The sequence below is a fragment of the Perissodus microlepis genome, chromosome 12 (assembly GCF_051167445.1).
Source record: "Perissodus microlepis isolate ML-2025 ecotype Zambia chromosome 12, ASM5116744v1, whole genome shotgun sequence".
NCBI classification, from domain to species: domain Eukaryota; kingdom Metazoa; phylum Chordata; class Actinopteri; order Cichliformes; family Cichlidae; genus Perissodus; species Perissodus microlepis.
In genome coordinates this window covers 37,218,842-37,281,299 of record NC_140472.1, presented here as the reverse complement: position 1 = coordinate 37,281,299, position 62,458 = coordinate 37,218,842, and the positions used below count along the sequence as shown (strand labels likewise).

Sequence of the window (62,458 nt, the reverse complement as noted above, 5' to 3'; positions counted from 1 at the left end):
GACGAATGACAAATCTAACTGGAGCAGAGGGTATAAAAGGAGCTGACACACACAGAAAGGGCATTTCGCCTTGAGACACAGAAGGAGCAACATCACAGAGACTAGACAAACACACAGAAGTTTGTTTTTCTTGTTTTTTGTGCCACAGCCTGAAGAAGGCCCTTTTCAGGGCCGAAACGTCGCGGCGGCACAAATTGGAATTTGATTTGCTTTAATTTGATTTAATTCATTTTCTTTTTAATTCATATATTCAAAACTAATAAATAACAAAAACACAAAAAAAAAAAAAAAATTTTTTTATTTTATTTTATTTCATTTTATTTTGTTTCCTTCATTGCCACTTTTATTTTTTGATTATTAAAAAACCAAAGGCGACATTATTAATATATACCAAAGGCGACACCACAATAATAAAAATACACGCTCTACATCAATAAACAACAACAACACAACAATAACAAGTTCATCGGGCTCGATGGCTTTTTTTGATGATGAGGATGGGTGGACGGTGGTCCGTCGCGGGAAACGCCAGCGGCGTCCTGGGCGGTCCAACTTCCAGCAGCAACGGGTCACCTGGGGGATGGACCGTGCACGTCCTCCTGCCTTCGAAAGAGGGGGGAGGAGTCAGTTTTCATTCCCTAACCCTAACCCCCTAACCCCTAACCCTATCCCTAACCCTAATTAATTCAAAACATTTAACAACAATTGAAAACCTGAAAGAAAAATGAAAATTACAACAATTTGGTTAAACAACAATTAAAATATGGTACTTACCTGAGAAGCCTAATTAAGGAAGGTACTTACCTGAATTTGGACCTGGAGAGTGACAGACACTGAAGACAGAGTGGCAATAACGTAGTGGGACTTGGGAAGGGTCACAGTATGGCCCGTGCACTGCTCCTGCCCTCCTCGTGCAGGGAGGAGCTTCATATCCCTTACCTAACCCCCAGTGTTAATATAAAAATAGAATACCTAAGGCCAAACAGTTCAGTGGATGGGGACGGAGCTGAGAGAAAAATGGAAGTAGAGATCGAACAAGGTCCAGGAGGCTAGGCATGACGTGCGGCGGACCGTGCATCTCCAATGTTCCTCTATCCAACCACCCAGTCGTCGGATGAGGTGGGGAGGTTCATTGCGTTAAACCAATAACAGTAAATTCATCATTATATTGTCAAAGAATAATTATTAATTTATACACTCAAATATTAGATAAGCATTAACACCTAATAAATAAATACATGTAAATAATATTATACAAGTCTTTTTTTTCAATTCATGTAATATAATTTATTCTAGCACAATTAGATGAACACATACAAAGTTAAAACCTAATTTTGTAAGAAGACAGGGACATTGAAACAACATTAAAAAAAGGGACGGTACAAACAGCATTACAGACCAGAGGGTATAAAAGGAGTGCAAGTAGGAGAGAGAGCTCATTCTGCTTTTGACGGCCGAACGGTGCACATCTCCAGCAGCCAGCCATTGGTTTGAGCGCTTGGATTTTAGTTGCTTTTATTTTCTTTCGTGCCTCACAGGCCTGAGGAAGACCTCTTAAGGTCGAAACGTTGCCTGAGTCACGTTTGAATTTTTTTTGAACCGGAAAACACGGTTTTTTGTTTTTAGGGATTTTTAAGCCTTTGTGCTCTCTTTTAGTTGTTTAAGCCCTTTTGGGTGTATCCTTTTTGTTTAAAAACAAACCTTGTTTACTTATTTTATTTATTTTTTAGCAGAAGTTTAAAAGAAACAGCCGAACAGACGGTTTTTATTTTAAGGGATTTTTAAGCCTTTGGGGTCTCTTTTAGTTGTTTGAGCCCCTTTTGGGTTTAAATTTTAGTTGAAAAAACAATTAATTAATTTTTTTTTGCATTTCATTTAAATTAAAAAAGAAAAAGAATATAAAACAAATATTAAAAACCACCCGTCATGGCTGACGAGTGGCAAGAAGTCCGCTACGGAAGGTGGCGCCAGCGCCTCCTCCTTGACAACCCAGACCGGGATCGGGGGTTCTCCCGTGGGATGGCCCGCACACCTTCCTTCTACCCTCGTAGGAGGAATCAATTCCCCTCCCCCAGTTTAGCTTTTTGTGTTGTTTTCTCCGGTCAGCAATAAAGCTGCTTTTGAGTTCACGTCTTGCCTCGCCCAAGTCTGCGTCTTGGGTCCTCTCTTGCCTGCACACAGCCGTAACATGACACCCACATTGAACTTACCTGCCGCCTTTCTGATCTCACTGATGTTTGTTTACTTCGCCATCACATAACTGCTGAAACTGTGCTTTCTGCCTTCTCTGGCACTGATTGCAGATCAATCCACAAAGCTGGAAGCATCATTGGTCAGAATGTGAGAGGCGTTTTTAAACGCCTCTGAGGGTCTGAGGTCAGTGAACAAACTGCTCTCCATTATTACTGGCCATCACCCATTTACTTTTCTTTGTATTTCATTACTGATATATATATATATATATATATATATATATAATTGTTGTACTATCTCATAATTTAAGGCCCTTACCTGTGGCACTTTTATTTTAACTGTGTTGTGTATTTGTAGAGTGTACTATTCATAATCATGTTACTGTAACGTGTTACCTTGTGGGATCAATGAAGCCTTTAAACAGACACATGAAGAGTTCATGAAACTGAGCCTCTTGGTTTAAATTTTGTTTTAAAAATGGTTGGGTGAAGAAATCCATAGCACAATCACATATTAAGGCTATTGGTCATGAAAATGGAATAAATCATCTTACACATTTGAAGGGGGCTGTAGAATTAAAACCTGCTGTTTACGCCAAACATTTATGACAGAAGTAAAACAAACAAACAGACAAATACTTAAAGTACTATCCAAAAGTTGATTCTGTGCATCTGAACGTAGCTACGTCCAGATGAACAGAATCAACTTTTGGAGATTTACTTACCTGGATGATTGAGCATGCATCAAGACGTACTTAAAGTACTGTAAAAAAAAACATCTGATATGGAAAACAAAAGCACATAAGCTATTACAAGTCAATCGGGTGTTAGAATGAAGAACAACTGTTGTGCAGTCACTTTGTTTTTGGGCTTAGCCTCAAATACCTAAAAGCTGCACAGACCAGTGATACTGAAATCATCTAACTGATGTTCACTGAGACCAACAGACTACAGCTTCTGTACATATCATCTGTTTTGCACAAACGTCGTACTGGGTTCTTCTGTCTGACAGATCACACGATGTCATGGAATCTAAAGTGATGCTGGACAAGACGTTTGATGGTAAAGAGGATTTTAGCATCAATGTATCAGCCAAGCATCATGTGCGTTCATAACTACCATTCAGAGCAACACTCAAATTACTTATTGTGAACAACAGGTGAGTGTGTAGAGGAATTCTTATTGTTTAAATAGCTAGACTATGCCCATAGCTCAGTGATCTGAATGAATTTCAAATGGTACAATGATAAATTTAAAAACTGAATGAAGTATTGCGAAAAACAGGCAATCATTTGTATTGCTGTATAACACACAACAGTAAGAAATACCTTATTATTTATAATATTAAGGGATATAAGAATAAGAACAGCGGGTCTTGCTTCAGTCAGAAGAGATTACGCAGAGAAAATAAATCTTGAAAAAACTGTGAAGCATTCTTCAGTGTCCATCAAAATATGTAATCTAAAAATGTTGGGTTTTCTCACTGTGAAATTTTAATTTCACTGTGTTTCACATTTTAAGTGCATTTGTGTCAAACAACTGAGTTAATGATTTAAATACAATTTTTAAGAAACATTTAATAAAAGAAGTCAATGACATAAGTTAACAGTCCAATGCTTTGTGCAGTATTTCAGTACTGAGAATTCCAGCTAGCTTTTAGCCTAGCTTTACACAAACGTGTCCCAAAACGTCGGCTGCATCCTTCGGAGCCCACGTAGACCGCGAAGGCCGGGTCCTTCTAAGACCGAGAAGGCCGGAAGTGCAAGGCTGTGAAATCTGACGGTCTAGCATTCAGATTTGCGTGACCGCTGTGTCTGTGAAGTTTAATAAACTCAGCCGTCTGCTTCTTGGTATCTAAAATATAACAGGACACTGGCGTAAATTCTCGACCGTGTTTAATCAGTTTTCTGTTTGATGTTTATTCAGCTGTGTGAAAATCCCGGAGGAACCCACCCGATGGATTAATAAAGTTTTATTTAATCTAATAATCTAATAACTTTGATCTCAGTCAAACCGATTTACTCCGGAACAAATAAAACACAGAAAAAAGCCAAACAATTACATGTTTAAGTTATCCGAGTGACTTATATATCATGTTTAACCTGAGTAGCGAAAGACAGCGGGGGTCTGAAAATGATGAAGCCGGGAGTCCGCTGCTCTCGCCGGCTCGAGTGACCATTGAACCCCCCGGCTAGCTATCGAGCAGGTGGGTAACAGACGTCTCCGAAAACTTCGGAGTACTTTTGCAAATATGCGATGTCTTGATAAACCAAGAAGGTACTTGAAGTTTACACAGCTACTTTCTCGCCTGAAAATATGTTAAAAGTTTATTTTGTGACCCAGAAAGATTAACAAGAGCAATTTTAAAACTTAGTAGCGGCCGCCATTGTTGGAAACTGGAATTGGCTGAGCCGCGCTATGAATTCTGAGATATGGTGGGCCACGAAGGACACACCCGACCCATCCTTCAAATTCGGGGAAATGAAGAACGCATTTGTCAGCCGCATTTGAAGGAGTCGACGAATTGGGACAGCCTTTGTCGCCTGGCTGTGACGTAATCGGCCTACAAATGTGGCCTCAGGAGGATGCAGCCGACGTTTTGGGACACAGCTACTGAGAACATTTGGTTTGGTTAGCTAGCTCCATCATGACAGAAAAAAAACCCAACACTCTCTTAGATTCCTCTTATGTTCTTTTGACATATTTAATGGACTGGTGTAAAAATGTAAAAGCACCTGAAGTGTTCAAACACAGCATCACATAGACGGGTTTCCTGATTTGATCCCGGTTCTACTCTTGAGTACACCAGCTGACACCTTAAAGGCCTATACTGGCAATCAAAATATTTCTCTAAACCTAAACTAAATCTTAAGTCATTACCTATATACTGAGAAGGGCTGTAAAGTTAGTGGTTCCGCTTTCAGAATGGGCTCTCTTCTATCTCAGGGCTAGCAGTTCCCTGAAGATTTCACATGCAGGTGAGTCATTTTTTAAGATGATGAAGTTTCTGTTAGAGAGGAATGAGTGGACAAGAGGAGGATCAGGGACCCAGCCTTCAGCTTTTTGGAAGGTGTTTTTTTCTTCAGATGGAGCTAAGCTAATTGTAGCTAATACACCACTCTGTGTCCAGGAAGCAAATAAACTGACCTGATAACTATTTTCTATTTTCTTTTGACCCTCTAACAGTCAGAGTACTTTAGGATTTATTCTATTTTTTTATTTAGTTGTATATTTCGATATCATCTAATGTTTTCAGGAAAATCGTATTTATTCTTTAATTGTATAAAATTTTGGAGCATTACTTTGTAAAGGCCCACAGAGCATCCTGTGTAAGGGATCATGTGTACTGTGATTGCAGTAACATTGTGGGGTCTTGATTTGTTTTTTCTTTTGAATGTGAGAGTGGCTAATATTGATTATTACTGTATTATGTGATAAAGTGTGACATTATAAAGAACTTGGTGGCCATTGTTCCAGGCATAGAGCGCTCTGTCTCGAGGGTTGTAGTCAAGCATAGACAGGTGGCTGTATTTGTTGGTCAGAGGGATGTCGATGTACTCATAAGTGGATGAGTTGGTGGAAAAGGCGTAGTATACTTTGGTTCCACCTGAGTACCCATTGGTGACATACAGGGTTCCACAGATCATGAAGGCCTCACCAGCGCTGCGTTTTGGATGGTTGGTGGTCCAGCTGCGGATGATCTGTAGGGTGTTGGGGTTTAGCTGGCTAAGAACAATATTACCAGCATTTTGATTGGTAGCATATACAGCCCACAGCCCACCCTCATCCACCATGAGGTCAATGTCAGAGTGCCCACCCCAGGAGTAATGGTACATATTGTTGTAACCAGCAAAGTCAAGTTGTCGCGATCTGCTGATGAGCGATGTGCTGAAGTCAAATTTAATGATTGTGTGACTCTGAAACTTGTTGAAGTAAAGAGATCCATTATAAACCACCTGCCCAGTACCAGACCAGGGATGAGGAAGTCGGTGAGAGGTGAAATTGTCTGTCGTCATGAAGTCAGACATGGACTGGTACTCCCTAACAAAGCGATTGTTATGGTACCCATCCATGTACCAAACCTGTAAGGAAAAAGAACAAATATTAAAAGTAAAAACAATCCTAATTATTTGTATTGTTAACTTGAATCCTTTATGTTCCACAGACATGCAATGTATGCATAGCAAAACATCGTAAAATGACCACTGCAGCCGAGATATCCTTATCAAGTTATTTCATTTATATTAAGATTTAAACATCTAGTTGGTATTGGTATGGCGAGTAACCTTCAGTAATAGTAATAAATCACACAGCAATAGTACATTCATGTAGTTGTAAAAAACATCATAATATATTAAGTAATCCAAAGTATTCCGTTACGTTACTCTTATTGAGTTACGTTACAAAATACATTTTGGGGGATCTAATCTGTAATCTGTAGTGGAATACATTTTAAAAGTAACCTTCCCAACACTGAAGAGAGCCAGTATGATATGCTCATAAATTTGATTTACTGTTACATATTAAGACTTACTCTGTTGTCTCCAGCTGGAGCAAGTGGGTCAGTCATCCATGATCCAAATCTAGATCCAGATGTCTTTATGGTGATTGGCTCGGAGATTCCTGTGAGCTTCCCACAAGCTAAAAAACAAACAGAGAAGTCTGTAGGCACATGTGGACAAAATAACATGAAAATTTGCAGAAACTGCAGGAGATATTATGAGTTTATTGTACACAGCTTTGTGTGGTCACACCCAGCCCTCTGAAAACTTTAGTCCACAAAGGCAAGTTCAGATGTTTTTCTTGATTCAGAAAAGATAGTATGAGCTTCAGATTTTATTTTCCTCTACCCACCTAGCCTCTGCATGCAAGCCTTCAGTCGGTCCTCCAGGCTTATCACCCGGCTGTGGAGCTCCTGGTAGTCCAGACCTCCGAGCTGTTCCTGCAATGATCCCAGCAGCTCCGTCACATTCGCTGCCTCTTCTTTAAACTGGCGGACCAACAGTGCATCTGCTTTGTAGGACTCCAGAACTGGGATGAGAGGCCTTAACTCCTCCATCTTTGCTTTGATGGACTGACAAACAGCAGACATTCAGAAAAAAACCCACTTAAGATCAGATGTTTTCAAATGTCCTTTTAAATCTCACATATGTTCAACATATTGTAAAGACCTAATTGCATCAAATTATCCTAATACAGCACTTTGCTCTCTGACTGCCGGTTTACTTGTGGTTACTAGGGCAGAATTAAGAGCAGAATGGGAGGCAGAGCCTTCAGCTTTCTGGCCCCTTTTCTGTGGAACCAGCTCCCAGTTTGTCTTTGGTAAATGGTAAATGGCCTGTATTTGTATAGCACTTTACTAGTCCCTAAGGACCCCAAAGCACTTTACACATTCAGTCATTCACCCATTCACACACACATTCACATACTGGTGATGGCAAGCTACATTGTAGCCACAGCTGCCCTGAGGCGCACTGACAGAGGCGAGGCTGCCGGACACTGGCACCACCGGGCCCTCTTTGGAAGACAGACATCCTCTCTACTTTTAACCCTCATATTCTCCTCAAATATTAGTAACACGTTTTACCGTTGGGGTCAACCCCATGGGATATTTGCCTCCAGAAAATGGTTACATACAATTGTTGACCAAGTGTTTGTGTCAGCCACTTTGTTTATTTATTGAATACACAAATAGCCCCTTGATAATGAAACTCTAGTGCCACCATCAGGCCAAACTTTTAATTTAGAATAAATGTATCTTGAAAGGTTTGCATGAAATATTTTCAAAATTACTGACAACATTCATGGCCACAAGCGGATGAACCCATTCAAGTCATCATGTCATCACCAAAACCCCTGACATGACTTTTTCTCTAGCACCGCCACCAAGTCAAACTTTAAATTTTAGACTCATAGATCTTTCATCCATTTGTTTTTTTTAAAAATAATTTTGGATGCACATCCATGCCCTTCAGAATGAATCCTGTTGATTTCAGTGACCCTAGACCCGGTTTCCACGCAAAAGACAACAAAGGGAGCCACAAATACTTTTTGACATCTAAAATGAAGATAACAGTGTATATATTGTTTTTTACCTTTATGCTTTTTGTGAACAACTAAGGTGTGTTGCTTATCAAAATCCGTGAAGGGCTACAGAGAAAATTACATTTTATTTATGTAATTAACACATTTTGAACACTTAAAGGAAAGACACCCAGCTGAACTAAAATGATCCACGTAGCAAACAAAAACTGTTGTGAGCCGCCACCCTTATATCTCCTTTGGGCTTTTGGAGCCTTGACCTGGTTTTTAAAAAATAATTGGAAAAAAGCACTATGCTGCTAAAAAAAGAAAGATAGATATTTGCAAAATTTTGCCTAAATATGTATTTTACCTGAAAAGACCTGGCGTGGTCTGCAGCACCACTGCAGGGGAGGCGGACACACCTGAGCTGCACCCGCAGTCACGCCTCGCCACCTTAACGTCTGTGCTATCTGTGCTGTTGTGTTGGTATGTGTCGGGCTGTGAGCTGAAAAGCTACAGCCGGCTGTGTGCGTACTGCAACCGTGTGTGAAAAGTGGTCAATAAAGAGATGCTGAAAAGCGTGTTCATGCAAACATCGTCTGGTCTGCCGTGATATGTTTACAATGGGACTTCTGCTCCTGAACCTCTGCGCACAGCATCTGCAAATCGGGGCTGTACGAAGTCACTTTCATCTTTACACAGGACTGTAAGCTGTCATCTGTGAGGCGTGAGCGGTGTTTGTTTTTAACATAGTTCACGGTGGAGAATAGCTGCTGACATAATGTGGATCCGAAGATCCATAATTGGCCTACCTGGGGTTGAAAGTCTCAATAAATGCACGGCGTTTCGGCGGGTACACTGGCTTCTGCGAGTGTGACACTTATTTTGAGTGATGAAAAAAATAATAGAATATCATTTTATTTTTATATTTCAATATCATGATAATCTTCCAATTTAGAACTACAAGTTAAAAAAGAACTAACATAAATAAAATACACTTCAGCTAAATACTTCTAATTTATTTTCCCAAACCACGCGGAGCCGCACTATAAGGACTAAAGAGCCGCAGGTTGGCGCCATGACATTGCTTTGGTTTGTGTGCATGTGTGTGTGGTGGAGGTGTGTCACTCGGCGACACACCCGCCGGGGGTCAAACTCTGGTAATTGGTGATTCTGTTCTCAGACATGTGAAGCTAGAGACACCGGCAACCATAGTCAATTGTCTTCCAGGGGCCAGAGCAGGTGACATTGAGGGAAATTTAAAACTGCTGGCTAAGGGTAAACATAAATTCAGTAAAATCATAATTCACGTCGGCAGTAATGACACCCGGTTACGCCAATCGGAGGTCACTAAAATCAATATTGAATCGGTGTGTAACTTTGTGGGACTCTGTAGTTTTCTCTGGTCCCCTCCCCAATCAGACCAGGAGTGACATGTTTAGCCGCATGTTCTCCTTAAATTGCTGGCTGTCTGAGTGGTGTCCCAGAAACGATGTGGGCTTCATAGATAATTGGCAAACCTTCTGGAGGAAACCTGGTCTTGTTAGGAGAGACGGCATCCATCCCACTTTGGATGAAGCAGCTCTCATTTCTAGAAATATGGACAAATTTATTAAACCCCCCAAAATATGACTATCCAGAGTTGGGACCAGGAAGCAGAGTTGCAGTCTTACACGCCTCTCTGCAGCTTCTCTCCTCCTGCTACCCCCCAAAAACCATCTCCATAGAGACTGTGTCAGCTCCCAAACAGACAGAAAACAAACTAAAAACCAGCAACAAACAACTTAAACATAAAAAAATCACAAAGAAAGAACAATACAGTATCCACATCTGAACCAAAGAGTAAAACAGTGAAATGTGGATTATTAAATATCAGGTCTCTCTCCTCCAAGTCTCTGTTACTACATGACTTAATAACTGATCAACAAATTGATTTACTCTGCCTTACAGAAACCTGGTTACAGCAGGATGATTATGTTAGTTTAAATGAATCAACACCCCCGAGTCATTCTAACTACCAGAAACCCCGAAGAACAGGCCGAGGGGGCAGTGTGGCAGCAATTTTTCACACCAGCCTATTTATCAACCAAAGACCCAGACAGACGTTTAATTCATTTGAAAGCCTGATGCTTAGCCTTGTCCACCCCAGTAGTGATGTCTCGGTCGCGAACGAAATGGCTCTTAGAGCCGGACCTTTGAAGTGAACGACGTGAGCCGGCTCCTTATTGGGAGCCGTGTTTTTGTTTTGTTTTTTCTCACCCTCTGTCTCACACTTTTTTCCGCTTCACTCTGCACGTGAGCCTTGTGCTTTGTGCTGGAAAGAGGGGAGAGGGGCGGTAGTTACACTCAGTAGCACAGGAACAGAGCGGGAGGGAAAGAGCGAGAAAGAGAGCCAGGGACAACAACGTCACATTAGAAAGGTATAGTAATCATCTACAACTATTTTCAGTTGCAGATGATAAAGGATTCAGAAAGTTTATTCATGCAGGTCCATCAGAGAATGTGCATCTTCTTTTTGTTTTCACATTTTAATTTATATTTAATTGTGTTGTGTTTTGCAGTGTTTTGTGTTGTTTCACTTTAAATTTGTTTAAAAGGAAAAAGCTGAAAATTTAAATAGTTAAAAGTTGAAATGTAAATAGTTATTTTTTGTATTATATGATTTATTTATTACATTTTATGTGGAGTGAATAAATAAAAGTATATATACGGTGGCCCCTGGAGACAAAACATGTACAAACTCTGAAGCATGTACAAACTCCAAGACACGTAAAAACTTAGAAGCACGTAAAAAATCCAAAACACGTAAAAACTCAGAAACACGTACAAACTCCAAAACACGTACAAAACACAACAGAAGTGCTCCAGAATGCTAGGCGCAGTGTTGAGCTTTTGTTACCTAGTGGCTACACAAGCCAGGAAGTACCAACGACCGGATTTGGTGTGTGGTAGTAACAGGTAAATGAACATTTTTTTTAAATTATTTGAATATATATGAGTGCTTGTGTATAAATACACAAACAATACACATATGCTTTCAATTGTGTAATTTAAGTGATCTAGATAGCTCTGTTTTGGAAGTTCAGTTAATGCTAGAAATGTGTTTTGGAGTTTGTGCGTGCTTTGTCTCTAGGGGCCACCATATATATTTATATGTAATCATATAAATAAATCCACGTTTTTTTTTACATTAGTAATTTCTTTTGTGCATAATTTTATGTTGTTGTTGATAATAAATTAATTAAAGCAACAAAACAACCTGAAGAGCCGGTTGGGAGCCGAAAGAGCTGGCTGTTTTTAGTGACCCGAGCCGAAAGAGTCGGTTCTCCAAAAAGAGCTGGAAATCCCATCACTACACCCCAGCTGTGAAACTCAGAAACCAGTCTTACTTGTTATCATCTATCGTCCACCTGGGCCTTACACAGAGTTTCTGTCTGATTTCTCAGAATTTTTATCTGATTTAGTTCTCAGCTCAGATAAAATAACTATTGTGGGTGATTTTAACATCCATGTAGATGCTAAAAATGACAGCCTCAACATGGCATTTAATCTGTTATTAGACTCAATTGGCTTCTCTCAAAATGTAAAAGAACCCACCCACCACTTTAATCACACTCTAGATCTTGTTTTAACATATGGCATAGAAACTGAACATTTAGCAGTATTTCCAGTGTTTGTTTAATATGTGCATTGAAGGACATGTCCTGGTCAAAAATGACTCCAAGGTTCCTCACAGTGTTACTGGAGGCCAAGGTAATGCCATCCAGAGTAAGAATCTGCTTAGATACCATATTTCTAAGATTTTCAGGGCCGAGTACAATAACCTCAGTTTGATGTGAATTAAGAAGTAGAAAGTAGCGGCCATCCAGGTCTTTATGTCTTTAAGACATTCCTGCAGTTTAACTAATTGGTGTGTGTTATTTGGCTTCATGGACAGATAGAGCTGGGTGTCATCTGCATAGCAGTGAAGATGTATGCTATGTCTTCTAATGATACTGCCTAAGGGAAGCATGTATAATGTAAATAGAATCGGTCCTAGCACCGAACCCTGTAGAACTCCATAATTAACCTCAGTGTGTGAAGAGGACTCTCCATTTACATGCACAAATTGGAGTCTATTAGATAGATATGATACAAACCACTGCAATGCAGTTCTCTATCTCAGTAAATTATGTTCAGTTCCTTCAAGTGATCTCTTCTTTTTGAAATGCTTCATTGCTCTTTATTGAGAGAGAGAGAGAGAGAGAGAGAGAGACCACAAAGTTGTTGATGGATTGTTGAGTTTCATGATGTGAGCAAAGTACCTTGTACTGTCTGGCAATGTTGCTCTCATGTCCATCTTCCACCTGTTTGAATTTGTTTTCCAGACCTTTCAGCTGAACTTCCATCTTCTCCACAAACTGTAGATCTCTCTGAGACCGCTGATCTAGCGCTTCAATGGATTGACTCATATTCTGCACCTGGACAGGACAGTATCATTGATAAACACTAAGGTACCTGTCATTTCCTTTTTTTAATTTGAATATGACATTATGGTCAGACAAGCCAGTCAAAAAGTTATATGTTTTTGTCTTTCTATCCGGTTTGTTAGAAAACACCTGGTCTTATGAGTTGTAGAGGGATTTGTTACTCTAGTGGGATCACTGATCACTTGTGTTAGACCAAAAGTATCTGTAATTTCAGTTTCTTTCTATCCCTTTTGTTATCCCAATTTTTTAAGTCTCCCATTAGAATAACTTCATTGTTGAAGTCACAACAGAAGTGCCTTGAATTGGTCATATACACACACATATTTAAAAAATATTCCCCGCTCGCCCCTGCAGGTGGTCTTTATCCTTCAAGCTCGAGTCCTCTGACAGAGGCCTGGGAGCTTGAGGGTCCTGCGCAGTATCTTAGCTGTCCCTAGGACTCTGCTCTTCTGAACAGAGATGTTGGGTGTTGTTCCTGGGATCTGCTGGAGCCATATGCCAAGCTTGGGGGTCACTGCACTGAAAGCCACCACTGCTGTTCTGCATAGGCCTGAAACTCCTCAATGAGATCATTGAGACTCGCTACAGATACCAACTACGGAATGGAACAATCATCAGCTGCATCCTCTACATGGATGACATGAATCTGTAGGCCAAGAGGGAATGAGACATCGATTCACTGATCCACACCACCAGGATATCCAGCAAAGGCATCGTAATGTCATTTGGATTGGAAAAGTGTAGTCGGCTGGTAACAAAGAGATGAAAGGGAGTCGGAACTGAGGGGCTCACACTACCAGAAGGAAAAATTACAGAGATTAAGGACAGTTACAAGTACCTTGGAATCCCACAGGCAAATGGGAACCATGACAAGGCCGCTAGGAAAGCTGCAACCACCAAGTACCTGCAGAGAGTAAGGTAAGTCCTGAGGACTCAGGTGAATGGTAAGAAGAAGATCTGGGATATTAACGCCTACACCCTGCCTGTGATCAGATAGCCTGCTGGGATAATAGGCTGGCCAAAGGAGGCGATAGAAGCCACTGACATCAAGACCAGAAAGCCCCTGACCATGCATGTCAGGTTTCAACCAGAACCCAACACCCTGAGACTGTATGCTAAGCGGAAGAAAGGAGGCCGGTATCTAGTCAGTGTCAGTACCACAGTCCAGGATCAAACAATGAACATCCACAAGTACCTCAGGAAGATGTCCCCAACCAACCAGGTGCTCAGTGAATACCTCAGGCAGCAGAAACCCAAGAAGGAAGAAGAGAAAGTCATCATGGAAGGACAGGCCCTTGAGAATTATATTCAGCATTTTCCAATTACAATATTTTTAGCTTTTTCAGTCAGCTGTGGGAGCTGTTTGGTTTCCAAGCTTCTGATCCATTCAGAAGCATCCGGCCAACGTAAGTGACCAAGAAGTGCATCAGGGTCATGCCAGCAGTGCCAAAGGATCCAGAACCACATGACACCGCTGATAAGCTCTGACTCAAACTTCTGCTTCTCCGTCAGCTGCGGGTATTGTCTTGCCTTTCTGCTCATTATTCTCATGGGTCCACGCTGTAGCAGGTCAGAAGGGCCCCTAGCGCCCTCCCAAATGAAGACGTGGCTGCATTTCTGTCAAAATCTAGCGCCTCTGCGACTGTGTAAAAATCTAAACCAGGTGCTACTCCGCTGACCGCTGTTGCCAAAGTGCTTGCTCATAGGGGGTCATATGATTGTTGGGTTTTTCTCTGTATGTATTATTGTAGGGTCTACCTTACAATATAACGTATCTTGAGGCCACTGCTGTTGTGATTTAGCACTGTATAAATAAAATTGAATTGAAAAATTTAATTTAATTTTTCAGGTATTTTATACCTTTTCTAGCAGTTGTCGTAGTTGCTTAGTTCGAGCATCTCTGGAACAGACAGTCTGCTGAGGAGCCACCACTGTACAAACACATCGACCCTCTGAGTCCTGAGCTGAACTGTAGACCTGCCAGCCCTCCTCAGGGGTTGAGGGACCCACCTAAATGAGGGTACAATGAAAATTAGGACATTATTAAAACAACAGAAATATGATGTGTTCTTCACAAGGATCAGTGTGTCTAAAAAACAAATCCATTGCTAAAGTACCAAAAACCTTCAATAGCTATACTGTCCAGCAAAAGCTCCAATTTTATTATAATTTTTACTGTTAACAGTCTTTGTATTTCAGCTGTAAAGCTATTCTGTCTATGTCACTCTCACACTGAAGCTAATCTGCTGCTATCCATCGGATAATCTGGATTATTAGCAGATTTATTATTAACTGATGTGAGAAATGTCATTACATATTAAATACATTCAGAACACTTCCATCTGGCTTCATTTGTTCCCGTTTTATCAACCTGTGCTGCTGAGCAAGGCAATGATACGGCTTTATCCGCTGAAATTAATTATCGGGCTGAAAACCACGTGACCTGGATTAATTATTAATAACTGAAAAATGGTTGCATAAAGGGAAGGTAGCTAAAAACCATTAACCCAGAGTTATCTCAAAGAAAGCAGATTTACATTCTGACTTAAAGACGATCAGAGATTTGGTCTCTGATGCAGATCAAGATCGATTGACACCACCATTTTCTCAACATGGAAGTGTGTCAGAAAAAAGGTTTTACAGCCTGTGACTGAAATTCACCAGAAAGCACCAAAACAGATCAGAATACATGATACCATGAGGGAGTCCTCACTCGGCAGAATATAAATAGAAGCAGGGTCGTGTTACCAGAGTGAAGTGTGATCCGAGCAGCAGCAGCAGCAGGTAAGCACTCAGCAGATTCTCTTCAGACTCCATCTCCTTCTCCTCAAAGGCTAGACACATCTACGTTAGCCTGTTTCTTATGGATTCAGCTGGTTACGGAGCTGCTGATTAACTGGGTTATTTGTTCATCTGCTACCTGACGCTCCCTCTGCTGCTCTCAGCTCCTCCTCCTACTGCCTCCTCCTTCCTCTTCTTCTCTGATGCGACGCCAGAAATCAGCCAAGTGGAAATAAAACCGCTCTGCTGAGTGTGTGTGTGTGTGTGTGTGTGTGTGTGTGTGTGTGTGTGAGTGTGAGAGAGAGAGAGAGAGAGAAAGAAAGAGATGATGATGTCACAGCCTGCCTGGTGAACAGATCGGTGGAACAGCAGCAGAAGGAGGAGGAGCTGTCCATGCTGCTGAGTGTGTGTGTGTTCCTGCAGGAAGACATTTGGTCTCAGAAAATGTCATCTTTTTCTGAAATGTTGTATTTCATATAAATATTTTAGATTTGAAGAATTAAAACAAATCTTGATGGGGTTCAAGATATTATGGAGAGTTTTCTGTTCATGCATGAACTCACCTGTAAGGTTCATGAGATTAAAATTATCATGTGGTTATGTCAGATCCAAAAGACTAAATGAAATAATAAAATATGTTACAAAATCTAAGAACTAGTTCTAATATATACAAATAGCTCAATTCTAAATATCCAGAATATTATCTAAATTAAATATACATGATTGCCAGTACTAGGGGTGGGTTTTAATAATCGATTCATCGATTAAAATTAATTCTAGCTTGGATAACGTGATGTCGATCATTAAAATCCTGAATCGATTTTTTTATATAAATGTATTTTGCCCAAAATTCCAGAATCTCAGGTGAAATGTCACAAAATTTTGACAAACACCAAACATTTAAAACAGTAAATGAGAGCAGGAACACGGCTTCTGCACAAAGACATAAACACAAAGCGCGGACCCGCGGATCAGAATCCGTGAGATTTCACCTTTCTTACCCGACGGCACGGACACGGTCGGGGCTGAAACCCGACAGCTCACTGATTCTGATGTTTCGGCGGGTCCGCGCTTTGTGTTTACGCCCTTTTTGCGCTGATTCTAAAGCTGTTAGTTTTATCTCTGAACCTGATCCAAACTATGCTTCACATAAACATCGTCATGAATTCACTCTTAGTTTTGCTGTTTTGCTTCCACCACAATAAAATCACACTTCATGCACAGCTCTCTGTCTCTTTCTCAGTGTACTTCAAGAACAGTTTCCCGTCTATCCCCGAAATCTGTTTTCTGCATTATTCGCTTGCTTGTTACGCACAAGACTACAGTTATTCACAGTGCTGTCGGCCGATGTTTTTTTTTCCTTTTCACTTACTTCCGAAAAGAAAACCTAATTTCTGCCGTTCAATAGGCTTCTGAACAAATTTAAACTTTTTAAAATTATACAAAATGCTCAGCCGTGTCTCTAATAAAACTGCTGTAACTTCAGAGGTAATGTTCATAAGTTGATTAATGATTTTCTTTCATTTTTGATGTACTGCAGAATATTTTTATAAAATCCCAGGCCAGGAAAATCACCTTCATGTTTTTCTGTGTTTTATCTTCAGCTACTTTGACACAAAGGCATCTGCTGTGATGCTCACACCTTTGATAAAGTCTTGCGAGTGTCAGCTTCCTTTTTATAGATACAAAAATATGTAAATGTACTGATCTGAATTATAATATTTCTGACTGTCTGAGGCAAAATTTCCCAGATTCAAATTGAATTGAATCGAATCGTGGATCGAATCGATTCAGGACCTTGTGAATCGGAATCGATTCTAGAAATCAGTGACGATAACCAGCCCTAGTCAGTACTCTGCTGCAGCTGTCACGGTTTGCCCTGGCAAACCGTGGGGATGTGGGGAAGGAGGCCCCAAAATGCAGTGCGTTTATTTACAGTGAAGTAAATAGTACACAACAATAAATCCCCGTGCGTTTCCAACTCCCATGCCGTGTCTTCTTCTCAGTGCTCTTGCTCCGTGTCTCCACTCCCGTGATACTTGCTGCTTGCTGCCCTCCCGTTCCCGCACTCCTGCTGGAAAATCCACAGAGGCAGCCGTTAAGACACAACTGAACAGTGACAGACTAGCACTCACTGATTTGGCTGAAAACACTGATGGGTAGTCACTCAATGATCCCGCGTCAGGGAGAGCTCCACCACACTCTAATGTAGCTCCCCCGACGAGGCTTGATCAGCGCCAGGTGTGTGTGAAGATCCTTGGACGTGACCGGTCAGCTGGCAGGGCCACACCCACCAGGCCTGAAGGTGCCTGTCACGACCACACACACACACACACCTGCCAGTACATAAACAGGGAGGAACAGCAGCAGTGCAGAAGACACACACCTCAAATAATGATAATAATGATAATAATACAATTACAATACAATACAATTTTATTTATATAGCACATTTAAAAAACCACAGGCATGCCAAAGTGCTTCACAGAATGAGTTAAGAGCAATAATAAATACAAATATAAAATACAAATAAAATATACTAACAGGCGGGTGACATAACTAACCAATAATACACCAGGCATAGTAGGCACCAGTGAAGTCAACACACAATGCTGAAGGTTAAAACATTATAAACATTAACAAAGTGATAAAGATAAGTTCCAGTCTAGGAGCTCCAGTCCAGTCTAGGAGGCGGGGAAAGCAAGGCTAAACAAATAAGTTTTTAATCGAGATTTAAAAGATTGAATTGAATCAGACGCCCGAATAGCTAGGGGGAGGTTATTCCAGAGGTAGGGTGCGACAGCGGCGAATGCGCGGTCACCTCTGGTCTTGAGCCGAGATCTAGGTCGCACCAGGAGTATTTGGCCTGCTGATCTAAGCGCTCTCCCAGGGATATAAAAGCTGAGGAGATCCGTAAGATAGCTGGGCGCGGTGTTATTTATGATTTTAAAAGTGAGCAATAAGATTTTAAAATCAATACGAAATTTAATAGGGAGCCAGTGCAGGTCGGAAAGAACTGGAGTAATAGACTCAAACCTGCCAGTTCCAGTTAAGAGACGCGCAGCCGCATTTTGAACGAGCTGCAGTTTGTGAACAAGGGCAGAATGGAGACCAGTATAAAGGGAATTACAATAATCTAACCTTGATGTAACAAAGGCATGGATAAGTTTCTCCAGGTCCTTACGTGGTATGTAGGGCTTGGCCTTAGAGATTAGACGTAGTTGATTGAAACTCGATTTAACTACGGAGGACACATGTTTGTCCAACTTGAAGGAACTGTCCAAGACAACACCCAGGTACCTCACAGTGTCAGAAAGGGAGTCAGCAAAGGGCCCAAAAATACCAGTTAGTTCACCCGAGAGAAGGGAGTATCAAAGATTACAATTTCAGTCTTCTTATCATTTAGAATGAGAGAATTGCTCAGTAGCCAGTTTTTAACTTCATCCATACAATCAAAGAAGTGTTGCAATGACGACGTGACATCCTCAGCTAGTTCAAAATAGATTTGAATGTCATCCGCATAGAAGTGAAAAGAAAAGTTGTATTTATCAAAGATTCGGCCCAAGGGTAACAAGTATAAAGAGAACAGCATGGGACCCAGCACAGACCCCTGGGGGACACCAGAGGTAACAGGGGCAATGAAGGAGGCGTAGGTACCCATGATGACAGAAAAGGACCTTTCTGAGAGATATCTTCTCTAGGATTTTAGACAGAAACGGGAGTTTGGAAATAGGTCTAAAGTTAGCGAGGTCATTCTGATCAAGGGAGCTCTTTTTGAGTATAGGTTGCACTACAGCGTGTTTATAACAGTGACAGGTTAATTAATGATAAAATACAGGGCCCGATAATGTTAAACCCATCTTTAATAATGCGAGATGGAAGGATGTCATGAGCAGCGTTTGAGTTTTTTAGGTGATCAATTATACCCTTAAGAGTAGGGAGCGAAACTGGATCAAACTGATTGAGGTTAGTAGAGCATCGTAATACTGGGGCCTGACTCATCACAGGGGGGTGTGAGACTCTTAGAGATAAGATTCTGCCTGTAAAATGAGTTTAAAAAAAATTCACAAAGGGCTAAGGAAGCCAATCTAGGCGTTTCAGGACAAGGATTGATCAATGAGTTAAAAGTCTTAAATAAAATACGTGGGTTGTGACTGTTATCCGCAATGACACCCGACAGAGAAGCCGCTTTAGCCAACTTAGCAGATTTCTGAAATTCCAGGTGGGTCCTGCGAAGGATATCAAAAGACACCTGGAGCCTATCTTTTTTCCACCGCCTTTCAGCCTGGCGGCAAACGCGTCGTAAAGCGCGTAAAGAGTCATTTAGCCACGGCTGAGAGCAGCTTCTAGGCCTTTTTACTTTCATAGGAGCCACAACGTCCAGTAAAGAGGAGCAGGTAGAGAGAAAGGAGTTAGCAAAATCATCAACTGAAGAGGATGTAGAACGATCAATGTCAGGGAGAACAGATTTAGAGAAAGCAGCTGAAAATTCAGCCACAGTCCCAGGATTGATAATGCGCACAAGATGTCGAGGACCCTCAAAGCTCTGGTCCAATTTGCATAGCTCAGCATCAAAGATGACTGGGAAATGATCGGAAATTCCAATGTTGCTGATGTCCCTGATACAAATGTCTGGTCCATAAGAAAAAATCAAATCAAGGGTATGACCTTTAAGGTGGGTAGGTGCATTAACCCACTGGATAAGATTAAAAGAGTCAACTAAGGCTAGAAAATCCTTGGCAAACACATCATCTTTACAACAAATGTGAATGTTAAAATCGCCAGTGATAAGAACACGATCATAATTTAGGTAAATAGATGCTAAAAAGTCACCAAAGTCGTTAATGAAAGTCTTATTATATTTCGGGGGACGGTAAATCACAACACAGAGAGTCAAGGGGGTACCAGCAAGTTCCAGCAGCTGGGCTTCAAAGCTAGGGAACATAGGGGAAGGCAGGTGCCGTACTCGGAATTTATTCCTAAAGACCACTGCCAGTCCTCCACCCCTGCCCGAAGGTCTCGGTGAGCTAAAAAAGGCACAATTCAGAGGAAGGAGCTCTGAGAAAGGGAAAGACTCACCGGGAAGAATCCAAGTTTCCGTCATGAATAGTAAATCCAGTCCTGTAGCAGTAAAAAAATCGCTCACAATAAAAGTCTTATTAGTCAGCGACCTAACATTTAATAGCGCCATCCGAGTCGAAGACGCCGAGTCGCAGTTGGAAGCACGTCTCGTGCGGCATAGGTTGCCATAGCACACGCCGCCTTTAGGAGGCTTAATCCAACATCGAGCCAGCGAGTAAACCACTGGGGCGGCAGGGCGGGCCTGGAACTCAGCATGGCGAATCCATCGATGCCTAAACAATCTAAAGGTAAAGTGCTCCCATAAAGTCAGGGGAAGGTGGAGAGCATCCACATCGACGTCGAAGCCAGCCACATACCGTGCCTTTAGGTAAGCCTTAATGCGGACACGGACACCACTCCGTTTACCCCTTTTCCTCTAGCGTCTCCTGCGCGAAGGAAGCGGAGATCGGCGGTACGTTCCTGAGAGCTGATCCGTCCGCGGCAGACTGGTATCTCCTAAATTCCACCACGGGTCCGATCCATGGAGGTATGACCCGTAAGTATAGGGTGGCCGGAGACTTAGAAGAGTAAGCCGGTCATAGGTTAGCAATGCAGAGCCACCCGAATAGCATATTAGCAGAAAGGTAAGAAGCAGCAGAGAGCAGTGGAGACGGCCTGCCGAACACACTGGCGCCATCTTGCATTATAATAATAATAATAATAATAATAATAATAATAATAATAATAGTCCATACTGCTCACGGACCCCGAGTCCCCGGAACCGGGTCCGTGACAGCAGCAAGACTCCTGACAGGGACTAGAAAGAGAGAGCAATTTCTCCTGTATTGGCTTCCCTTCATTGGCTCCCTGTTAAATACAGAATTCAAAATCCTGCTCCTCACATACAAGGTCTTAAATAATCAGGTCATATGATTGTTGGGTTTTTCTCTGTATGTATTATTGTAGGGTCTACCTTACAATATAAAGCACCTTGAGGCGACTGTTGTTATGATTTGGCGCTATAAAATTGAATTGAATGTTTTAAACTGTAAAACTTTGTTATTTGTTTTTTTTTGCAGTTTTAGTATCATTGATCAACAACCACTGATCAATGGCCATGAGTACCATTCACAGAGAGTTGGGGAATGCCTGCAATCACAGCATTGTAAGATAGTGACAGATGTACCCTTAGTGTACATCCTCATCCTTGAAAGAGTGTCCACTGGCCTGTGCGTGTGAATAGACTGCAGAGTCCTGGCCTGACAAGGTAGCTCTTCTGTGTTGTAGCCAGAGGTTGTTTGGTTTCCCCGATGTATAAATCCTGGCAATCCTCCTGGCACTTAACAGCGTACACTATGTTACTCTGTTTGTGTCGGGGGACCCGATCCTTGGGAATCCACTTCTGGATTGTTATTGTTGTCCTTCCAGTGCTGATGATCAGGGGAAACCTGGCAGAGTCCAACACTCACTAAAAAACTGCTCCAGGAAGTTTACACAGCTCAGGGGGTTGGGAAGCGCATCTGTAACCAGAAGGTCGCCGGTGTGGCAAGACACTTTACTGCTGTTCCACGATGTAATCGTGGAACAGCTCACTGCAGTCGTGAGTTTTCAGAATCGGCTCTCTGAGCAAAAAAATGACAATACCACAGAAAGGAAGTTTGATACCATCACGGGGAAGCTCGCGGTTCTCCAACGGGAGATTGAGAGACCAGTGTAAAGAACAGCTTTGAAATTCTCATGAGTTGTTGCAAAAGAAAAATTACCATCATAATCCGGCTACCCCTTCGGCGCCAGCTGTGGGCTCAAGGCTGGAGCCGAACAAAAACTCCCTGATAACGACTGTGTTGAGTCTGTTCCTTCCCATTCTATGCAAGGCCACCTGGGTTGGCTGGGAGACTGTTTACTTAGCCTGGCAGGGCGAAGGACACTGTCTCAGCTGAACTATGGACACGCACACACATACATATACTGATACTGATAAGCACTCACTGACGCATCACCCTCCCTACCCCGGATCCAACGCCACCTCCAACGCTGACCCGATGTGGACATCGGGTCAGCTGGAGGCGCAGTCGAAGATTGCAGCGGTCCCAGATCAGATGTACACACTGGAACATTTTCCCATGTTGCTTGTCTGTGTTTATGGTGTGTTGATATCTGTGCATCCATCCATCCATTCGCTTCCGCTTATCCTTTTCAGGGTCACGGGGGGTGCTGGAGCCAATCCCAGCTGTCATAGGGCGAGAGACGGGGTACACCCCGGACAGATCGCCAGTCTGTCGCAGGGCTAACACACAACGACAGACAACCATTCACACTCACATTCACTCGCACATTCACACCTAGTGACAATTTGGATTATCCAATTAACCTATCCCCACAAGCTGCATGTCTTCGGACGGTGGGAGGAAGCCAGAGTACCCGGAGGGAACCCACGCAGACACGGGGAGAACATGCAAACTCCATACAGAAAGACCCCGGCCTGATGGTGGAATTGAACTCAGGACCTTCTTGCTGTGCGGCAACAGTGCTAGCCACTGTGCCACCGTGCCACGATATCTGTGCATAACCCTAACCCAAAGAAGTGTTTCTGTGGTAAATTATATTTAATTTGAACTTGATTAAAGGCCATAAAACTACCCCTTTCAAACAGATCACAGATAAATGTTATATTTTTTTTTGAACGCCAATCATCAAATATACTAATGCCAATACCTTTAAGCTTTATTCCTAATTAGAGGTTGTAGTGCACTAGAAAAACCTCTTCTTCCGACGTGGGCAGCAATATTATGCCAAACCTTAAGTGTAGGCATCAAAATGAAATTATTTCTGACACCAAGAGGAAGGTCAGCCAGATCAATAGATAAAAGACTAAGAGGCGAAAGAGAGTCACAGCACCAAGTATCTACCGGTGGCTCGCTGTGGTATAGAAAGGAATGTAACCACCCTGAGATTATTATATTATTATTATACAGTAATAATATAAAAGGTTAGGAAGTGCCTGCCCCCCTTATCTGTAGGCAGTTGTAAAATCTGTATTTTTAGTCTAGATTTCTTCCCATGCCATATAAATTTAGAAAGATATCCCTCAATCTCTGAGAATGTTTTTCTGTTGATCCTGACAGGCAACATTTGTATGGGATATAATATTCTGGGTAAAACATTCATTTTGATTAAACTTATTCTACCCATCCAAGATAGGGGGAGGTCAAACCACCTATTGAGGTCATTCTTGATTGAGGCCACAATTGGTTTAGAGTTCAACTTGTACAACTCTGTTGTGTCTGCGGACACCCTAATACCTAAATATGTAAAACCAGTGGTCGACCACCTGAAAGGAAAATTAGTAGGAGCATCCCACCTCCCCCCGTCACCCAGTGGCAAAGCTTCAGATTTATCATAATTTATTTTATACCCTGAAAAAAGGCCAAATTGATTAATGATATGTGTCAGTGCAGGAATAGATGTTTCTGGCGTAGTGATAAAGAGCAACACGTCATCTGCGTAAAGGGAAATTCTGTATTCAGTATTCCACAAGGTTACCCAACAGATCTCGGCGTACATTGCAGTGGGAGCATCTATTCTTGACAAAACCCATTTGGTCAGGCTTTATCAGAACTGGCAGAACCTCCTCCAATCGTCTAGATAAAACTTTGGACAGAATCTCGCAATCTACACCAAGTAAACTTATAGGTCTGGAAGATGTACACAGATCTGCAGGTTTATCCTTCTTTAAGATCAGGGATATATGGGCAAGGTTTAAGGTGGGTGGAAGTGTGCCCCTCTCAAGAGATTCTACATACATTTTTAATAAAGGACCCACCATGTGTTTGGCCATTTTTTTTCCATAAAACTCTGGCCCAAACCCATCAGGGCCTGGAGCTTTTCCATTCTGTAAGGATTTGATTGCATCTAAGATTTCCTGCGCCCTAATAGGACTGCAAAGATCTAATCGACTTTCCTCTGATAGTATAGGGAGATTAACATTATCAGGAAACAATTTCCTAGCATTGAAGTAAATCTCTGTCTATCCAGAGTTAGACCTGTTTTCAGGAACTGTTTTAGTAATTGATCTCTTGTTTTCATTAGATTCTTGCACTCTTTGTTTAACCAGGGCAGATTAGATGTTGTCTTTATTTTTTGTTGACCTCTAATGGAGTATGTTGATATAACATCCTTGACAATGTCAGTGAAGTGACTGCTGCAGAATTGTGGATCATCACTACACAATAAAGGCTCCCAGTTAACTGATGCTAATGCTTCTGCTACATTTTGTCGCTGACTTCTTGGTATAAATTCATAAAAGGATCTCCTATTAGATGAACTATGAAAGTGATTCTTAACCCGTGATTTTATACGTTTTCTAGAAAATAATATAAAATTGTGGTCTGAAATACCAGTGATAAAATTATAAGATTTAATAATTTGCTCTGGCTTATTACTGAAAACCAGATCTATTTTAGTTTTAGAGTGTCTCGTTATTCTTGTGGGTTGTTCAATGTGTTGAGTAAAGTTTAAAGTCTCCATTATGTCCTTGAGTGTTTTTCTGTCCTTTTCACAGTCCCAGTTGACATTAAAATCTCCCATTACAATTATTTAATTAGACTTATTATTTATAGTATGATATTTAAGTAATATCTGTAGTTGTCCATAAAAAATATTCTTTGCGGAAGGAGGGCGATATAAACAGATCAATGTTACAGGCCTTCGATGGGGTCTGTTTTTAAACTGTTTTTTTTTTTAACAGAAAAGCAGAGACAGGAGACATCAGTTGCGTTCGGTCTGCAGGCTCTTCCTCGTCTGATTTATTAACAGAATTAAACAGTTACTTTTCTTTTCATTCAGACACACACATTTCTCTTTTAACAACAAAAACACATTCAATCAGGTCCATAGGTCAAACCCTTTTGGTTACCTTGCTTTCTCGCAAGAATAAACTTATAAAATAATCATTGTATATGAGTGTCCTTATTTACAATAACTCTGTAACCAAATTCTACTGCTGTTCAGCATCAAAAATATTTCTGTGCAGTACCATTAACACTGCAGTTAACCCGCTTATATACCATTATACATTCTTTATATTCTAACAGATTCAAACCATATATTGTTGTTCTACCTACATTCAAGCAGTATGTGGACTGCAAAACAGGAGACAATAAAACACTGGACCTTTTTTATGCCAATGCCACTGAGGCATACACCTCCTGCCCTCTCCCTCCTCTGGGCAGGGCTGATCACAACCTGGTCTACCTACAGCCCCTTTACAGACATGCCGTTCAGAGACAACCTGCAGCCACAAAAACTGTTACAACATGGACAAGGGAGTCGGAAGAGACTCTGCAGGGATGCTTTGAGTCAACTGACTGGGATGTTCTTTGTGATTCCAATCAGGACAATATTGACAATCTGACAGGCTGTGTAACAGATTATATCAACTTCTGTGTGGACACTGTGGTCCCCAAAAAAACCCATTCTGTGCTTCCCCAACAATAAACCCTGGGTTACCAAAGACATCAAAGCAACCTTAAACAAGAAAAAAAGAGCTTTCAGAAATGGTGACAGAGATCAGCTGAAACTGGTGCAGAAGGAGCTGAAAGCCAAGATTGGTAAAGAGTCCTACAGACGGAGGCTGGAAAACAAACTGCAGGAAAACAACACCAGGGAGGTGTGGAATGGAATGCGGGCTATCACTGGCCTGAGACAAAAGAGAGGTGTTGGGATGGATGGGGACGTCGAAAGTGCTAACAACCTTAATCTGCACTTCAATAGGTTTGACCTCACATGTCATGAAGACGCTGGAAAGACTTATCCTGAGACATCTGCGTCTGCTGGTGGAGCCTTGGCTGGACCCCCTGCAGTTTGCGTATCAACCTCGTATCAGTGTGGAGGATGCCATCATGGATGCCATCATCTACCTGCTGGACCAGGCTTATTCTCACCTGGACATTGTTGGGAGCACTGTGAGGGTCATGTTCTTTGACTTCTCCAGTGCTTTTAACACAATCAGACCATCACCGCTGGGGAATAAGCTCACGGAAATGCAGGTGGATGCCCCACTGGTTGGTTGGATTACGGACTATTTAACAAGTCGACCACAGCATGTCCGACTGAAGAGCTGCTGCTCAGATAACATCCTGAGCAACACGGGGGCGCTGCAGGGGACGGTCCTATCACCCTTCCTCTTCACTCTCTACACATCTGACTTCAGGTACAAGTCTCAGTCATGTCATCTGCAGAAATTCTCGGATGACTCTGCCATTGTGGGCTGTATCAGGGATGGACAGGAGGAGTACAGGAGTGCGGTGGACAGCTTTGTCGAGTGGTGTGAGCTAAACCACCTACAACTTAACATCACAAAGACAAAGGAACTGATTATGGACTTTAGGAAGCAGGCTCCTCCTCCTACCCCTGTCACCATCAGATGGGCTGATGTGGAGATAGTTGAGGACTACCGGTACCTGGGGGTACACTTGGACTGTAAACTGGACTGGACCAAGAACACCAATGCTATCTTCAAAAAAGGGTCGGCTTTTCCTACTGAGGCGACTCAGGTCCTTCAATGTTGGTAGGAAAATGCTGACCATGTTCTATCACTCGGTGTTGGAGAGCGTCGTGTTCTTTGCAGCTGTGTGCTGGGGAAGTGGGGTGAAGACAGCTGATGCCAACAGGCTGAACAAACTGATTAGAAAGGCTGGTTCTGTCCTGGGTGTCAGACTTGAGAACCTGGAGGAGGTGTCTGAAAGGAGAATGCTAAAAAAGCTTGTTTCTATCATGGACAACCCCTCCCACCCCATGCACGCCCCCATGATGGACCATCGGAGCAAACGCAGCAAAAGACTCATTGCCCCAAAATGCAGAACTGACCGCCACAGTAAATCCTTTGTGCCGGTGGCAATAAGACTGTATAACTCTTCCTCACTCTGTAGGTGATTTTCCTTAGACGATTACCAATGTTATTCTGTTCCCTTCCAGACCGTGCAATATTACCCAACAGTACCTTATTGAATATTTGTTTCATCCCCCCATCATACGCTGCTACTCCCTTTATTCTATTGCACAATACTATGTCACTTTCTAGAATCGCCTGCACTGATAGTTAAGTTATTTATTCACCAGGATATAGTTATATATATTACTTTGTTAGAGTTATCCGATACTATGTCTTGCACTATCCTACTGTATATTACTGTACACTACTATTCTTATTGTATATATTTTATATCTTATTCATCTGTTCCTCTGTCTCTCCTGCTGCTTTGAGCATGTACATGACAAAAGAATTTCCCTCGGGATAAATAAAGTTATTCTTATTCTTATTCTTATATTACATTTGTAAACAATAAAAAATATTCTACCATTGCTCACAAACAGTTTACAATCGTCCACAAACAGTATACATCAGACTATTTACATTTGACACACAAGAACTGGGTAGGTCCTCATCAACTGTAACTTTCAATAATGTCAGGATAAAAGAAGTGTCTAAGAGCTGCATTTGTCACAAAATAAAACAGGTAATAAGACCAGCTACCTATTTAAGCTAACAGTGGAATTGCGGCTTCCATTACAAATGGCGGTATAGTTAGCTTTCTCTCAATCTGTGAAAACACACTCTCTCACAACATTCGTGATCTTTAAACTAAGACAGAAAAAGGTTTCTTGCCTTTATATGTGCATTGCAGTTAGCAACTTGAAGTACTAACCTGTTTTTTTTAACAGAAAAGCAGAGGCAGGAGACATCAGTTGCGTTCGGTCTGCAGGCTCTTCCTCGTCTGAGGCAGAGAAACGTTGCACGGCCTATCGCACTCACCACTATCTCCCCCTTGTGGCAATGCCACGCAATTACATTCTCCATAACTCTAAATGAAAGTGCAACACCACCATAAAATCAGGTCTTTTACATCAATATACGTTTTACAAAAAAAATTACAATTGTGACCATACACTTGTGGGTGTCACATCAACGTAAATGACATTTCTGGGGAAAGAGTGATTTTAACAGAAACATGTTCTATTTCAACATCTATTGGTGAACTAAGTAAGAGCAATCCAGGTGTTTTTTACATACACAAGTATTCCTCCTCCTCTTGTTCCAATTCTATCCCTTCTGAATACTGTGTACTCTGGAAAGACAACCGCAGACTCAGGAGAAGAACTTCTGAGCCAAGATTCAGAGATATCCAAAATAGAAATATTGGAATTGCTTAGAATATGTTCCAGTTGCTCATGCTTTGGTAACATACTGCGAATGTTAATGTGTCCGCATAGAAGCCCCTTTGGTTTATTTTTAGTGTCCCAGATTACTTTAGCCTGATTAAATGTCTTGCAGATCTTTGTTCCTCTGTAACTTTTAATAGCAGGATTTCTTGTCCTTTTGTTGACAATGCTATGAGCATTTAATGATGAGAAACCCTTTACCGGAGACTGTAGTTGGGGTACAGCAGGTGGGGGCCCAGGCAGCCGGGATGGGGGCACAGGCAGCCAAGGTGGAGACCCAGGCAGCCGAGGTGGAAGCCCAGGCAGCCGAGGTGGAAGCCCAGGCAGCCGAGATGGAGGCCCAGGCAGCCGAGGCAGAAACCCAGGCAACTGAGGCGGAGGCCCAAGCAGCTGAGGTGGTAACCCAAACAGCAGAAGCAGAGGCCCGGACAACAGGGGCGTAAACACTATTAGTTGCAGATGTAGCCTTACTAACTGAGACGGTAGTTGGAGCACAGTTAGTTGAGGTGGAAAGCAATGCAGAGATAGCTGTGCCCATAGGCTAACTAGGTTAATTAGTTGTAGCCAGTCCAAATCACTGATGTTTGAATTAGGTCCAGGATTTAGTTCTATATCACCAGCCAAAAGTAGCATCAGTACAAGTTTCAGAATCTCCAAGGACAATTGTGGTGTATTTAATTGTTCATGTTTACCTGGGGGTGGTCTAGCATGACCAAAATCAAAGAATCTTGTGAACAAAAGATGTTGACTCCATTTGGCTGGAAAAATGGTATAATTATCCAGCTTTCTTGGACATGTCGAACTCCACAGAAGATAAAAATGTATAAAAACAAAAAGACAAGTCGATGTCAAGATCCAGGGGTTTTTAGATGTTTTTTTAGGTGTTTTTTTTTGGCAAAAGCACAGGACCTGCCAAGCTGTGTGTCTGCACCCTAGCAGCCATCTTGAATCATTTTTGCCCTCCGACTGGAGTTTAAATCTGCTTGATATTGATTTCTCTTGTTCTGTTTTGCTATAGCCATTATTGGGTCTTGTTAAGCACTTTGTGATTTTACATCTTGAAAGGTGCCATATAAATAAAGTTGTAACTTACTTACTTACAAACAGGGTGAATATCTGGTCCAGTGGTCCACAGCCAGGACATGAGTCCATGTGAATCGAGAGTGCATTAAGGAGTGACTGTGTCTGTTTTTTGTTCCTGCGTTTGTACCGAGGAGTGTTTGGACCGTGACATTCAAGAGCTGGTGTTCTCTCTTGGTGAGGTGAACAACGTCTTCAGATTAAATTATAAACTACATCCAAAAGGAAACATTTTCAACCTACAATAGCAGAGTTAGAATTAACCTGTGTTTAGTGTTTGGTTAAACTGTATTGGGGTTTGTTAAGGCTTTGGTTGACATTTGGTAAAAGTGAAAAAGCTAAGTGAGACCGTTCCTTTAAAATAAACACGATGTGTGAAACACATCAGCTGCTTCACAGGACACATTCACACTTACAGTTACATAAAAATGTTTAATTCAGCTGCAGAAAAATGTTTCTTATCAGATTTTAATCCTTAAAATATGTATGAGAACTGCACGAGTTACAGACGGACGGGTTAAGGCACAAACGCTATTTCATGATCTTCAGACTGAGGAAAACCATCAGCAGGAGAAGACCAGATGGAGGAGGAGGAGGAAATGTATTTAAATTAATAATCATCTTCCTCATTGGGTTGTCATGGAAACAACATATCTATCTGCGGGCTCCTGTGTGTTGAAACCTGCTGAGTACCATCTGACACACACGCACGTTGGACAAAGACCAACATTTCTGTGAGAGGGGAGGAAACGAGGCGTTTTTGTGAAACCAGAATCAGAATTTTCATCGTATCATTATATCAGCAGTCTTAAGCAGCAGTAATTAATTTGGGAATACCTTGAGATTAAAATCTCTTTTTCAATCTGACCATTAGAGCACACGGTTACAAAATGAAAATTCAATTTGAATTCAATTGAGGATGAAAATTTCTAATGTGACCAGACAAAAAAAATAAAACCAATCATAACGAGCAAAGAATCCAAAAATATTTCACTTTTTCTTTTTCAGAACTTACTGAATGATCTTGGAGGAAAGGAGAAAAACATGGCAGATATTTCCCCGACAGGGATGACACAGGTCGACCACCATCACACTGCCCACTGCATCGGCGTGTCTGAACTGGCTGACTGTCACTTGCTGTTTGATCGAGGTGATGACCTTTGGTTCATTTTCAGACAGTTTTCACCCAGCAGTCTCGACTCTCTTAGAGATATTTTCACTCACTGTTTGAAGGCATGAGGACTCTTTCTTGGAGAAGACTGGCGGTGAGTCGTTTAGTTGACTAAAGAAATATCACACATTGGAAGTCATCTGTGGAGAAAATTTTCCCTTCGTTATCCTGTTTTTTGTTTTTGTTTTTTCACCAGGAAAGCACAAACATCACTCCACTTCCTTCACTTTTCCCTGAATTAAAACCAAACACTCCATAGTCTGTGACATGTAAACTCTGGGCTAGAAATACAGATGGCACCTCTGAAAGCCTGCCAGTTTACAGCACTGACCCATAATGCACTGCACACATCATGATGGCACTCTGCTAGTGGACTTTCGCAGAGTCAGAGAGAGTCAGAGTCAGAGAACTTTTATTCGCCACATGCAGTAAACTGCAGTGAAATGAACCCGCCCCCCGACCTTACACACACAACACAGACATCACATGGGGATACAAGTCAGAGAACGGTTGCATTACAGAAAAAAACACTGAAATGTACACGACAATGGGAAAAGTACAAGAGGAAAAAAAGAGACCTCTACTCATGCTGGGCTACAGGAGGACAGCATGAGAACAGGAAAAATAAAAACTCCTCTGCACAAAAAAGCACATAAATGTCCACAGCACAACATTATAGAGCACGTGACCAGCAACAGGGTTGGGTAGGGAAAAGGAGTAATCCCAGGCAACACAGCACCCATCCTGCCACTGCGCCAACTCACCAGCGCGGGCTCAGACCCGCCTCATGTTCCCAGGAGGCAACAAGCATCGAAGGCATTGGAAAGGGAGGGGGGATAAGTGAGTGCTTGTCAGTGTAAGTGTATGTGTGTGCGTGTCCATAGTTCAGCTGAGACAGTGTCCTTCGCCCTATCAGGCTAAGTAAACAGTCCTCCAGCCAATCCAGGTGGCCTTGCATGGGATGGGAAGAATAGTCATCACACAGTCGTTATCAGGGAGTGATTGTTTGGCTGGCGCCGTGGTGGTGTCCGCATTACAATGTTGATTTAGTTCATTTTTCATGCGAGCAGCCAGGAGAATTTCAAGCTGCTCTTTAACACTCTGACACTGGTCTCTCAATCTCCCGTTGGAGAGCCGCGAGCCTCCCCATGATGGTATCAAACTTCTGTTCCATGGTGTTGTCATTCTTTTGATTCTGAGACCTCACAACTGCAGTGATCCGTTCCGTGATGTCATCCAACTTTCGCTCAAGGGTCTCATTTTGAGCAGGCCTCTCTCTGATGTATCCCCCCATACGCTCAATGGTGTTGTTTTGAGCCTTCACAGCAGCTGTAAGCGTCTCCAAGGTGTTAACCATGCTGCATTCGTTGTGAGAGGTCGCGCCTCGTCCCATCGCTTTGATTCCAGCGGGCAGCCTTGGGGGGGTTTGAACAGCCGGTTCCGCTCTCTTATTTCTCCGATAAGCCAGGGCCAAGCCAGCTCCGATCAGCAAGAACCCTGTTATCATGGTTCCGAATAGGTAGATATCTTCAGCGTCCTCGATCGACAGTCCCGCCAGGCACATGACCCTCCAGTTCTGCCACCCGTCCATCGTGTATCCGGCAGGGAAAGTCCCTCCAGGGCACTCGGGCTCTCCCGAGCCCAGACTTCTCGTTGAGAAAAGGGTGTCAATAGCATTCAGAGACCAGTTGATCAAATCCATAATTCTCTTTTAGGTTTTAGAGAACGACAGTGAGAGACTGTTCCAGGGAGAGTAATGCACACAAGACAAGACAAGGACACAGAGGCTAAGCAGGGAAGATAAGGGTAAGGAGGAGAGGAGAAAAGTGCGACCGCCTTCGCTGAGAGCCAAACGAGCAGGCATAAACATCCTCCACCTACACCTGAACCATGGTGGTTTCTTAGCAGCTGTTTGACCGTAAAGGCCCGATTCACACAGTCTCCTCTGAACATGTAGAGATGTGTCTGCTACTGGAGCTCTGTGTGGCATCTATCTGGGCTCTGATCTGAGCTGATGTTAACTTGTGATTTCTGAGGCTGGTGATGAATGTATCCTCAGCAGCAGAGGGGACTCTTGGTCTTCCTTTCCTGGGGCATCCTCATGTGAGACAGTTTCATTGTAGAGCTTGATGGTTTCTGCGACTGCACTTGGGGACACATTCAGAGTTTTAGCAGTTTTCCAGACTGACTGACCTTCAGTTCTTAAAGTAATGATGGGCTGTTGTTTCTCTTTACTTAGCTGATTGGTTCTTGCCATAATATGAATTCTAACAGTTGTCAAATAGGGCTGTCAGCTGTGCACCAACCTGACTTCTGCGCAACACAACTGATGGACCCATTAAGAAGGCAAGAAACTCCACCAATGGACCCCGACAGGCACACCTGTGAGGTGAAACCATCTCAGGTGACTACATCATGAAGCTCATTGAGAGAAGGCCGAGGATTTGCAGCACTGTCAACAAAGCAAAAGGTGTAATCTAAAATGTAAGACATGTTTAGAGTTATCAATGCTTTCTTTGCTACATAGTTCCATATATCTTGCTTCATATATCTGATGTCTTCAATTTGTATCTACAATGTAGAAAGTAGCAAAAATAAAGAAAAGAAATCAAATGAGAAGGTGTGTCCAAAACTTTGACTTGTAGTGTATACATATACATACTCACATATATTTATATCTAAACTATCTAAATAATATTTCTTCTACCTTGTGTATGTTTTGTGTATGTGTATGTTAATCACAACAACAGTTGCTCCAAGGCGCTTTATATTGTAAGGTAGACCCTACAATAATACATACAGAGAAAAACCCAACCACACTGGGAAGGAGAAACTCCCTTTAAACAGGCGAGCCAGAGATTAATAACAAGAGTGATTCAGCGCAGAGAGGTCTATTAACACATAGTGACTGAAGAAGAAACACCCAGTGCATCATGGGAATCCCCGTACTACAAGGTCATTAAGATAAGATGGGGCCTGATTAAGGGAAGCATGTGTAATGTAAACAGAATTGGTCCTAGCACTGAACCCTGTGGAACTCCATAATTAACCTCAGTGTGTGAAGAGGACTCTCCATTTACATGCACAAATTGGAGTCTATTAGATAGATATGATACAAACCACTGCAGCGCAGTACCTGTAATACCTACAGCATGTTCTAATCGCTCTAATAGGATATTATGGTCGACAGTATCGAACGCTGCACTGAGGTCTAGCAGGACAAGCACAGAGATGAGTCCACTGTCAGAGGCCATAAGAAGATCATTTGTAACCTTCACTAAAGCTGTTTCTGTGCTGTGATGAGCTCTGAAACCTGACTGAAACTCTTCAAATAAGCCATTCCTCTGCTGATGATCTGTTAGCTGTTTGACAACTACTCTTTCAAGGATGTTTGATATGAAAGGAAGGTTGGAGATTGGCCTATAATTAGCTAAGACTGCTGGGTCTAGAGATGCTTTTTTGATTAAAGGTTTAACTACAGCCAGCTTTCTGGGTATGAGAACTAGTGATGTGCGGATCGATCCTGAAATATCGATTCCTCCGATACCAATCATTTATGTTCTAGAATCGATTCTCACATTAAAATATCGATATTTTAGTAATTTAGGGTAAATTTGTAGTTTATCATTAACAGGAACACAGTGGAAAGAAACTGTCAATAGAAAATTGTATTTGTTTACTCAGTATAAGCTTTTAGTGATATAAGTTTATTGATGATAGAATACTGCATGATGATTCTTCCTTGCTTAGAACTGATTGTTCTTTTCATTGCTCAGAACTGATTGTTCTTTATGAAACGTGTTCTGATATTTGTATCTGAATCTTTCTACAGCGATAGTAAGAAGTTGAACAAGCAGTTCTGACCTTGCACACACACACACACACACACACACACAATCACATATGCACATGCTCATGTCACTGAACGAATGTATTGATTCCTGTTGTATAAATAAAGAAAGCAGACGGTGACAGAGCACAAGTCCGTGAGTGTCTCTTACGTGTAGGAGCGCTCTGTCGATTGTCCTCGCGAGTAAAGACTACTGCAGTGTTTGTGTTTTCTAACTCAAGTGTCTCAGCTGAAGAATTGCGGGGTGATTTAAAGAAATCCCCTGTCAGAAACATTAACATTGGATTGTCTACATTCAAAGGAACTACTTCCTCTTCCGCCTTTCATAGTCATGTGCGAAATACGGCTGTATAAATGTCTGGCAGCCCTTGGCGCGCGCACTCACAACAATGGCTGAGCGTAATTGTGCGAACGTATTTTACCTCCACATTCAGCTGAGACATGGTTTGCGATACATGTGGCAAAAAAGTGTGGTGTTGTGGCCATACATGCCAATGTCACCGTTATTATTGGCCAGCCCGGAAACAGCGGGGGTGTCCAAATTCAGAGGCTGCTTCCACCTGAGGACCCAGCCTTCGTGGTCTAAAGAAAGCCGGGTAGTAGTCACGAGCTCCCTCAGTGGAGTGAAACTCTGCCATCTGCTCCTTGCTATCTAAAATATAACAGGGCGCTGGTGTAAACTCTCCACCGTCTCACACTTTGTTTAATTAGTTTTCTGTTTAACGTTTATTCAGCTGTGTGAAAACCCCGGAGGAACCCTCCCGATGGATTAATAAAGTAAAATTTAATTTAATCTAATAACTTTAATCTCAGCCAAACCGATTTACTCACGAACAAAGAAAACACTGAAAAAGCCAAACAATAACATTTTTAAGTTATCAAAGTGACTTATATATCACGTTTGACCCGAGTAGCAAAAGACTGCGGGGGTTTGAAGACAATGTGTCGGCTCAGATATTTGAAGTTTACACAGCTACATTTTCACCTGAAAATATGTCAAAAGTTTTTTTGCGACCCAGAAAGAGAAATAAGAGCAATATTAAAACTAAGTAGCTGCCGCCGTTGTTGAAAACTGGAATTGGCTGGGCCGCGCTATGAATTCTGCGATATGGTTTTTCAATTTTGTTGCCCGGGAGAAATTCGGGAGAATGGTGGCTCCGGGAGATTTTCGGGACGGGCACTGAAATTCGGGATTCTCCCAGAAAAATCAGGAGGGTTGGCATATATGGTTGTGGCAACATCACTAACCTTGTCAAACACCTCAGAGTAAATCATATCACAGAATATGATGAGCGTATGTTGAGACGAACTGAAGAGGAGGACAGGGACAGGTGCTGCTAGGGCTAGACAGACGTCTCTCACGGAGTCCTTTAGTGCTGCAGGCAGGCAAGGTGTTCAAATAGGGCAAAACTTGAGGTTTTCTATTTCTATATGATGAACTCTGCATTATTAAGTGATAAGAACAAGTAATCTGATGTCCTGTAATCATTATGACGCTATAATTTGAGATACAATAAATAAAATAAGTTTTTGTACAAAGTATCGGTATCAGTATCGTCGATACCACCCTGGATATTACTTGGTATCGGATCGGAAAGGAAATCAGTGGTATCGCACATCACTAATGAGAACCATGCCTGAACTATGTGGGACCCGATGTCTCTAATATTATGCTACAAGGATTTTCTTGAGTGTTCAAACTACATATTATCACTGGGACTGCAGGTATTGTATTGTTTCGATGGATCTGAGCTTTTGTTCTGTGTTTGGTTTTTGATTTGTTTCTTTGTTTTTTGTTTTGTTTTTTAGTGCCGTGAACTGTACACCATATTATATTATGTAATTATGGGTTGTTTGTGAAAATGAAAACTAATAAAAATATTGTTAAAAAAATACAGCCAGCTTGAAGGCCTGTGGTACATAGCCGATTATTAGAGATAGGACTTCTTTGAGCAGTCTTGCATAGTATTGTTTGTAGGTATGCTGCGTGTATTTATTTACTCCTGCCCTGCCGTCTACTTTGCTACTGTGCAGTGTGAATTTCACATATCTGGGAATAATAAAGACTATCTTATCATATCAATCATCAGCTGTTGTTGTAATTATTTTATTGATATTGTTTCAGTGAGTCTCTTATGATGGCTGAGTGAAAATACTTCCCCCTGCTGGTTAAAGTCAAGTACTAGACACGAATAAAGACTTCAGTTTTATTCTGATTAATTCTAAAATGATTCTTTTTCAACTCATATTTAAACTCTGAGACACCCTGATATCAGCATTATTAGTCATTATTCATCATCACTAAGACATGATTGATACTTCTGATTCATCTGATCTGATTCTTTTTTTAATTTCACCTTAATTTTACTGACCTCTTAACTTGCTGACTTTCATATTGATGAGATAACTAATGGGTTATATGTTTTTGTAAAGGTGTTCTATTATTGTGTTTCCTGGAAATAAAAATAAACAACTGGCAGTCTGATTGGAAAGCTCTTTTTTTATTGATCATTTCAGTTTGCTGTGTCTGTGCTTCATACAATGGATAATCAATAACTGATCAGATTTGATTGGCATTTGTTTTATCAGGTCAGCAGATTATTTACTTGCTGCTTCCACCATTCTTGCTCCTCTGGTTTCCATAATGATACAAGTAATGGAAGTTGGCTCTCATGTGCTGGGTTTCCATGGAAACCATCACTCTGCTCCTGTCTACAGACGTGTTAAAACCATGATGGCGGGTTCCGGTGGCTCGTAGCACCGCATGGCCGCATAGAGAGTGACCTCCGGCACCAACCATGTGTTTCCCCGGACTCGAGAGCTGTATTAGGGCTACATTGCCATTTTTCGACGCAAGAATGAGTGGGGATAAATCTAAAAAGGGAGGATACGGGCTACGAAATATTCTTGACTGTGAAATGGAGAAGGACGCCGCGGCTAGTGAGGCAAGCCTCGTATCGGGACAAGATGGCGACCGAGGTGAAGGTCTGGGTTGGCTTCCGGATGCTGTGAGTAGCGTACTGGTGGCCGAAATGGCTACATTGCGAACCGAATTGAAAAGTGACTTCAAAGCATTCGGTACGGAATTTCGGGAGGATATAAAGAAGCAAATGGCCGAACTCTCTAAGGAATTGAATCAAAGATTACACGAGATGGCGGATCAGGTAGAGGAGATGACTGGTCGGCTAAAGCACGTCGAGGACAACATGGCTGACTCGGAACGCTGGGACATTGGTGTTAGGGATACACTTGTGCAGCTGTTGGAAAATCAACGGGCGCTTCAGGAAAAGGTGTCCGATATGGAGGGCCGCGCTAGGCGCAAAAACATCCGGATTTACGGCGTACCGGAAAACTCGGAGGGCTCGTCGGTGACTACCTTTGTTGAAAATCTGATCAAAGAACACCTAGGCGAAGATTTCAGCCCGGACCGTGCCCTCGGCATTGAGCGCGCACACCGCGCGTTGGGACCAAAACCACCTCCGAATGCCCCACCACGCTCAATAATAGTGCGCTTCCTCCGGTTCTCCGTTAAAGAAGAGATTCTCTGCACGGCATGGAACAAAGGGGTACATATCCAAAACAAACGGGTGTATTTCGATCATGACTACTCCCTGGAAGTGCAGAAAAGGAGACGGGAATATATCCCAGTTAAGAAGGCTTTGAAGGACAGCGGGATCCGCTTCCAGACACCACTAAGTAAGACGCGAGTGTTTTATGCGTCAGGCAATGTCCTATATAATACCGCGACCCAAGCTGCCGCGGATTTAAGAAAGCGGGGAATAGCCGTGGGTAAGATCACCTTGGGGAAACAAACCAACAGGATGACAGAGGACACGATAAGGCAGCTACTTCCTTGGGAAACGCAGACAGCACACTGCGGGGGCGGCTTCCAGAAGCACGTTCGGGAAAAACTCCAAGCATTCCGGAGGGAGCAAGAAAAAGTGCCAGCAGACGAGTGAACAGCTGATGGCGGGACAACGGTGAGATAGCTGGCGGTAGAGTTTTGATAATCTAACCGCGGGAACACTGACTTTTGTATCCTTCAGAATTCATATTTCTTTAGGTAGGTGCCTACGGATGTTAGGTTTTGTATTGTTGATTGTCATTTATGCTTAGAAATATCTACTTATATATGCTTAGAGTTTTATAATTAGTTGTAGATTGGTAGAGGTTTGATCCTTGATAGTCTGCAAACTTTGTGTGCATTAGAGAGCACTCTGGGAGCACGGGAGAGGTCGTACCTTCTCTTATTGTTTTATGGTAGGATAAACGTGGCTATATCTGTTTTAGTCTAAGTGCCTTTTGTTTAGATGAACTGCTGGACTTCCAGACCAGCAGGTTTAGGGAAGTCATTTATGGGGTCACACTCTGACCACACACACACACACACACAGGCAAGGTACTCTTTGTTTGTATGTAGACGTCGTATGTTAATGAACCTATGCATATTCATGTAACCTCAATAAAAGAGCAGTGTTACGGGGGAGCGGACGAGAGCAACTGGGGTCAAGCGAAGGAACGGCGTTTGTCCGGTTCTCTCCCGTGCACGAGAAACATGAAGAACTTTGCCTACTTCGTGTCTTGCTTGCTGTGTAATTATATTGTCTTCAACGTTCCAGCAAATAGGTTCAAGCTACAAACCTATCATTAATTGGTCCTTCAAGCCGGAGCCCTGGAGTCAACATTCACCGAGGGGAGAAGAGACACGCTGAAAGACTGACTTAGTGTGATGCAAAGACCAGTGGACTCATAGCACATTAGTTAAGAAATGATCAAATAATAGCAGAGAAGTGTGTAGGAAAGGCAGCTTTAAGAACATGCCCTGCTGGAGATGCAGCTCCACAGACATTGATTAAACCTGCCTAATAACACAAACACACATGCAATGAAGATCGGCTTGTTATCTCTCATCAGTGTTAAAATAGTGTAAATTTAACAGACACTTGTTATCAAATACTGAATTTATCCAATTCTGACAACTAACTCTCTAGGTTGCAGGACAACAGTTTAACTTTTGTGGGAAAAAAGATTCTGGTTTGACCAACCAGTGATCAGACAATAAATTTAGTCGTTGATATAGTAAATTGGGAGATGCTTCCTGCTTGATTGATGCAGCACAAGTAATTTACTGTATGAGGGAAATTCTATTTTTGTGATAACAGTTTGAACATGCATTTCTGTTGTCCTGTCAACTTAGTGGTTAATAGCTGATATGCAAATTAGTTGATCGTTCTTAGATTAATGAAAGGTGATTGAATTTTAGCACAAGTGAATGAGATGTGTTGGAGTTTGTTGTGTGTTGAGTGGAGACTCTAAAACACTGAGTTTCCTGTTTTGATGTGCGAGTGAATCCTGTACCTAGATACACAACTCTGAATACGTCAGAACAAACTTCTTTTGTGAAGTGCATGACAACATGTCACATGTTTTATGATGACGGGAAAAAGGAAAACTGAATAAAATAGATCTGTGGCCTAAATGAGTGAAGAGCACAGACCTGGGGATTAAACTCATATCTAATAACATATTAGGCTTATGTTGTGTGTTGTGCAGCTGATGGTTGGTTTGGAGTGAATCTAGCTGATGGTTTTTCTTTTGTTGTGAAGTTGAGCCTGCCAATTAGTATGATGGTATGATAAACCATGCTAATGGTATGATTTACCCTCCTGAGATGAGGAGCTTGTGTAATGACTTAACAAGGCCTTTTTATTTTGATACTTTCACAGTGCACTGAAAGTTTTGTTCGATAATCTCCGTCGTTTGAGCAGATCTGCACGATTAGAACAGAAAGCGCTGTACGACACGTCGTCGAGGAAATTGTGAGTTTCTCCACATTAAAATGGGCTCTGGAGAAAGCCACTTATTTGGGACAATTAGAAAATGAGAGTCCCTGCCCAAAAAGGATTCAGCGATGTAATCCGAGCTAAAGTTCTTCTTTTTCTTTTTGAAATGACGTCATTTTGCTGAGAGTGGAAACTAAATGCGATGATAGGTTCCACTATCAGCAAAGAAAGAATGAATGTATGAATGAATGAGTGAAAGAAAAAAAAAACTGACTGACTGGTAAAAGCTGACAAAAGCTGACAAGACTTTACTGATGTAACACGACTGTGCGAAGTTAACCCCCACCTGACAAAGGTGCAGATGAATCTATGTGTGTTTCGTTTTACAGGAGCAGAAAGATGACAGCAACATTCGAGGTTGCGTGTTGGTTTTACCTTTTAAATGCCATTTTCTGTGTCTGTGCATCTACAGGGGTGTTGTTCACTACCTTGTGTTGCTCACAGAGGAAACTGTGAGAAAGTGTGTACACACCTGCGCAGCGCTAACATTTGTATTTTCTTCTCTACAGCATTACAGTTCTTCATGTGGTTTGATCATGTGATTTATACCAGGACAGCTGGTTGATGTTTTCCTACTACTGGATTTCTGGGTTTGTGTGTGAAGAAAACTGTGTTTATAGGTTATGAGTGGTGATGCTGTTACACTGTGTTTTGGGGAAAATGTGAAGGTTACTTTGATGTGAATAACATTCTTTCCACAGCTATGGATGGCTAACTTTATGGTCTTTTTATAGCACCTCTGGAACCTGTTGTTCCATGTCTGAGGCAAATTATGGTAATAATTGTAGTTTACTGATTTGAGAAAACCTGCACATGACACTTGTCTTGCTGATGTTGAATGCTTTATTACTCTTATGATACAATTGTTTACAAGTGTGAAGTTTGACTTCACTTCCAGATCTTGTTTTCCAGGCCATGATGGTGTGTATGCAGGCTCCTGGCAGAGCCAGGTGTTAAGCAAACTTAATATTCAAAACACGCTAACATCTTTTATTGCAGGGTTACGGAGCTACTCCGGAGGAGACACCCTGATGTTGCCTGGGACAGGATCTAGCTAACCTTTTTTCTTTAAGACAGGAATCTAGGGTTGATGTGTTGACTCATGGGAGTGTCCATGCGTCAAGAGGGGGGGTCCAGGATTAACATTAAACAATGTTTTCTAGTATTGTTGCAGTGATTTGTGTGATTAACAGTTCATTTACAGGTATTAAACCTATGCAAGTGGTGCATCCAGGTTCAGATGAGGCTTTGATGGCCTATAAGTGAAGTTCACTGAACTAAAGAATGTGGTTTGATGATTGTTGACATGCTCTCCAAATAGAAGTTTTTCCTCCTAGCAAGGGAATACAGGTGCAGCAGTCTGCTGAAAGGGATCTCCTGAGAAATCTTCAGAGGCCCAGTGAGAAGCAAGAACCATTCCAGGCATAGCTGACAGCCCAGGCAGTGGTTGAGGTCAAAGGTCAAGCTGTTTGGGGCCCATCATGAGATCAGACTTTGGAGCCACAGCAAGGACCATGAAGCTGCGTTGGAATGAGAGCTGTGCCAAAGGGGCTTTCCAGAGGCCAACAGAGGAGATTGTGGACAACAGACGGGCACCTGAAGGATGAGGGGAGCGTGCCAAGCTCCATCGACAACGCAGGGGGAGTTCGAGGATGACATCATGATTTTGTGAAAAGCACAGGAACCAGAAGCTATGGTGGTGATAACAGCAGTTTCCTATGAACATCACCTAATGCTGTGTCACTGTACTGTGCATACGATGACACTCTGAAGACTGCTGGGATCATAACAGCAGTAAGACGACTGGACCCAGCACCCTTTCCACAGAGGGGTTTTTCTGTAGAGGATGGACAGTAGAAGAGTCATAAGTATCCCCCTCGCAGGACGAAGGCCTGAAGTGAGGTGATGGGGGTTGGTAGAGGCCATAAAACTAGAGTGCTGACGAGGTCTGCAGCTTTCACGATAGCTCAGACCCATGTTGACAAACAACAAAATCAACCGGTATGTTTGAATTTCTATTCTACATACATTTGGACTCTGGTCCTATGGACAGTGATGGAAACAACTGGAAGAGACATTCATGACGCCCTGCCGAACTAAAACCACTCTGCACAGATGATGGGTGATCACCGCAGAGCTGGAATGTTTTTGAAAATGTTACTTTCTTATTTTAACTATTAAATTAACAATTCATTTGTTTCCTCGTAGGATGCAGTTTGCCATTGGATGAGATCAATGAGGAATGGGATAACTGCTAATACATTTGTTAAACTGTGTACTTTTACAGTAATTTAGGGTGATTGACATATGCTGAGTATAAAAATGTTTGCATTGAAACTGTCAGACATGAGGTGATCATAACTGGAAACTTTTCTAGCATAAAGGTCAAAAAGGGGGGAATGTTAGGTTTTGTATTGTTGATTGTCATTTATGCTTAGAAATATCTACTTATATATGCTTAGAGTTTTATAATTAGTTGTAGATTGGTAGAGGTTTGATCCTTGATAGTCTGCAAACTTTGTGTGCATTAGAGAGCACTCTGGGAGCATGGGAGAGGTCGTACCTTCTCTTATTGTTTTATGGTAGGATAAACGTGGCTATATCTGTTTTATTCTAAGTGCCTTTTGTTTAGATGAACTGCTGGACTTCCAGACCAGCAGGTTTAGGGAAGTCATTTATGGGGTCACACTCTGACCACACACACACACACACACACACACACACACACACACAGGCAAGGTACTCTTTGTTTGTATGTAGACGTCGTATGTTAATGAACCTATGCATATTCATGTAACCTCAATAAAAGAGCAGTGTTACGGGGGAGCGGACGAGAGCAACTGGGGTCAAGCGAAGGAACGGCGTTTGTCCGGTTCTTTCCCGTGCACGAGAAACATGAAGAACTTTGCCTACTTCGTGTCTTGCTTGCTGTGTAATTATATTGTCTTCAACGTTCCAGCAAATAGGTTCAAGCTACAAACCTATCAACGGACATGGTTAGAGAACCACCAAGTTATTTCTAGTAGCGATAAGAAACTGTTTTTGCTTATTCTTTGCCCTTTTTTGGCTTTTTTGTCGGTCACTCCCCTCTTGTCGGATGAGGGGCCCCACCTTGTGGCCAGTCCCCTCAATGTCAAAGGACACTCTTATATCCTTTGTTTTGGAAGCTCTTGTTAATGTTTGGTGTGTTTGCTGTTCAGTGAGTTCTGGTTGTGATGTTCTGAGGTCTGGGTTGATTATGTTGTATTCCACATATCCACTTTATGGCTTATAATTTCTATAAAATGCTGTCACTAAATGTAAATGGCCTGAATAGCCCTATTAAAAGAAGCTAATTAATTGCCAAATTGAAAAACGAGACAGTAGATTTGGCATATTGGCAAGAAACTCATCTAGACAATGCAGAACATGAGAAATTAAAAAAGATGGGTTTCAGACATACGTTCTATTCATTGTATAGGGCCGGGAAAAAACGAGGAGTAGCTATCCTTATCTCAAATAAAATAAAATTTGAACATATATCTAATATAAGTGATAAGGAAGGTAGGTTTGTTTTAGCAAAAGGTAGAATAGAGAATAAAGCGGTCACACTATTAAATGTCTATGCACCCCCAGGAAGCAACGCAAGCTTCTTTAAGAAGATATTTGATTTGATCTCTAAGGAAACGGTGGGAACTCTTATTTGTGCAGGAGATTTTAATTTACTGTTTTGTGGAGACTAAATACCGGTATGTTAAATGACCCCACTTTTGTGAAACAAATGACAGCCGATCTTAACTTGTACCTGCAGGACAATGATAATGGAGAGACAAATCACAGTATTGTGTGGGATGCAGCCAAAGCTGTCCTCAGAGGAAAAATAATTGCGTGGTCGACCATGCTTAAAAAGAAAAAGTCACAAGAATTGTTACAACTGCAGGATAGATTAATGGCCTTGGAACAGTCAGGTCTGAAGGATAAAAATAACCCACCAGATCAGACAGATTAAGCAGGAGATAGATAAGATATTGAGCGAAGAATTAGAGAAAAACATAAGATTTATGAAACAGAGGTATTATGAGGCGGGGCCTAAGGCGGCGAAGCAGTTAGCGTGGCGGATTAGAAAACAGCAAGCTGAAAATAATATTTATAAGATTAGAGAGTCAGTTGGTAACAATGTTGTAACTGACCTGGATAAAATTCAAAAAGCGTTTGAAATGTATTACAAATCGTTATATAGTCAATCTACTCAGGGTGATGTAAATAAGATAACTGACTTTTTGAATTCCTTAGACCTGCCTATGATTGGTCGAGAAGCAAATAGTAAGTTAACGTCCTTAATATCTCGGGAAGAAATAATTAAAGCTATTTCTAGCCTTAAATCCAATAAATCACCAGGTACCGACGGGCTCCCTGCCAAATGGTACAAAACCATGAGGGAAAGCCTTCCGCTGTTGGAAACTAGTTTTAATTATATTTTGAAAGGAGGTCTGGTACCTCCCTCTTGGAAGGAGGCCTTCATATCTGTTTTGCCAAAGGGGGGACAGGATAGACTAAACTGCAAATCTTATAGGCCGATAAGTGTCCTGAACTCAGATTATAAACTATACACAACTATTTTGGTGCGAAGAATGGATGCTGTAATGTCTTCTTTGATTGATGAAGACCAAACGGGTTTCTTGAAAAATAGACAAACCCACGATAATATTAGGCGAGCTTTACACATCATCGAACACATTAATAATAAGAAAAAAAGCTCAATTATTCTTAGCTTAGATGCTGAAAAAGCGTATGATTCAGTGAATTGGGACTTCCTCTTCCTAGTGATGAAAAGATTTGGTTTCTGTAGCGAGTTTATAAAATGTTTCCAAGCTCTTTATTCTCTCCCTACTGCCAGAATAAAAATTAACGGTAGCCTCTCCGATACTATTTTTTTAGAATGAGGATGTAGACAGGGGTGTCCAGCAAGCCCCTACCTCTTCAACTTGTTTATCGAACCTCTAGCCCAGGCTATACGTCAGGAAACATCATTGAAAGGGATTGTAATAGGAGGGGACGAGTACAAGGTGTGTTTATACGCAGATGATGTCTTGGTGACAATCACGGATCCCAGCTCAGGTATACCAGTGTTAATGGGGATGTTGGAAACATATGGCCTGTATTCAGGGTATGTTCTTAATGTCAAAAAAACTCAAGTTCTGACATTTAATTTTTCTCCAGACCAGACACTATTGTCAAAATTCAAGTTTAATTGGGAGGCAACTGCTATCAAATATTTAGGAGTGTTTCTGACACAACTGTATGATATTAATTACAGTCGTATTAATAGAGAAATATATAGCGATCTCAACATTTGGGCCTTGCTCCCTCTCGACCTTGGCAACAGGATACAGATAATTAAAATGAGTATTCTTCCCAAACTACTCTATCTTTTTCTTGCTTTACCTATTCAAATTCCAGAGAAGCAATTCAGGGAATGGAATAAACAGATTTCGAGATTCATTTGGCTTAACAAAAGACCAAGGGTGAAGTTCTCTACTTTGCAGTTGCCGAAAGAAAAAGGGGGCTTGGCTCTACCTTCATTAAGGGATTACTACTTATCTGCTCAGCTGAGGTCCTTGGTGTGTTGGTGTAATCCATCTTTTTGTGCGAGGTGGAAGACGATTGAGATGTCTCTCTCGGACACGCCAATCCAGTCTAGACTTGGCCACGCAGCTTCTGATTTGGACGATACCTTGACGCCCAGCCACTGGGTCACTTTTACATTAAAAATATGGAGGGGAGTGGTCAAGCAGGCACAACTCCAGGAAGAGATAAAACTTCTGAGGTGGCCAGCGTATGACCCTGATTTTTTTACCTGCTTCCCATGATAGTAGATTTAAACAATGGGTGTGGCATGGAATCACTGCTGGGTGCTCGGTTATTGTAAAATCTAAAATTATGGCTTTTGATACCCTATGCAAGACTTACGACCTCGAGAAACAAGACTTTTTTCGATACTTGCAACTCCGTGACTAGGGATGGGTACCGGTATCCGGTGCCATGATGGCACCGGTTCTGACATAAACGGTAGTAACCAGACCGAAAAGCAGCGCACATTTCGGTGCTTAATTTCAGTGCTTTTTTTTCCTGAGCTGTGATACACTTTAGATTCTAGCCAATCATTTTACGTTTCCGAGGATAGTAGGCGGGTCCAGGTACGTATATTCTTTTAGAGCAGAGCTACAGATTAAAAACGCCCAAGGCAAAGCGGTCAAAAGTCTGGCTGTACTTCACAGCAAAATATGCAAACTCAGCACCCTGCAACAAGTGCTTTAAGGTGATACTGTGATACTGTCAAAGGAGGTAACACCTCGAATCTGATGAAACACCTGGCGACGCATAGCGGTTTTTTTAAAAGCCAAAAAATGCATCGTATTTGATAGCTTGCTGCGAGCCCTCACACCATGCACATCTACTGCGGGTGGGTTGCCTGTTATCGGACCCGGAGTTAGCAACATCCCCCAAAAACCCGAAGAGGAGAGTCTAGCCCTAGCCCTGCCAGTGTAGCAGAAATGATGACGGATGATGATGGCAGCAGCAGCCGTTCTTCTCTGGGTCAGTAGCTTAATGTTGTTCGTGTGTAATTTACGTTGAGTAGGCTAACCACGTTATTACATTAATGCATGTAAGGTGAACTAGCAAACACCGTCGTAGTTACATGCGGCTGTCTTCTTGTTTGATGGCAGATACTCCCTTCACCCTGGCCAAAAAGGCTAAAATGACCAAAGAAAAAGTGGAAAACCGTTAAACATGAGAGGTTTTTGGACAAAGTTTGTGTTTTTTCCATTGTTTAAGCACTGCTTCCAGCCAAGAGTGATACCATATATGCCCCATAGCTGCAGAAAAGGCTAACATTGTTATCTTTTTACAAAAAAACAGCTGAACATGAGAGGTTTTTGGACCAATTTTGTGTTCTCCATTCTTTAAGCACCGGTTTGAGCACCGTTTAAGCACCGGCACCGTTTCAAAAGTACCGGTTTTGCACCGGTATCGGATAAAACCTAAACGATACCCATCCCTATCCGTGACTATATTGGCAAAAGACTGAAGAGCTGTGTCCGTGGAGACTTCTCGATTGTTAATATTTTCATTGATGCTTATGACTCTGGGAGTAACAGAGCCTTGATAAGTAAATTGTACAAATGTATGACCAAGCTCAAAGGGAACTCAACGATTTACATAAAGCAGAAATGGGAAAAAGAAATGGACATTGTGATTACAGAAGATGGGTGGGCACGGATCTGGGAGACACAGTTTACCACAACTAACTCCAACATGTGGCGGGACTTCTGCTGGAAGAACATTATACGCTATTTCATAACGCCTAAACCAGGGCTCGCAAAATCGCTAGCCCGACGTCCCGGGGCTAGCGATTTTTCCAGTCGGGCTACCAAAATCTAACTCAGCCCTGCCCGTCGGGCTATCATAGGAAGGAAAATATATGTCTATGCTTTTGCATTCTTTCGCCAATGTAGTTGAGTAATTATGTCATTGGCATCGATGAGCCACTGTCAATATGTGACATATTGAAATCGCGTTTGAATTTGCGCTTGGTTTTTGCTTTCACTTTCATTTTGCAATTGCGCGAACGGTGTGCAGAGAGCAGCAGCACTGATTGGTGAGTGACGATTAATTGCGCACCAATTCCTCTGACATCGTCTTATCACTCATTAGCTTACTATTCAAACGCGACAAGTGAAATCTCTCGCAGCAAGCTTAAACATGTGAGAGGTTGAGTGCGCAAAGAATCGCTGACCGTTATGTAAGTACGTGTGTAAAAGCAGCAGGATTTACGCTGGTATTTTAGTTCTGCTCAGCCAAATAAGACAGGTCAGGGTGAAGAAGGGGCAGCCAAAGAAAAGCCTACCACAAAACGGAAAAGTTATGACAAATCAGACTATGAGGCCAAAAGAAAGCGCAGCTTTTTTGGTTTCATGGACAAAAGAATTTCTGTGGCTGGAATATGACAAGCTAAATAACATGATGTTCTGCCAGGCGTGTTGTGAGTTTCATTTGATTTCTGAGTCGACAAGCGCCTTTGTTACTGGGACCAGTAATTTTAAGAAAGACCCCATCAGAACCCATGAGAAATGCAAGAAATGCATTATTGCCCAGTCTGCAGTATCTTTCCCAGAACAAACAGCAATTGCAAAAAAACATACTAAAAATAAATCAAGCACAACAAGAACTCCTGAAAAAGCTGTTTAGAACAGTGTGCTATATTGCAAAGAGTGAACTACCATTGGCAAAATTTAGCAGTCTTTGCAAACTTCAAAAAGCAAATGGCCTAGATCTTGGTTCCACTTGCCTCTTACCTGTGACTTCATTGGAAATTTCAGATTCAGGATCTGACACAGACTGATTCATGTTCTACACAGTTCTTACAAGAAATTCTTCATAGAAATTTCTGTTCAATTTGAACCAAGTATTTGAGTTGATGGTTGTAATTTTTATACAGTTGTTGTGATTTGCATTTTAACAATTTTTTTGATTAATTTTTGTTTCTGTTGCAATATTATACTTTAATGTATAATATTGTAACGGAAACAAAACATAAAAAAATTGATTTCTTTTTTATTCGGGCTACTTACATTTATTTTGGGCTACCAAAAACTGAAGAATGCCTGCCCGAAGGGCTACCAGAGATTTTGAAATTTTGCGAGCCTTGGCCTAAACAGAAGTCTAAATTCAGTGCTGCACCTGCGTTTTGCTGGAGGAATTGTGGGGAAGACATGGCTGATTATGGTCATATATTCTGGTCCTGCCCACTCATACGACCCTTCTGGACGGCAGATAATAACAGAGGTGTTGGGATTCCACGTGTCTTGTACATTTACCTTATTGTATCTGGGATATTTTACAGATGATTTAGTTGCAGATGATGTTTATCTTCTGAAAGTTCTCTTGGCTTCTGCGAAAAAGGCCATAACAAAACGCTGGCTCTGTAGAGATCCTCCCACTGTAACACTTTTTACCTCTATAGTGGAAGACGTCAAATTGATGGAGTGTATGACTTTCACTCTGCGACTGCAGGGAGATTTGGGAAGGAGACGATGGAGAAAATGGCTGGACTTTACAGCTTGTGGCAGCACCCTTTAATGCATAGAATTAGTAATGCAGACTTGCTGACGTATGTATGTGTGGATGTGCAGATGTATGTACGGGCATATGTTATCTTCCCATGACCTCATACTGTTTCTGTTTTTTCTTTTTCTTTTTTTCTTTTATCTTGTTGCATAAAAATGTTCCTAAACAAATAAAAAGTATCAAAAAAAAAAAAAAACCATGATGGCGAAACATCCCGCTGTGCAGCATTAGCTCCGAAAACTGACGGGATCTCGCTGCAAAGCAAGTCTGGAACACAGAGACGTTTAAATAACCTCAAAACAACAGTCGCCTCAAGGCGCTTTATATTGTAAGGTAGACCCTACAATAATAGACACAGAGAAAAACCCAACAATCATATGACCCCCTATGAGCAAGCACTTTGGTGACAGTGGGAAGGAAAAAAACCTCTGGCAGAACCAGGCTCAGGGAGGGGCGGGGCCATCTGCTGTGATTGGTTGGGGTGAGAGAAGGAAGACAGGATAAAGACATGCTGTGAAAGAGAGCCAGAGCAGGGAGTGCAGTGCAGAGAGGTCTATTAACACATAGTGAGTGAAGAAGAAACACCCAGTGCATCATGGGAATCCCCCAGCAGCCTACGTCTATTGCAGCATAACTAAGGGAGGATTCAGGGTCACCTGGTCCAGCCCTAACTATATGCTTTAGCAAAAAGGAAAGTTTGAAGCCTAATCTTGAAAGTAGAGATAGTGTCTGTCTCCTGAATCCAAACTGGAAGCTGGTTCCACAGAAGAGGGGCCTGAAAACTGAAGGCTCTGCCTCCCATTCTACTTAAATCAGACGGCTCGATCATGACTTTAGCATCTTCAGTGTATCAATGATTTCATTTTAGATTTTATTCACATTGCCTTCTCATCAGTTACCAAAAACATACCATAATTTTTCCAGGTGAACATTTAAAATGTATTATTTAGGGGCTTTATTTCTGTCTCTGTCTGTTAAATACAGTATATTTCAGTTTAGATTCTTGGTGTGAAAGTGTAAATAATGTAAGTAGAAGCATATCTAACTGTATCTGCAGCTCACCACGTTAGATAAAAGAAAAACAAAAAAATCAATCAAAATTTATTTATATAGCACATTTTAAAGACCGAAGTACACCAAAGTGCTTTCCAGTAAAATCATGAAACAGATAAAAAAAAAATCACAATATAAAATATAAATTACAGATATAAATAAAATAAATAAAATATAAAATAATTACATAATCTAAATGCAAAGCCAGATGTAAATTACCCTAGTTAGCCTTGAATGCCAGGTTAAACAAATACGTTTTTAGATGTGATTTAAAAGACTGAATGGAATCTGATGCGCGAATATGAAGAGGAAGAGTATTCCATAACCTGGGTGCGGCAACGGCAAAGGCACGGCCTCCTCTGGTCTTCAGCCGAGACCTAGGCTGCACTAAGAGCAGTTGGCCCGATGATCTTAGTGCTCTCTGAGGGCTATACATATTGTTTAGAATTTTATAGGTAAACAATAAAATTTTAAAATCAATTCAATATGTAATAGGAAGCCAATGTAAGTTGGCCAGAACAGGGGTGAAAGAATCATACTTTCTAGTGCCGGTCAAGAGACGTGCTGCGGCATTTTGGACCAGCTGCAATCGCTGAAGAAGATAAGATTGTAGGCCCAAGTAGAGAGAATTACAATAATCCAGTCTTGAAGTGATGAAAGCATCAATGAGTTTCTCCAGATCTTTGTGTGGTATATAAGGTTTAGCCTTAGAAATTAGGCGTAGTTGGTGAAAGCTGGTTTTTACCACAGTAGAAACCTGTTTATCTAGTTTGAAGGAACTATCCATGAAAACTCCAAGATTCCTAACAGCATCAGTGAGGTGGTTAGCAACAGGCCCGAGTGTGCCAGTCAGTTGTCCCAGAGGCATATTTCTATCAAAAACGATCATTTCTGTCTTCTTTTCATTTAAAGTAAGAAAGTTACGTGATAACCAGTCTTTGACATCCCTCAGACAACCAAACAGAGGATGTAGTGAAGATGAAACATCCCCAGTCAGGTGGAGGTAGATTTGAATATCATCAGCATAGCAGTGAAAAGAGACATTATGTTTTTCAAAAATGGAGCCCAAGGGCAGCATATAAAGGGAAAACAACACAGGACCCAATACCGAGCCCTGGGGCACACCACAGCGAAAAAGGGCAGAAGAAGAGGAATATTTTCCCATCATGACAGAGAACGACCTCTCAGAGAAATATGATTTAAACCATGATAGAACGTTTCCTTTAAGGCCTACTACTTGTTCCAACCCTGCCAAAAGGATTTCATGGTCAACCGTGTCAAAGGCTGAAGTCAAATCCAATAGAACTAAGACCGCAGAGCGCCCAGAGTCAGCGATTAGAAGAAGGTCATTGAAAACTCTTAGTAGGGCAGTTTCGGTGCTGTGACGCGGTCTAAATCCAGACTGGAATTTATCACTTATACCATTTCTCTCTAAGTGGGTCTGTAGTTGCTGAAGTCCTATCTCTAATAATCGGCTATGTACCACAGGCCTTCAAGCTGGCTGTATTTTTTTAACAATATTTTTATTAGTTTTCATTTTCACAAACAACCCATAATTACATAATATAATATGGTGTACAGTTCACGGCACTAAAAAACAAAACAAAAAACAAAGAAACAAATCAAAAACCAAACACAGAACAAAAGCTCAGATCCATCGAAACAATACAATACCTGCGGTCCCAGTGATAATATGTAGTTTGAACACTCAAGAAAATCCTTGTAGCATAATATTAGAGACATCGGGTCCCACATAGTTCAGGCATGGTTCTCATACCCAGAAAGCTGGCTGTAGTTAAACCTTTAATCAAAAAGCATCTCTAGACCCAGCAGTCTTAGCTAATTATAGGCCAATCTCCAACCTTCCTTTCATATCAAACATCCTTGAAAGAGTAGTTGTCAAACAGCTAACAGATCATCAGCAGAGGAATGGCTTATTTGAAGAGTTTCAGTCAGGTTTCAGAGCTCATCACAGCACAGAAACAGCTTTAGTGAAGGTTACAAATGATCTTCTTATGGCCTCTGACAGTGGACTCATCTCTGTGCTTGTCCTGCTAGACCTCAGTGCAGCGTTCGATACTGTCGACCATAATATCCTATTAGAGCGATTAGAACATGCTGTAGGTGTTACAGGTACTGTGCTGCAGTGGTTTGTATCATATCTATCTAATAGACTCCAGTTTGTGCATGTAAATGGAGAGTCCTCTTCACACACTGAGGTTAATTATGGAGTTCCACAGGGTTCAGTGCTAGGACCAATTCTGTTTACATTATACATGCTTCCCTTAGGCAGCATCATTAGAAGACATAGCATACATTTACACTGCTATGCTGATGACACCGAGCTCTATCTGTCCATGAAGCCAGATAACACACCAATGAGTTAAACTGCAGGAATCTCTTAAAGACATAAAGACCTGGATGGCCGCTAACTTTCTGCTTCTTAATTCAGATCAAACTGAGGTTATTGTACTCGGCCCTGAAAATCTTAGAAATATGGTATCTAAGCAGATTCTTACTCTGGATGGCATTACCTTGGCCTCCAGTAACACTGTGAGGAACCTTGGAGTCATTTTTGACCAGGACATGTCCTTCAATGCACATATTAAACAAATATGTAAGACTGCGTTCTTCCATTTGTGCAACATCTCTAAAGTTAGAAATATCCTGTCTCAGAGTGACGCTGAAAAACTAGTTCATGCATTTATTACTTCCAGGCTGGACGACTGTAATTCATTATTATCAGGAAGTCCTAAAAACTCCCTGAAAAGCCTTCAGTTAATCCAAAATGCTGCAGCAAGAGTCCTGACAGGGACTAGAAAGAGAGAGCAGATTTCTCCTGTATTGGCTTCCTGTTAAATCCAGAATTCAAAATCCTGCTCCTCACATACAAGGTCTTAAATAAGCAGGCCCCATCTTATCTTAATGACCTTGTAGCACCATATCACCCTATTAGAGCACTTCGCTCTCACACTGCAGGCCTACTTGTTGTTCCTAGAGTATTTAAAAGTAGAATGGGAGGCAGAGCCTTCAGTTTTCAGGCCCCTCTTCTGTGGAACCAGCTTCCAGTTTGGATTCAGGAGACAGACACTATCTCTACTTTCAAGATTTGGCTTCAAACTTTCCTTTTTGCTAAAGCATATAGTTAGGGCTGGACCAGGTGACCCTGAATCCTCCCTTAGTTATGCTGCAATAGACGTAGGCTGCCGGGGATTCCCATGATGCACTGGGTGTTTCTTCTTCACTCACTATGTGTTAATAGACCTCTCTGCACTGAATCATATCTGTTATTAATCTCTGTCTCTCTTCCACAGCATGTCTTTATCCTGTCTTCCTTCTCTCACCCCAACCAATCACAGCAGATGGCCCCGCCCCGCCCCTCCCTGAGCCTGGTTCTGTCGGAGGTTTCTTCCTGTTAAAAGGGAGTTTTTCCTTCCCACTGTCGCCAGAGTGCTTGCTCATAGGGGCTCATATGATTGTTGGGTTTTTCTCTGTATCTACTGTACAATATAAAGCACCTTGAGACGACTTTTGTTGTGATTTGGCGCTGTATAAATAAAATTGAATTGAATTCAATCAAGTTTTAGCGTTATTTTGAAACCAGTATTGTTTATACAGAGTTTGTAATTGCAGAGAAATACTCCATCCGTTTTGGGCAAGTCATTTTTGAGGAGGAAGCTCAGAAAACCCTTTGGTGCTCAACAGGTTAAGAGATGATTCCTTTGAAACTGATCAGTCTCGTTAGTGGGTTTGAATGGGAAGGCTCTGCCTGAAATGGAACAGCATAGATTTATCCATCCTTTTGCCACTGACTGTCTATATTTTAAAGCACGGACATGCAATATTGCAAACACAACATGTTTTCACATAAGTTAGATCCAACTTCAGTTCAAAGCAGATTATTACAGCTTCAGTGATTTAGGCTGACAATCCCGGCGCTCCTGTCTGGCTCTCTGAAGGTCCTGACAGCAGCAATCCCACCACAGTTTCTCCAAACTTCCACACTACTCACTGTTTTACTTTGTTAGGTCACGGTCTCCTGTTTAAGGTCAGGTCTTTCCCTGATTACACTCACACATAATTACTGTCCTTTTACATTTCCTGAAGGAAACATTGGATTATAATCTCCTCCTGCACTTTGTATTTGGCTTTAAGGAATCTTCTATAGAACATCTAAAGTCTGTGTCTTTACCTGAGGAACATCGACAGATTCCAGAGGAAGAAGTGCTGTTAATCAGCTGATTAAAGTACCTGCTGATGTCATTAGATGTAAATCTGTTGATCTTTTGGGTGGTCCTGTCACTTACGACTGAGCATACCACAGACGAGTTTTTTCCTTTTTCCTCTTCTGTCTGATTTAAAAACTTTGCAGGAGAGTCTCAGTGTCCAGGTCAGAGTTTACAGGGGTCAGAGGTCACACACCTCAGAAGCTGACAAGTGTGAGCAGTCTGAATGAAGACAAGTGGCACACTGATTCTGAGTGTACTTTATTTTGAAAGTTTAACATACGGGAAATTGAAAAGAGCATGATCAGCAGACTCACATCTCAATAAAAAAAGAAAAACTAAAACAATAAATAACTGATCAGTATTTCACTATAAAATAAAAAAAAGGTTCACATTTTACACAGTCAATAACATCATCATCAATGGGCGGGCTAATAGGAGGGGCTGGGTTGTTACTGCCTGTGGTGGGGCTAATATTGGCAGGGCGATAGGGGGCAGGGCTACTCCTGCAGCTACAATTTGTATTTACATGCAGTCGACTTGTCTGTTTAAATGTCACTTTAGAGACCACGCCCACAGTGATTTCACAATAACCGTGGTGACCACAACATAGTCGATCATTCAGCTGATCAATAAAGTCCTCACATGAAGAGTTTGAAGAACAAAGTTCAAATATCAGAAATACATCTTCATCTTTTCCACAAACACAAGTCAGCGTTCAGTTATACATCAGAAATGTTTGGAACGGTGAATCATTTCTTACTACAATCATCTCCTCTGATTTATTAACTGATTGGTTTCTCCTTGATCTCCGATTTGTTTGTGATTGGGTTCTAATTGGTCTCTGACTGGGTTTTCATTGATGTGACTGGTTTCACATGGATCTCAGATGGTTTCTAATTGATCTGACTGGGTTGCATTGGCTTTCCAAATGGTTCTGGATCTGACTGGCTACTCATGGATCTGTGATCCGATTTCCCATTGATCTCTGATTGGTTTCTCATGGATCTTTGATTAGGTTCTGAGGTTTTTGTCTCTCAAAAAAAAAAAGAAGAAGAAGAAAGCAGTCTTCCAGCTGACTGGTTGGTTGAGATCCTGAAAAACAACACTGTTCAATGAAAAATTGTTACCAGACCTCCTCTGAGCTCTTACATCACTTCCTGTGGAGAGACGTCTTCACTGGTCGAGTAACTCGCTAGACTAGCCGACTATTCTGCACAAAGCCTATAGGACAGACAGAGAGGGAGAGTGGAGAGAGAGAGACAGGTGGACAGGCAGGCAGATACGTTAGAACAGACAGAGTGAGACAGACTGCTGCTGAGAACGTCAGCTAACCCTAACACCACCATTTTATAGCAATAGTAATTAAAGCTGCAAGCAGCGATGGGAGGGCCCTCGCACCCCGCCCCGCTGAGCCATGCTGAAAACCTCCTATACCCACCAGGTGAAAACAGAGAATCCGACATAACCATATGTCACACTGTATATAGCATGCGTGGGAAACACAGACTAAACTTTCACCCAGATTGGATGATGGTTCTATCCTACTGCGTATTTCCTGTTCCCAGCAGGCGAAACTCTAAATATAGCTGACAAATAGCATATCACTGTGTTCAAGCCTGGACTATCATCATGCCTGTGAAGGTTGGGAGAAACTGGAAAACGTATCCTGGAGTTACAGCAGCGTTGTGCTTCGTGGCGAATGATAAAAACCCGGTGTGCTGCCATGACTGCAGCACTTCACAACAACTAAAAAGCTTCACAGTTTAACATCACCAGATCTTTTGATTCCACTCACCAAAGATCCCGTTGATCTGATCAGGGCCCTAGAAGGAGTTTGTTAAAGTACGAGGCCTGAAAATGGCAGACTTCCTGTTGGATTTAGAGTTGTATATATTGATGTTGCACATGAGGCTGCCAAATTTCAGACTCATACATTAAACATAGTGCAGGGACTGCATGTTTGAAATTTTGCAGGGGGCGCTGCGGAGCCATTTTCCAACAAGTGTTTAGAGCTACAGACCTGGAAAGCAGACTCACACGGACGTGTGTGCCAAATATCATGAGTGTTCAAGCTTTCCAAGGCCCTCAAAAGCTGCTTCCTGTTTCATAGTGAATCGCGATGGCACCAGATCGCTCGGCTCAATGAAACTCACAATTTTCACAGTGAAACATCTTGGGGGTCTGATGTTTATTCTCACCGCTTTTGAGGCAGATGGGCTCAACCTGGGACAAGCAGTGCGTCAAACTATAAAACATAACATTGGGCTGTAACTAATATCCAAAGTGGGAATGTACATCAGCTCAGGGCAGAACTCTTAGCATGCCTGTGAATGATGTCTGTAAGTGATAGCAGGTCTTCATGGTGAAACACAAAAATTCACCATGCCGCCAGGGTCACGCCCACTGACGAAAGCTCACAGTTTTCAATGTATCCCAAGATCAACTCCTTAACCCAAAGTGCAGAACATGCAGTTTCCTGTTCCCTGTAGATGGCACTGTGACCAGTTTCAAATATGGCAGCTGAAATATGTTCATTTCAACAAATGAAATAGGCCCAGGTCTGTAGTTTAGACTGACCAAATATTAAGGTGAACCGATAAAATCCCCAGGAGGAGTTGGCAAAAGTGCCAGGAAATTGCCAAAATGGCATCTTCAATTCAAAGTTCCTGTTAGGTTTGGGTTTAATTGGCCCGCAGACTTCTTCGATCATCTCAACATGTTACACGTGTGTACCAAATTTCATTCATGCAGCTCAAACCATGTGCTGGTAGTACTATCACAGGTGAACCATTCCCGACTCTCTGTATGTCAAACCAATGAAACATGAACATTTTCGCCAGACCTGACGAACATGCAGAATTTCATTTGTTCTTTAGCAAAGACGTGAAATAATAATAAAGGGAGCAGACACTCGGGCCCTGACAGGAGGTGAACTGAAGCTCCTCTGCTGTTTTTATTCGTCTGAAAATAATCATGTTGATTTAAAAAACAGATTACAGTTTGAACTAAGCTTTTATTTTTCAGATCATCGATCAAGTGAGAAAATAATCAGCACATGAACCAATAAAGGTGAACTCTGGCAAGTTTATCAACGATAACATGAACATAAAACGAGAAACATAAAAAACGACAAACGGAACGCACTGAATGAATTATGTAAACTTCAGCTGACTTCTGGTTTAAGGCATCATCTCAATTCATTAATTACTGTTTCAGCCCAACCCTGGATATCAATATAGTAGCCGTATAGCACGATAACATCCTCGCCAGCGCTAACTGGCTAACAGTCCTCTCTGATTGGACGTATCACAAAGATCTGTTTACTCGTTAACAGAGAAGCTGCTGGATTCGAACAGAAAAAGGCAAAACATCTCATCCCCTTTTACATGAGGTAACTATGACAACTGTGCCGCCGTTTGAGCGCAGTCTTCTCAAAGCCACAACAACCCCACAGTCCTCTCTGGAAAAGCTGCAGTCTGATGATCGCTTTCAGTCTGGCTGAATGAGAAAACGACAGTTCGGCCTCCAGCTGCGTCCACACTCGACGCAATTTGCTCGTTGTGAATTACAGACACTTCGGGGCCCCGGGTGACTCCCGAAAGGACTTAGTATCAATCAGTCGTATTCTTCACTCACACTGGTAGTCACTTTATTTCCTCACTGGGAGGTAGGAAACGTTTATCTTGGGTTTAACTCAAGATTCCAGTCGCTTATTTTGCCTGTAGTCGCTTGAAGTCGTGGAACGTCATTTGCTTTCTGCAGCCTCTGTTTGCCACGCCACTGCGATCGCTTCTAGTGTGGACGTAGTCTAAGCTAAAGGTGTCGTTAAGAGATCCGCTTTCAGATTATTTGTCATGGCAGTAATAACGTAATATAGACAAACTTTAATAATTCATTCTCACTGACATGCCTCCCTGAGCATCCTCAGGAAATCAACTATTGCAGCAGCTGCCAAGGCTATGCTAAAAGGGCCTGAGGTTATGGTATGCTAGCAGCTAACTTAGCAGACAGTTGCAGACTTTAATCCTTAAACATGTTATCGTCTGGAATATTAAAACCAAAGTAACCAAACATTTGAAAAAGTCAACGTAAAAACTGAAATCTACAAATGACACTAATCCAGATTACTGATCCTTTTGTTTTTCTCCGTTTCAGACATTACTGTTCAGACTAAATATCTTTCCAAGTTAGCATTAAATTAGCATTACACAAAGAAAACTGATCATCATCGGTGTCTGATGTGAGCCTCAGAGACACACCTGCCCTGGAGTTGTACAGGTGTGTCACACAGCTCAAGTTTGGCACACAGACAGGCAAAGCACAGCAAGGCAGGCTGCTGTTACCATAGGAACTAGCACGGTGACATTCATGAGTCAAAGGTCTGAGGTCATGTGACCCGACCTGGTGTCAGGTGAGGTAATTTAAAGGTCATTGAGAGGTCATATGTAGGTCATGGCACCTTTGGCGCTGCTGTCCAGGAAGACTTTGATGTAAGAGGTTGGCACATATCCCTCCTCCTCCAGGTTCCTGCGCACTCGGGTCCAGCCGTCACCCTTGTCTTCTTCCACCACAGAAAGTAGCTCCCCCTCCAGCATCGACAGAGTGCCCTCATTCTGACCTGAGGATGATCAACAACATGCTGATACCACAGAGAAACAGAAGTGTTTCACCTGGACCACACCAGAGTGACTCGCCAACCTCACAACCAATCAGAATTGATCATCGCTTGAAAATTAGATCTGCAAAATACACTTTGACTCTAACGTGGAAATCGGAGTCTATCTGAGGAGATTCATCTGTCAACGAAGCTTGTTACAGGGAGATAAATGAACTTTTCTGGAGTTTTGGCGCTGGGTTGTTGGATTTCAGTGATTTATATGAAAACATGTTGTTAACTATGTATTAATTGCGTTGCATGTGTGTATCTGGCTGAGGACGAAGCACGGGCTTTATCCTCAGCCCATTTACCTGTCTGCAGGTGTTTCTGCTGCTCAGTGTTTGTTGCTTCTCTCTCAGCCTGCTTCAGCTGCAACTTTCTTTGTTCTAAGAGGTTTCTAACATCCCAAAGGACTGATTGGGTTTATACTTTGTGACATTTGTGAGATTTTACATGTCATTGTAAAGTGGAACGGCTGATGTTTAAATGCTGCAGAGTACCTTGAAATGGGTACAGAGACTTGCAGGTTCCAATACTCGGCAATGGTTCCTCATCGTCGAAGTCATCATCAAACTCTGAACTACGAGACTTAAAGTGAAGCTCAGCACTGTGATCCTCAGTGTAACTGCCATCGGGACTGAGGAGCGTCAGGCGGAGACACAGAGAGGTGAGGAGAGGGACAGGTATGAAAAAAGGAAATCCCAGAAATGATGTCATTAATGGTCAATCATCGTCAGAAACTACCTCTCTCTGCTGGCTGGGCTGCGGTTGTCCAGCTGTTTGAGGCTGGTGCTGCCTGGTGTAGTTGCCTGGGAATTTAACCCACAGCCTCCGCTCTGTCTCCTGGTGCTGTGATCAGACAGCCTGCTGTCGGCCTCTGACAGCCACACCTGTGCGCACACACAGAAACACAATTTACAAAATGCACACGACATTACTGAAGTGCATTGTGGTGTTTTGCACTCAAGCCACTTTGTAACAGCTTCATTACTTTCCCCACAGTAATCGGGTGGGGCTTCCACAGTTTTGTTGTATATGTGCAAGGACAGTTAAGGTCTGTTCTACAGAGCAAACAGACACATTGACACACACTGTGACAGGAAGTTGATCAAACTCAGCCCAGGGTGTGTGTTCAGTACAGAATGGATACGCTTTTCTTTCTTCATTTGTTTTTTCATTTCAAATGAATGAACGCTCTCCGCCACAGCAATATTTTGATACTCAAGAGTTCAGCTTTGGTTGTTTTCACAGTGATCGACACTATCTGGGAGACTGTCAGTGTGGAAAAAGGAAATCTCTTCAGCAGATGGAAACCAAGTCAGAAGGAGGAAAATCATCTTGAGGAAGGAGGAATCCAGCAAACTGTTATGGAAATATAATTAACAAAGCCTACAGACAACAATGAGCTAACACCTTCTAATAAACACGAGCATGGTTGGGAGAGAGACGCCATGGCGTCCATGCTGACGGCAGTCTCTCTGAGGATCCAGCCCTGGTTTACATACAGGCAGAACAAAAGCACTCCACACTGCTCACACCCCTCGACCCTCTCCTCTTACAGGGTCACATAAAGACTGCTCTCAACCAGTCATGGGTTTGAAAAAAGAAGGTGACTGGAGTCTGTGGTGGCCAGTGCGATCCTCTACACCGTTGCATGCTGGGGGAGCAGGCTGAGGGCCGCAGATGCCAACAGACTCAATAAACTGATTTGTAAGGCCAGTAATGTTTGTAGGGATGGAGCTGGACTCCCTTAAGGTGGTGTCAGAGAGGCGGATGTTATCCAAAATAAAGACAATGTTGGATAATACCTCCCACCCACTCCATGACATGCTGGTCAGTCACAGGAGCACGTTCAGTGAGAGACAGAGTACCGAAGAACACCACTGAACGACACAGGAAATCATTCCTGCCTGTGGCCATCTCCCCTGCATCTCCTCCATCTAACACACTGTATATAGCTACACTCTTCTTCTTCTCATTCAGCTATTTATCAATATGTGATTTATATATATATATATATATATATATATACACATATGCATGTATATACATTGTATATATTGTGTCTATTTCTTACTTAGTGTAGTGACTGTCTTTGTTACTGTTAAACTGGAGCACTGTAACCAAAATAATTTCCCCTAGGAATCAATAAAGTATTCTGATTCTAATTCTGATTCTTTAAGTTTGTGAACATCATCCAGGTGGGTTCTTCATCTTCTTCCTCCCAGGTCATCCCCCTTTGAGTTGCTTCTTCTTCAAATATTGATCATCATATGATGTGAAATAAAGCGCTGACGTCACAAGGACCAACCTACAGGACTAAGCCTAGAGCAAGTGGAACAATGTTTTGGATTCACTGTTGACGGCCTGTTTTATTCTTTTTTCAAACCATCAGTCTTCTCTTCCCAAAATCAGTAACATCCCCAAAGAGTGTCCCATCATCACTGATTTGATAAAGACCCAGCTGGAATGTTTTAGAGCTTCCTTTACAAATCTGTGTTCCTTTGCTTTCCCTCCTCCGGTGCGACTCCCCTTGTCGGACGTGATGGCCTGTATGGCGGGGCGTGGTCTCATCCTGGGGGCTGACACGGGTGCTGGAGCAGCCTGGACGTCAGCCACTCCCACGCGGTCGAGGATGGTGGGTTTGGGTGGTGGCGGTGGCCAGGACCCAAACTGAGCTGCCAGCCTCTCAGTTGTCTGCATGCGGCACGAGACGCTGC

General features: G+C 42.0%; 3 protein-coding genes across 3 annotated transcripts in view; all 3 read right to left on the bottom strand.

The window, feature by feature from the left end:
* Positions 1 to 2,647: 2,647 nt before the first annotated feature.
* LOC146376990 (noelin-like) lies at positions 2,648 to 15,743 on the bottom strand. The gene is made up of 6 exons (XM_084945633.1): positions 15,434 to 15,743; positions 14,546 to 14,695; positions 12,521 to 12,676; positions 7,047 to 7,266; positions 6,727 to 6,833; positions 2,648 to 6,274 (listed from the first exon to the last, which is right to left on the bottom strand). Exons 1-6 carry the CDS (start codon positions 15,527 to 15,529, stop codon positions 5,612 to 5,614), a joined length of 1,392 nt encoding a protein of 463 aa, XP_084801759.1. The 5' UTR covers positions 15,530 to 15,743; the 3' UTR covers positions 2,648 to 5,611.
* Positions 15,744 to 31,393: 15,650 nt separating this feature from the next.
* LOC146376989 (uncharacterized) lies at positions 31,394 to 33,394 on the bottom strand. Its single transcript, XM_084945635.1, has one exon. It carries the CDS (start codon positions 32,698 to 32,700, stop codon positions 32,092 to 32,094), a length of 609 nt encoding a protein of 202 aa, XP_084801761.1. The 5' UTR covers positions 32,701 to 33,394; the 3' UTR covers positions 31,394 to 32,091.
* Positions 33,395 to 55,322: 21,928 nt separating this feature from the next.
* The window catches only part of fnbp1a (formin binding protein 1a), a 40,224-nt gene continuing 33,088 nt past the window's right edge, over positions 55,323 to 62,458 (bottom strand). Inside the window, exons 15-18 of the mRNA XM_084945323.1 lie at positions 60,483 to 60,628; positions 60,239 to 60,375; positions 59,541 to 59,699; positions 55,323 to 56,302 (exon numbers count right to left, since the gene is read on the bottom strand). Coding sequence (XP_084801449.1) covers positions 56,274 to 56,302; positions 59,541 to 59,699; positions 60,239 to 60,375; positions 60,483 to 60,628 — 471 coding nt within the window. The 3' untranslated portion in view covers positions 55,323 to 56,273. The remainder of the gene's footprint in view (positions 56,303 to 59,540; positions 59,700 to 60,238; positions 60,376 to 60,482; positions 60,629 to 62,458) is intronic.

What these genes read in the sequence shown, in the direction of transcription:
- LOC146376990 (XM_084945633.1), bottom strand. Translation starts at nt 15,529, where the DNA reads ATGTGTCTAGCCTTTGAGGAGAAGGAGATGGAGTCTGAAGAGAATCTG. An exon ending in ACATTGCCAGACAGTACAAG is followed by an intron (nt 7,267 to 12,520) that starts GTACTTTGCTCA and finishes GCTGTTTGTCAG; the next exon opens with TCCATCAAAGCAAAGATGGA. An exon ending in CTCCAGCTGGAGACAACAGA is followed by an intron (nt 6,275 to 6,726) that starts GTAAGTCTTAAT and finishes TTTTCCTTACAG; the next exon opens with GTTTGGTACATGGATGGGTA.
- LOC146376989 (XM_084945635.1), bottom strand. Translation starts at nt 32,700, where the DNA reads ATGGATTTGATCAACTGGTCTCTGAATGCTATTGACACCCTTTTCTCA.